Raw genomic sequence first — 72089 nt, 5'->3', positions numbered from 1 at the left:
CTGGAAGAGGAAATTATTGTCCAAAACTTGTCCAAACTTTTAAGTGGCACTGACCCAACAATGACAAAGAGTGCGCAATAGGCCGATGCTCTCCGCCTATTGTTCGCTCAATTAAGTTGAGCATTTTGATGACTAAAATACAGATGAGAGTCTTTTCATAGTCTTCTCTTTACAGCAATAGCCAAACTATATTTTCCCGCAATGTCATTTTTAAATATTGCGATGTGCCTGGCTCTCTACTTTTCACTGACAGTCGCAACTCAACAATCATCTATTTGGTGTTTGTTGCGCACGCTGCCTTTCCTTTCGACTGTAGGCAATGCGATTTAAAACAATCCACAATTTATTGATATTTTATAGCTTGGGGAAGGTAACGATCCTCTGTGGCCAAATCATGGTTTAGTAGCTTATTTTGAATTAATGTATTTATTTCTGTATAGACAGGAGTTGGCTAATTAGGCTATATAATTTTGGAAATGTAATTCAATTTACTCAGGGAAAGTTTAACTTCCCCTAGCCTTATGGACGTGCCGCCAGTGAGCCTATGTCAATCTACTATCCCCCATAGTAGAAAAGTTTGCCTATTCTATTGGTCAGCTTGTCGAGAAAGAAATAGCCTAAACAGACTCTGGGACAGTTGTGGAGCGATAGATCCCAAATTCATACAACCAGTAGGCCTAGGCTACATTCAAAAACATTAAAAAGCAATGAATCTGATTCAACATATCAGAACGTTTAGCTTAAAATGTTGATAAACTATTATTTCTTAGCATTATTAGCACAGCAATGCGCACAAGGCATTAGGCTACGCGCGAATGTGCATTTGGCTACCAGACAATGAAAGAAAGTTGAAAACCAATAGAACATAGAAATAAGCAACTAGTTTCAATGGCACATGGAAGTCTGTATAAAATAATTGCCTCCACGAATATAGTAGGATTTTGCCTACGCTACTTTGAAGCAAGGTAAAACATGCCTCATAATGTAGTAAAACGTTCAGGTTTCAAACAATGTTTTAAAAATGCATACTGCATTTTTATTGCAAAGAGGTGTGGCACACTGATGAATCCTGCCTTCCATTGCCTATGCATTTGAATGACAAATGGGAAGCACGCTTCAATTACCAGTTGAGAAATACAAATATTAGCTATTTTTATCGTGGCCCAAAAACAATTGATTGCATTTATAATTGTTGCGCAATGATTGGTCTTATAAAAGCGCTGTCTGACATATTTTAAACTAAAAGGCTCTGTATATGTATGCTGTGCATGCGATAAATAACATACATAATGAATATACAGTACACACGCATACATTTAATTGAAGTTATGCAAATTAACCCATAAAATTATGCGAAATAACACAAATTAACCCATAAACTAAACCAACTGGTATTTCCATTATGGAATAGGCTAAAAAGCATTATTTCGAAATCTTTTTCTTTTATTTTTTTCTCCAGGACAATTGGCCGGTGCTATTTTTATTTATCACCTCTTCAACTTTTTTTTAAGGCCAAAAGCCTGCTATTACCAGCTAACGGAAACCTTGGGCCAATTGTGACTTTAAAACAATTTTGAGTTTGCATCCCAATGTTACACTTTATATACATCAGAGAAGACTGAAATATAGCAAAACCGTTTGACATAGAAACACAAGATTTTAGGCTGTAAAATAAATGAATAGATTAATTATGAAATTATGAAAAATATTAATAACATTCCACCCATGAGGCCACTAGAGGGTGATTTGGTCATTTGACTGCAGGAAAGGGCTACTGGCTGTGATAGGAGAAAACTGAGGATGGATCCACAATACTAACCTAATTGACAGAGTGAAAAGAAGGAAGCCTGTGCAGAATAAAAACATCCTGTTTGCAACAAGGCACTAAAGTAATACTACAAAAAATGTTGCAAAGCAATTCACTTTTTGTCCTGACCACAAAGTGTTATGTTTGGGGCAAATCTAATACAACATATTACTGAGTACCACTCTCCATATTTTCAAGCACAGTGGTGGCTGAATCATGTTATGGGCATGCTTGTAATCGTTAAGGACTGAGGAGTTTTTCATTATTAAAAAAACGGAATGGAGCTAAACAAAGGCAAAATCCTTGAGGAAAACCTGGTTGAGTCTGCTTTCCACCAGACACTAGCATATGATTCACCTTTCAGCAAGACAATAACCTAAAACACAAGGCTACACTGGATTTGTGTTCCAAGAAGAGAGTGAATTTTCATGAATGGCAGAGTTACAGTTTTGACTTAAATCTACTTCTAAAACTATGTCAAGACCTGAAAATGGTGTCTAGCAATGATCAACAACCAATTTGACAGAGCTTAAAGAATTTTTTTAAGAATAATGGGCAAATGTTGCACCATCCGGGTGTGGAAAGCTCTTAGAGACTTGCCCAGAAAGACTCACAGCTGTAATCGCTGCCAAAGGCGCTTCTACAAAGTATTGACTCATGGGTGTGAATACTTATGTAAATTAGATATTTCTGTATTTCATTTTCAATACATTTGCAAAAAATTCTAAAAACATGTTTTAACTTTGTCATTATGGGATATTGTGTGTAGATGGGTGAGCAAAAAAATCTATTTAATCCATTTTTAATTCAGGCTGTACCACAACAAAATGTGGAATAAGTCAAGGGGTATTAATACTTTCTGAAGATACTGTATTTGTAGGATACAGCCTATGTAAATAGCCTACAAATACATATAGCTTATTATCATTGCACTGTTTGCGAGGAGAGCTTTATTGCGAGTACGCATTTCTTTGGATTGTGTAGCATAAATAACGTTTGATTTGATTAGCTTGAACACATGGCTACAATATACCCTACCACAGACTAAAAGAAAAGAGATAGGTGAACTATCAATTCATATAATTTATTTGCATAGATTAAACATCAAGATTTTGGTGTGGTGTATTCATGCATATCAATAAACTCTAACCTAAATGCCAACTTGACCCAATTCACATTTCCAATTGCCCACTCTGACATACAGTACCAAGATAGAACGGGCCCTGCGTCTCAACCAATAGCCAATGTAGGCTATTGGTAGGCTAAATATCCCAAGCAGGGCTACAGCAATTTCCAGAGAGGGTCAGGCTCCTTGGACTTTGCGGTGGCCACTCTGGTTTGGGTGTCCTCGGCGGAACGGTGTCACCGTAACCAAGTGGTCACATATTGTTCTGGATTCCACTGCGCAAGATGGAGTCCATGGAGTTTTATGAACTTCAAGGCAGACACATGATGAATTTGGTTTAAATGGTCAAGCCTCCGACGGGCCTCCGCAGTACACACGTTCCCTATATTCTTCATCATTCTCGCCACCGCCAGAGAGAAGACAGGGAAGAAATCACCATTTACCTATCTCTAGGCTGCTATACATATTTATTTGGTTTGTCATTCTAATGTTTTTCATGGATTTTTTATGGTGATTTTAAATACTTTATTTAGAATTTATCAGAATTAATTTTTCCAGAAATAGTTTTACCAGCTCTGTGTTTTCTAAAATTGAAAAAGGTGAGGGAGCGCAACTCCTTCATCCTCCCTATTTGGGTAGACAGTATAGTAGGCTACTTACCTCCAACATGTTCCTCTCCATTCTTGGTCAAATTCTGTGTGACACACATGGGACACATTTTGATTAAATTAACTTAATTGTTGTTTTCCAGATTCCAATACCCCCATCTCTAATTTTCTAAAGAATTTGAGGATTTTGATTACAATGACACACAATAAATGAGAGTAGACTACAGTGAATGATATGTACTGCCTTGGGACTGTTGTCAATGCAGAGCCGATTTAATCACTATAAGTATATTTTAGAGATATGTCATATGTCTCTTACCCTTTGATGGTGGTGGTGGTGATGATGGCGTTTGGCCCATGTTTGCTTTTCAGAGGGGGAATATAAAAATAGTTTTTGGGGTGAATAGTATGTCATGTCTGCACTGCAGTTATCCACGTCTGCTAAAGGCCACATACAAACAGATATGTGATTTATCTCTACCTGAAAATACATGATCTAAGTGATTGACAGTTGATCTTCAGCAGTCATGAAAGTATTTACTTTGATGAACTACTAAAATAGTGATATTGTCAGAGAGGCAGCAGCTCTTTAGAGATGATGACTTGGAATGAAATAATAAAGTCATCAAATAAAACAAATGTAATAGACACAACAACTGAAATGTTTGATTAAAGTCAAGTAATGTGAATAAATGATGGTTACCAAAAAGCACTAATTTCTCAGCACTAGGCAGGCCTTTACAATGCCGACGTACAGTGCATTCCACTGAATACATTCATTTTCTGTACTACACTGAACAAAAATATAAACATAACATGTAAAGTGCTGGTCCCATGAGCTGAAAAAAAATATCCCCGAAATTTTCCATACGCACAACAAGCTTATTTCTCTCAAGTTTTGTGCACAAATTTACTTACATCCCTGTTAGTGAGCATTTTCATACATTTCTGTCTGTAATAAAGCCTTTTTGTGGAGAAAAACTCATTCTGATTGGCTGGGTCTGGGTCCCCAGTGGGTCGGCCTGGCTTTCAAGTGGGTGGGCCTATGCCATCCCAGGCCCACCCATGGCTGCGCCCCTGCCCAGTCATGTGAAATCCATAGATTAGGGCCTAATTTATTTAGTTAAATTGACTGATATCCTTATATGAACTGTAACTCAGCAAAATCGTTGAAATTGTTGCATGTTGGATTTATATTTTTGTTCAGTATATATTTACTGCCCTATTAACACATTTGTTTTAAAACAGTGATAACATTACACTATTTTATTTTCTATTTTAGGACCCTGAGCGTATCTGAAACAAATCTGTACAAATTATTTGATGAAACTTTTGTATCTGGCCATATAAATAACACAAAGATATTAACATATCAGGTAATGCCAAATTGAAGTCTGAATTAAGTATGCTTTCAAGTGAATGAAGTGCGTCATACAGATATTGGAAAATTCAGGAAAGCAGAAGAAAGATCAGGCAATCATTGTGTATTTCATCTTTCTTAGAACAGAAGATACTGTATGTTCCTGAGAGTCTTAGCTTTTATTTTTTTTATTTTTTATTTCACCTTTATTTAACCAGGTAAGCCAGTTGAGAACAGGTTCTCATTTACAACTGCGACCTGGAATGGGGTCATAATTACTAATAGCCCAAACCGTTCCAAGGCTGGAGCCAAATTCATGGGAAGGAAACAAATTTAACATGCCACACTAGCTTTGGAAACCGCTGGGTGCAGAGTCCGAAGTCGTCCACATTGTCCTAAAGTGTGCAATTTCACAATTATTCGACCATCAAAAGCTGTCATTTACATAACAATGGCTAACTGTGAACTTTAACACCTTCTCACAAAGCATCTGTTTTGATTATGCAGAGATTGTTGATTCTGCTCTTCACAAGTCCTCACTGTCAGCCCTAGCTTTCAGGTGTTTGTGAAAGCAAAGACAGGTGGATGTCACGCCCTGGCTCTGGGGACTATGTTATGTTGAGCCAGGGTGTGTAAGTCTATGTTTTGTATATCTATGTTGGCCTGAGTGACTCCCAATCAGAGGCAACGAGTGTCAGCTGGTTGTCTCTGATTGGGAGCCATATTTAACTATCGGTCTTTTCACTTTGTGTTGTGGTTTCTTGTTCATTTCGATTCGTGTTAAACCGTAGACGTCACGTTATCGTTTATTGTTTTTGATCGTGTGATCAGTAAAATAAAAGGATATGTTCACTTTCAACGCTGCGCCTTGGTCCACTCTGTTAGACGATCGTGACAGTGGAATGCAATTTTAATGGGTTACAATTCAATTTCTGTTATAGTAAAATGTGTTATTTTGTATTTATTGTATATGCTTAATCTGTGTCCGGGAAACCGCCCCATAATGTAGAGGCTGTATAGGAACAATAAAAGACAATGTAACACATTTCCCTTGTGCACAAATTACAGGGAGCTTCTACAAACATTGCAGTGTAGCAATGAGATTTTCCTTTTACATTGCAAATGGGAAGAATATACTGTACTGTATGTATATCAAGCAGGTCCTCTACCAATATTTATCAGCAGAATAAATGGTAATGACAGACTTACCTTGTTAGTACTAGTCCCTCCTGAGACTGAGATGCTGATATAGTTGTGAAAAACGGATTGCAGCTGCTTTTATATTGCTGCAATCGAAAGTGAATTTGACTGGTGCAGTGACTTTCACTTTCCATTATTAGATATAGAATAACTAGATAATTCTACAAATCTATCAACTGGAGAGGGCAGTCTAGCTCTCCTATTTTTATACCCATTTCCTCTAAATTGGACCATTACAGGAATAGAGGGGCCATAGTTTCACTTTCAATATGACCCTGTTTTATGACTGTCCCATCTCACTGAGGATCTCAAGTTGAAGGCCGACCGGGATACTGCAGGCTGTTGTATCCAGAAAGCAGAATCCCCCATTCTAGTCATTGGGAAAATGGCAATCTGTGTGGTCAATATTCATGTAAATAAAAACATTTCAGAATACAATTAAAGTACCAAACTTGCTTCGACAGTGCCTTCAGAAATAATTCATTCATACTCCTTGACTTATTCCACATGTTGTTGTGTTAGAGCTTGAATTCAATATTGATGAACTATATTTATTTCTCACCCATCTACACACAATACCCCATAATGACAAAGTGAAAACATGTTTTTATAAATGTTTGCCAATTTATTGAAAATGAAATACAGAAATATCTCATTTACATAACTATTCACACACCTGAGTCAATACATGTTAGAATAACCTTTTACAGCTGTGAGTCTTTCTGGGTAAGTCTAAGAGCTTTGCACACCTGGATTGTACAATATTTGCACATTATCCTTTTTTAAAATTCTTCACGCTCTGTCAAGTTGGTTGTTGACCATAGATTGTCAAGAAGATTTAAGTCAAAACTGTAAATAGGCCAATCAGGAAGAGTCAATGTCATCTTGGTAAGCAACTCCAGTGTACATTTGGCCTTGTGTTTTGGGTTATTGTCCTGCTGAAAGGTGAATTTATCTCCCAGTGTCTGTTGGAAAACAGACTGAACCAGGTTTTCCTCTAGGATTTTGCCAAATTTTTTGCAGTTTTACTTTAGTACCTTATTGCAAAAAGAATGCATGTTTTGGAATATTTTTTATTCTGTACAAGCTTCCTTCTTTTCACTCTGTCATTTAGGTTAGTATTGTGGAGTAACTACAATGTTGTTGATCCATCTACAGCCATTAAACTCCGTAACTGTTTTAAAGTCACCATTGGCCTCATGGTGTAATCCCTGAGCAGTTTTCTTCCTCTCCGGAAACTGAGTTAAAGTGTAATTAATAACTTCACCATGCTCAAAGGGATATTCAATGTCTGCTTTCTTTATTTTTAGCCATCTACCGATAGGTGCCCTTCTTTGGCGTTGGGCATTGGGAAACCTCCCTGGTCTTTGTGGGTGAATCTATGTTTGAAATTCACTGCTCAACTGAGGGACCTTACAGACAATTGTATGTGGGGTACAGAGATGAGGTAGTCATTAATAAATAATGTTAAACACTATTATTGCATACAGAGTGGGTCCCTGCAACTTATTATGTGACTTTTTAAGCACATTTTTACTCCTGAACTTATTTAGGCTTGCCATAACAAAGGGGTTGAATATTTATTGACTCAAGACATTTCAGCTTTTCATTTTTTATTAATTTGTCAAAATTCCAAAAAACATTATGGGATTTTGTGTGTAGGCCAGTGACAAGATATCTCAACTTAATCCATTTTAAATTCAGACGGTAACACAACAAAATGTGGAAAAAGTCAAGGGGTGTGATTGTGTGAATACTTTCTGAAGGCACTGTATTACACCAGATATATGTCCTTGAACCGATTATAAAAAATAAAATAAAAATCACACAGAAGAAATTATAAGGATAATTGAGTTGCTACCAGCAGCCTGTAGTACCCTGGTCGGCCTTCAACTTGAGATCCTCAATGAGAGGTCGTCACTAATTACCACAGCCACAAAGTCATAAACCCTGTCTATTTCTACTATTTCTCTTTTTAAAAACTGATTTTAAACCTAACCCTAACCCTAACTACTCTGCTAACCTTATTCCTAACCCTAACCTTAAATGAAGACCAAAAAGCTCATTTTTCTTTTCATAAATTTTACGAGAATATTGTATATATTATATTGTGGCTGTGCTATCTAGTAGTTTTATTTTATTTAAAAAGACAAGTAGTTTAATATTGGAATGTATTTGGAAATAGACTTGGAAAGTATTAGAAAATACTCAAATACACTCCTATGCATTTAGCCCAGGTATTTGAAAATACTATTTGAAATAAGTATTTGAAAATACTTTCAAAAAGTAGGCTGTTTATAGGAAATTATTTGAAAATACTTCCAATAGAAGAAGTTGATTCGTGCCACATTATTTGAAAAATTATTTGGTTCATTAGGTAGGCTGGTCAGAGTTTGGCAGGTTCTAGCAACATCCCATAGCAACGGACACTAACAGCTAATCGAATCCCATTGTGACCCGGGGATGAACACTATTTGGCATGACAGGCCCTGTTATAAACAATATGAATATCATTTTTAAAATATCCCTCATACTTAGCTATTCAAAAAAAGGGCGGGACCTTGGTTTTATCTGTTCTCTAACCTGAACTGTTGAACTTGCAGAGGCTGGCCAGTGAGGCAGAACACGTTCAGCGAGGCCATCCCTGGCACGACAGCATCAAGGTAACACTACTGTAACACACCCAACCAGCACACTGTCTGTATTTGAAATGTATTAAAGATGCAGCAGAGGTTTATGATGCTAAGTAAGCACATCCCTTGTTGATGAAGAGTAGTGATGATATCAACAGTAAATGTTCACGCCACCATCATCGTCTCCTTGCTCCTCATTCACTATGGAACTCAAAGGTTTACCACCACTTCTGTTTCCAGAGTCAAATATAACTATTTCCAAATAATAATCTACTCAGAGTTGCAAAGCTTAGAATGCGCTCATCCCATCCCACACTGCATCATCCATCATCCATCCTTGTGCACAATCAAATCAAATCAAATTTGATTTGCCACATGCAAATACAACAGGTGTAGACATTACAGTGAAACGCTTACTTACAAGCCCTTAACCAACAATGCAGTTTTTTAAGAAAATTTAAAAAAGTGTTAAGTAAAAAATAGATAAGTAAAGAATAATTAAAGAGCAGCAGTAAAATAAAATAACAGTAGGGATGCTATATACAGGGGGTCGAGGTAATTGAGGTAATATGTACATGTGGGTAGAGTTAAAGTGACTATGCATAAATAATAAACAGAGTAGCAGCAGCGTAAAAGAGGGGGATGGGGTGGTGTGGGGTGGTTTTGGGGGGCAAATCAAATAGTCCGGCTAGCCATGATTAGCTGTTCAGGAGTCTTATGGCTTGGGGGTTGAAGCTGTTAAGAAGCTTTTTTGACCTAGACATGCCGCTCCGGTACCGCTTGCCGTGCGGTAGCAGAGAGAACAGTCTGTAACTAGGGTGGCTGGAGTCTTTGACAATTTTTTGGCCTTCCTCTGACACCGCCTGGTATAGAGGTCCTGGATGGCAGGAAGCTTGGCCCCAGTGATGTACTGGGCCGTACGCACTACCCTCTGTAGTGCCTTGCGGTCGGAGGCCGAGCAGTTGCCATACCAGGCGGTGATGCAACCAGTCAGGATGCTCTCGATGGTGCAGCTGTAGAACTTTTTGAGGATCTGAGGACCCATGCCAAATCTTTTCAGTCTCCTGAGGGGGAATAGGCTTCAGTCATTATAGGCAATCAGTCATTATTGCGGCCAGGGTGGTCTGGTTTGAGATCACCAGTTAGGGACAGAGGACGGAGCTCAGGGATGAACTGGTTCCACAGCGCTGGGGCATATTTAAATATTTTCAAATAATTTGGCCAAATCAGCTACTTCTATTTGAAGTATTTTTTAAAAATCCTATAAATAGCCAAAATTATTATTAAATAATTATTTCCAAATACATTATTTCAAATACCCCTAGAACCAAACAGACCTGGGTTCAAATTCATGGAGTATTTACACTTTGAAAGTAATTGAAATAGCCTTAATAGTATTTCTACTCAGGTCTGTTATGAAATACAGAGGTGTAATTTGTGGCGTTCCTTTGTCACATGACAGGGTCTGTGTGCTTCAGATAAGCATTTCCTATTTTTTTTATACTTGTTGAGGGAGTATAGTCGGTAACTCTGGTCAAAGTCACAATCTGGGCCTGTCTCATAAGACTGGTCAACTCGTCATCCTCTGTTATATATCTGTATCTGTATTATATATATATATATTTTTTTTTTAAACCAGGAGTGGAACATGACGTATTATGACACCAAAGCAGAGTTGGACTATGTGAGTAGAGAGTGAAACGCTAATTTCTACACATCCTCTAGCTCAGTGGTCACCAATCTTTTCTGAGTCAAGATCACTTTCGCAGTCAAAAAGCAAGCCGAGATTTACAGCTCTTTTTTCTTTTTACATTAACATAATAAAGAACAGTTGTTCTTCTCAGACCATATTATATTTCAAAACTCGAGCTTTGATAACAAAATAGATCAGTTGGTGATGCACTTGCGAGGCACAGCTGAGCATGAATTAAAATAATTGGCTTTTTATTTTACTGGACTGATTGTACCTGCATCTGATGATCATGGTGCTTTCAAGACAACTGGGAACTCGGAGATAAAAAGGAGGTAAAATCATGATGTCAGTGATCTTCAGGACGAAAAGTCGGTGCTCTAGAAAGATGCCCGAGTTTCCGACTTGGAATTCCGAGTCAGATGACCGTTCAAAAATATTTTTCCCAGTCCGATCTCGTTTTTTTCAGAGTTCCCAGTTGTCTTGAACGCACTGAAGTTGGAAGTCGGAGTTGTCCGAGTTCCGAGTTCCCAGTTGTTTTGAACACAGCATTAGTCTCAGAGGAGCGAGGGAGAGAGCAGCGGTCTCTGCTCTCTCCTTCCTTTCCTCCGGTGAGACTGACCAGATAGAGGGGACACCGGCTTCCACCTGATGACGAAACTCGAGTCGCACCGCATCCGCATCTGCCTCGTGCACAAATTCATGTTGCTCCTATGACCAGAGAAAGTGAAATATTCCTTGATATTAAAATAGACACGACAAGCTGCTAATAATAATAATAAAAACGCAGGGCTATCGATACACTTGACTACTATTTAATTACAGCTGCAGCACGAGTGGTAGTATGGAGAAGCGTGTTTTATGTTTTGTAATAGTGTTGAATAAAAACAGTGTTGACAGTTCTGGTTAAAAACTTAAACATGAACTTGTTGTGTAATCAAACTTGTCTGTACGTGAGTAAAATAACTACTAATGGTGTATCTTTATGAAGGCACATTTATTGCCAACTTGACGTTGCTTCACATTACAAGCCACATGATGGTCCTCTGTAGCTCAGCTGGTAGAGCACGGTGCTTGTAACGCCAAGGTAGTGGGTTCGATCCCCGGGACCACCCGTACACAAAAAAATGTATGCACGCATGACTGTAAGTCGCTTTGGATAAAAGCGTCTGCTAAATGGCATATTTTACATGAGAGAGAGATGCGTTCCTCATGAACCCCTACATTCCCACAGGCCCTCATTATCATATGGCCAATCAGGATGCAATGCGCAAATAACACCACATCTCCCCTTTTCAGAGAACAAAGGGTAGACTGCCTTTGTCTCAAAAGACCTCAAGGGATTATTCTGCCCTTATGTCGGTAGGTCTGTTCCTGCCTAGTTCTTCTGGAACATTTCAACATAGTCATAAACATAAAATATTTTCTGTAAACTTTAAACCAAAATGCATCTCTTTCTTTTAACTCAAATCTACCCACAGGTAAGTTAGAACTGTAACAACTTGACAGCTGTTGTTTTGTCTTTTTTTTTTAAATCTTTTTTTTAGCTTAGTCTTTTGTTCTTGTTGCTCTGACTTATAAGTCCAGTGTTTGAGGTTTAACTATTGCTAATGCGGTGTGTTGGAGTGGTGAAGACACTTGAATCTTCTCCTGTGTAGCGTTGTTGTTCTCAGGTCCATCCATAGGGATGAGGTGATGTCTGTTCCTGCGGACAGACCCATGGGAACTTCCACCATGTAGGATTGTGGTGCTGCATGTTCCCTCAGCACTGTTCCTGTGACTTTTGAGTCAGTCACCCACACCTGTTTTCCAGGTGGGAGTCTGCTCAGATCGCTGACTCTGTGACGCTTGTTGAAGCGTTGCTGATCTGCACTCCTTCTCTCCTTTTCCTTGGAGCTGACCGCAGCTGTGTTTGGGAGTGATGGGTCTAGCAGCGATGGGAGTGTTGGCACTGTGGTACGAAGCTGTCGTCCCATCAGCAATTGCGCTGGGCCGAAGCCATTCTGGAGTGGAGTTGACCAATAGGCCAGCAAAGCAAGGTAAGGGTCAGCTGCTGTCTTGAGGAGGTTATTCCGCGCTCCGCCTCTCCGTTGCTTTGCAGGAACTTTGGACTGTTGGTGACATGGCAAAATCCATACTCTACAGAGAAGTCGGAAAGGGGTCTTCCGGAGAACTGAGGCTCATTGTTCGTAACCAGGACCTCAGGTATCCCATGGCAGGCGAAGATGGAATTCAGATGAACTACGACGTCTGCAGACTTTGTTAGTGACTGGTTTGCGATTTCCACATACCTTGAGAAGTAGTCCACCACTAGCTGGTAGGTGGTGCTTTCAGAGTGAACAAGTCCGCTCCCAGTCTTTTCCAGGGTCTCTCAGGAAGTTGTGATGGTATGAGTGGTTCTGTGGGGTTTGTGCACTCTTTGATGCATGTATAATATCTGACAGCACAGGGCCGAGTTTGACGAAACTTGGGTGAATGCCATAGAGATCCTGCATTTACAAAATTACACTGATTGGCCCAAGACGGGAGCTATAGTAATTAACTACATAATTCGTGGGGGACGACATGTTTACTGTTGCCTTGTTACAAAATGACTTGAAGCTGAAGCTACTTCTCTGTGTAAATCCTTTCTATATTTCCCCCCTTTCAGGGTTATAATTCTGCTTGTTTTTTTATCCAATGTTTACTCACGTTGTGTCCCTTGGGGGAATGGAGATGCATGAGATAGCTACTGGAGAGAAGGGACATTGCCAGTTCCCCAGTATACGGTCACCATCTGAAGTGGCAAAGGTGTCAGTTCAATATTGGTTGCTTATGATGTTTTTATTGTTCAAATCAGTGAAATAAAATTGTATTTGTCACATGCTTTGTAAACAACAGGTGTAGACTAACAGTGAAATGTTTAAGGGTCATTTTCCAACAATGCAGATTTAAAGACAGGGCTCAACATTATTGTTTTTTAGCCATTCCTTTGGACAAGTAGGCCAGATTTTTTTACATGTCCGAAAGCTGAAGTCACTGTCCCCCCCCAACGAAAACCAGGGGCCTCCTGAGTGGTGCAGCAGTCTAAGGGCCGGGCGCCTGCAAGCTGTCTTCGGTCGCCAGCTGGATAACACATTGGTGCGGCTTGCTTCCGGGTTAAGCGAACAGTGCGGCTTGGCAGGGTCGTGTTTCGGAGAATGCATGGAGTACATAGGAGGGATTTTGAAATAATTTACTGCGCTTGCCCATACATAGACGATTTTATTGCCCCCTAGCGGCCATCCAAAATAATGCACAAATAAAATGTTTTAAAACATTTATAAAAAAGGTCTGCTTCGCATTTGGCTGGCATGCTACGGGAGAGACCAGAGGAATCATGACATTTAAAAAATATATTTAGTGGAGCCAAATCTTTTCGAATAGCTCATTCCACTCTGGTGGAGCTGTGGCATGAAAGAGATGTGTAGGAGCCTAGGCCTATCTGGCTATCTGTGTGTGCCGAAGAGCACAGATGGAGCGAGTGACACAGTCAAAGAGCCTCGCTGGATGTGCAACTTGTGATGGGTTGCAGAGCAACTCTGCTGTCCTCAGAACTGGATAAATATAAACTTATTCACATTTTTTCCTCATCCTCCTCTCTTATTAGGCCTAGGCTACTATATGCATTGTAGGTATGTTGCACACTGCTAGAATAATATGGAAATAGGCCTAGGCCAACAACGGAGTTCTTTCATAAGCTTTCCTCAGCTGTAGCCTAAGTTTTCTTTTGACTCCTCATTAGATTTTTCCATCTTGGTATTGTTTGCTCAATTTCACTTCTTCTGGCCTAAAATATTTGTCATTCAAAATAAATGTGTGAATGAGAATAGCATAGACTCCAACTTTCATAATTATTCCCATTTAAAAGCTGAAACTGTAGGACATTAAACACTTTATTAGAATAGTTTGGAAAATAGTCTTCATAACTTTAATTTGTGTTAATGCTTTTGTGATATTCCATTTAGTAGGATTAGGCTTTTGGTCGTTTGGTTCGCAATGGCAAGGAACATTTTTTTCCTGGCCTCACATGCATGCATCATTTCTGTCTCATAATTCTTTGCTCAACTGTAAGGTTTGTTAAAATTTCTCATTTGATTTTTATATCTTGCTATTGTTTCTTCTATCTCTCTCGTTATTACTTTAGCATTGGAGATTTTAGCATGTAAATGTTGGTGGGGCAAACATTATATATATTTTTTTATGCATGCCAGCAAAGCCACTACACTACACAACACAACACTAAACAATACATTAATTGCACTATAACGTTGACAAACCGTGCCCACAAACTGTCAGGGCCTACATAAAGCTGTCCCAACAGCAGATATTTATTTTCAGCACCATGGAGTGAATCCTGCTACACCTGGCTATCAGCGGAGCCTTGTCTGGCAGCGAAACAGTTCATTCAGCCTCATTTACTGCCTTTAAAAAAAACGTAGCTGATATGGCTGACTTGCTTAAACGAATGTGGTTTCTACTGACAATTAAGATGTACAAACTATGGCATAAGGGGACGACGAGCGGAGAAGAGGCAATCAGTAATTTCGATGAAGACATTAATGAGCAAGCTAGGATGGACTTAGTCAATATAACTATTTGTTCAGCACTTTTGAAATGTACAGCGACAGAATTCAGAACAATGGCCGTTCTTACAGTATTATTCCTGTACACCAAGTCAGAACCGTAGGATGAATAAAGGGGCTATATAAGCAGACAATGAAAGCTCTTACAATATTCCATGATTACATTTCTCTAAAACAGGCTATAGGCTACATGTGCACCACAAAGACAGAATAGTAGGCTAAGTAATGAGGGGGGAAGGGACCAAATTATTAGGATGAGGCACATGGGCTACTAACAGCTTAGTACACAACATACACTTAGTATTACTTTCTTATCTACAGTATGCACATCTCCCTGGCATATTACATCATTTATGCAGCAGCATACAATACATTTTAGTGCTCACCTTGTTGTGCTGTGCTCACTTGAACAGGAAGATGGCACGGTGGTACTTCTGGGCAAATTTTGTCATCAAACTTTGTCATCAAAGTCTGGCATTCTCTGGATTTATGGTGCTTTCAAGACAACTGGGAACTCGTAAAAAAACAAGGTTAAATCATGTCGTCAGTGATCTTCAGTTCGGAGCTCTAGAAAGAGGCCCGAGTTCCCGACTTGGAATTCCGAGTTGGATGACCGTTCAAAACGTATTTTCGAGTTCCCAGTTGTCTTGAACTCACTGAAGTCTGACATTTCCCAGTTCCGAGCTTCCAGTTGTTTTGAACGCGGTAGAAGTCATGCTGGATTGACAGCATGGCCAATGTATTCAACCTTTTCTGGCCCATGGCGTGTGAATGTTTATCCTTTTAAGCTAAGAAAAGAGACCCTTAAACCCAGACTTGGACCACACACCCACTCCACTGAATAGTGATTGCTTTGCAATGCTTGCAGTTAGCTACTGAATCCTTCCAAACCACTCATTGTTGAATTTGTGATTTCCAACTTGTTGTGTAACGTTTATGTCCAATGGCCGATGAGCACCGATACATTTAATCTATATTTTCTCTTCATATGACAAGGATTGAAAAGGGTTTGCCAGTAGATTATCGAAGTGATTCACAATGATGACTGCTTGTCTAGCTTGCTAGCTAATATTTTAAAAGTATGATGTTGACATGATCAGTCCAATCAAAGCTACGGTAGATAAAATGTGATTTGAAATCATTTTATCTGTGGCCAATGACCTTGAGCCTTCTTGGATGGGCACTTCTAATGTAACTACAGTGAGGGAAAAAAGTATTTGATCCCCTGCTGATTTTGTACGTTTGCCCACTGACAAAGAAATGATCAGTCTATAATTTTAATGGTAGGTTTATTTGAACAGTGAGAGACAGAATAACAACAACAAAAAATCCAGAAAAACGCATGTCAAAAATGTTATAAATTGATTTGCATTTTAATGAGGGAAATAAGTATTTGACCCCTCTGCAAAACATGACTTAGTACTTGGTGGCAAAACCCTTGTTGGCAATCACAGAGGTCAGACGTTTCTTGTAGTTGGCCACCAGGTTTGCACACATCTCAGGAGGGATTTTGTCCCACTCCTCTTTGCAGATCTTCTCCAAGTCATTAAGGTTTCGAGGCTGATGTTTGGCAACTCGAACCTTCAGCTCCCTCCACAGATTTTCTATGGGATTAAGGTCTGGAGACTGGCTAGGCCACTCCAGGACCTTAATGTGCTTCTTCTTGAGCCACTCCTTTGTTGCCTTGGCCGTGTGTTTTGGGTCATTGTCATGCTGGAATACCCATCCACGACCCATTTTCAATGCCCTGGCTGAGGGAAGGAGGTTCTCACCCAAGATTTGACGGTACATGGCCCCGTCCATCGTCCCTTTGATGCAGTGAAGTTGTCCTGTCCCCTTAGCAGAAAAACACCCCCAAAGCATAATGTTTCCACCTCCATGTTTGACGGTGGGGATGGTGTTCTTGGGGTCATAGGCAGCATTCCTCCTCCTCCAAACACGGCGAGTTGAGTTGATGCCTAAGAGCTCCATTTTGGTCTCATCTGACCACAACACTTTCACCCAGTTCTCCTCTGTAGCATTCAGATGTTCATTGGCAAACTTCAGACAGGCCTGTATATGTAATTTCTTGAGCAGGGGGACCTTGCGGGCGCTGCAGGATTTCAGTCCTTCACGGCGTAGTGTGTACCAATTGTTTTCTTGGTGACTATGGTCCCAGCTGCCTTGAGATCATTGACAAGATCCTCCCGTGTAGTTCTGGGCTGATTCCTCACCATTCTCATGATCATTGCAACTCCACGAGGTGAGATCTTGCATGGAGCCCCAGGCCGAGGGAGATTGACAGTTCTTTTGTGTTTCTTCCATTTGCGAATAATCGCACCAACTGTTGTCACCTTCTCACCAAGCTGCTTGCTGATGGTCTTGTAGCCCATTCCAGCCTTGTGTAGGTCTACAATCTTGTCCCTGACATCCTTGGAGAGCTCTTTGGTCTTGGCCATGGTGGAGAGTTTGGAATCTGATTGATTGATTGCTTCTGTGGACAGGTGTCTTTTATACAGGTAACAAGCTGAGATTATTTTTTTTAATTTTTTAATTTCACCTTTATTTAACCAGGTAAGCCAGTTGAGAACAGGTTCTCATTTACAACTGCGACCTGGCCAAGATAAAGCAAAGTAGTGCAATAAAAACAACACAGAGTTACATATGGGGTAAAAAAAAAACATAAAGTCAGAAATACAACAGAAAATATATATACAGTGTGTGCAAATGTAGCAAGTTATGGAGGTAAGGCAATAAATAGGCTATAGTGCAGAATAATTACAATAGTATTAACACTGGAATGCTAGATGTGCAAGAGATTATGTGCAAATAGAGATACTGGGGTGCAAAAGAGCAAAATAAATAACAATATAGGGATGAGGTAGTTGGGTGGGCTAATTTCAGATGGGCTGTGTACAGGTGCAGTGATCGGTAAGGTGCTCTGACAACTGATGCTTAAAGTTATTGAGGGAGATAAGAGTCTCCAGCTTCAGAGATTTTTGCAATTCGTTTCCAGTCATTGGCAGCAGAGAACTGGAAGGAATGGCGGCCAAAGGAGGTGTTGGCTTTGGGAATGACCAGAGAGATATACCTGCTGGAGCGCAGACTACGGGTGGGTGCTGCTATGGTGACCAATGAGCTAAGATAAGGCGGGATTTGCCTAGCAGTGATTTATAGATGGCCTGGAGCCAGTGGGTTTGACGACGAACATGTAGTGAGGACCAGCCAACAAGAGCGTACAGGTCACAGTGGTGGGTAGTGTATGGGGCTTTGGAGACAAAACGGATGGCACTGTGATAGACTACATCCAATTTGCTGAGTAGAGTGTTGGAGGCTATTTTGTAAATGACATCGCCGAAGTCAAGGATCGGTAGGATAGTCAGTTTTACGAGGGCATGTTTGGCAGCATGAGTGAAGGAGGCTTTGTTGCGAAATAGGAAGCCGATTCTAGATTTAACTTTGGATTGGAGATTCTTTATGTGAGTCTGGAAGTTGAGTTTACAGTCTAACCAGACACCTAGATATTTGTAGTTGTCCACATACTCTAGGTCAGACCCGTCGAGAGTGGTGATTCTAGTCGGGTGGGCGGGTGCTAGCAGCGTTCGATTGAAAAGCATGCATTTAGTTTTACTAGTGTTTAAGAGCAGTTGAAGGCTACTGAAGGATTGTTGTATGGCATTGAAGCTTGTTTGGAGGTTTGTTAACACAGTGTCCAATGAAGGGCCAGATGTATACAAAATGGTGTCGTCTGCGTAGAGGTGGATCTGAAAGTCACCAGCATCAAGAGCGACATCATTGATATACACGGAGAAAAGTGTCGGCCCAAGAATTGAACCCTGTGGCACCCCCATAGAGACTGCCATAGGTCCAGACAACACTCCCTTCAAGAGTGTGCTCCTAATCTCAGCTCGTTACCTGTATAAAAGTCACCTGGGAGCCAGAAATCTTTCTGATTGAGAGGGGGTCAAATACTTATTTCCCTCATTAAAATGCAAATCAATTGATAACATTTTTGACATGCGTTTTTCTGGATTTTTGTTGTTGTTATTCTGTCTCTCACTGTTCAAATAAACCTACCATTAAGATTATAGATTGATCATTTCTTTGTCAGTGGGCAAATGTACAAAATCAGCAGGGGATCAAATACTTTTTTCCCTCACTGTATATGGCAGCACCCAAGGGGCTTGAATTTTCAAGCTCTCCCTGTAGATTTTGTGGTGACGTAGTGTCCCCATGAGTGACAGAACGCTGAGCCAATCATGGTGCAACTAGAGAACATTACCAACCCTTACACTCTGTATTTTCCGCTGGCTGTCCCACCACCACAGAAAGCACTGAGCTAGGCTGAAACCCCTGCATTTTGGAGCTGCCTTAGTCAATAAAGCAAAAAGGAGACCATGTTTGTATGCGGCTTTATTAACTCAATTATTTATTGATTTTACATTGTTTGCAAACTGATATGTGACACGTATAACATGCAAAACAGGCAAAATAAATAAATAAAATAAATATTATTATTATATATATATTTTAAAGCTATACAGGTGGGGCTAAAAACATGTGGGGCTAAGCCTGCCCTGATTGACGGGTCACCGTTATTCAAAAACAACTTAAAACGTTCTGAGAACTCCGTTAGATTAATTCATTGTTTTATCATGAAAAAGCGTGGCAGGAGAAATCTAGCATGCATTAAACTGAGAGTGGCTTAATAGGCCAAGTCATATTCATATCAAATGGAGAGAAAACAGAACATTTGGGCTTCTACAACAATAACACACAGGAGTTTCCGCATTAAAAATAGACTTCGCTATTGGCCCAGATCATCCGACATTCAATAGAGAGAGAAAAACAACAACATATATTCTGACTGGATGTTTTGCGATGCTTTGGTGAGACTCATGGCTCTGTCTACATTGTTCTCTTGCTTTGTGTAAATATAACATATATATTGAAATAAGCTATAGCAAATAAGAATATAGGCAAATTACTCAGAATGTCAACCATGCACTGCTGTGCCTGATCCAATTCTGATCTGAGTAATTGTTTGATATTGTGATTTTTTATTTGTCCATTCGGACAACTGAAATCTATATTCTGGTTGTCCAACTTTTTTTTTTACTTGCCCCGGACAAGCGGACAATCCTTAATGTTGAGTGTCACTCTATATATATAATAATATAATAATATGCCATTTAGCAGACGCTTTTATCCAAAGCGACTTACAGTCATGTTTTTACGTATGGGTGGTCCCGGGGATCAAACCCACTACCCTGGCGTTACAAGCGCCATGCTCTACCAATTGAGCTACAGAGGGCCATATATAGTGACACGAAGAATAATAGTGAATAACGAATAACAATATGAGTAAAAATAACATGGCTATATACAGGGAGTACCAGTACCAAGTCGATTTTCAGGGGTTTCAGGTAATTGAGGTATCTATATATATATATATATATATATATATATATATATGGAGTGTGAAAGTGTTTGAGTGTGTGTGTGGCATCAGTATACAGTATACATACTTATGTGTGTGTGGGTGTATGTAGTGTGTGTGTGTGTATGTGTGTGTATGTGTGTGTTGGGGTGTCAGTGTGTGTGCATAGAGTTAGTGCAAGAGAGTTCACGTGTCCACTATCCACCTTCATAGGTAATTGTCTAAGAGGTTTGGAGGGTAGGTGCTCCATATGTTAAGCAGGCAAGTTAACTATAGTGTATAGCCAAGTTTTGAGGATAAATAATGTAGAATGTAACATAAATATCTATACAAATGAAAACAATTATAGAAATCCTATAGGAGAAAAAAAAAACATTGAAATCCTATAGGATTCCAATACAAGGATCTAATTAAAATACAATCCAAAAATCCTGTCAGATTTTGGAACCAGTCATATTGGACTCCTATGGGACTGTTCTCTCTGCTAACGCACAGCAAGCGGTACCGATGCACCAAGTCTGGAACCAACAGGACCCTGAACAGCTTCTACCCCCAAGCCATAACACTGCTTAATAGTTAGTTAAATAGTTAACCAAAAATTACCCTGACTATCTGCATTAACGCTTTTTGCACTAAATCTTTTAGGATTTTCTATTGGATTCTAAATATAATTCTTATTGAAATCCCACAGGATTTTTTTACTAGGGAAAAGCATATGAAACACAACTATAATGTCACATCAAATATTTAAAAGGACAATGATTGATATAAAATCAATGTGAGTTATCTATATATCATGTTTTTGCATTATAGCAAGGATATTGGCTTATCTAATGCAAGTGTACACTGTTGGGTGTTACATGTATAGTTTAAAGTAGGATAACGCATATCCAGTTTTTGTTACACAGGTGGATATTGTGCCTTTAAACAGTATATTTAGGCTTTTACATTAAGTGAAATTATACAACCACAATATGAAAACATTAAAAGGAGAACTTTCCCTCCAATCTTACTTTATCCTGCCTCGAAAACAAATGTCCTATTTCCTATGGGGGAAAAAGACTCCATTGACCTTGAAAGACAACATTGACCTTGAACTACTCTGAAATAAAATCTAGGTTATCTACACTTAGGAGTATACCGCAGGGCTCACTAATGTCCTAGCGCTTGATTTAGGTGTTGTGACACTCATGCATGTGTGTGAAACTCATGCATGTTGTTGGAGGTCGCAGAGGTAATCATTGGCAAAGTTCATAATCTGAGTTATGGCGTTCAGTATCAGGATGTCCATATCATCATCCAGCACCCCCTCCTCGTGGTAGTTCTTCACTGGCAAGATGCAGTTCATGGGAACGCCCAGCTCATTACTGCAGATCTGCATCTGAGAAACGATGAAGACAAAAGGGCTGGATCAGGTCAGCGTGAGGGATGATCAGGTCAGTGTGAGGAATGATCAGGTCAGCCAGAGGGAGGATCAGGTCAGCGTGAGTGATGATCAGGTCAGCCAGAGGGAGGATCTTTGGATCAGTTTAGCGGTAGGGAGGATCTTTGGATCAGTTTAGCGGTAGGGAGATTTTGGATCAGGTCAGCATGAGGGAGGATCTTTGGATCAGTTTAGCGTGAGGGAGATTTTGGATCAGGTCAGCATGAGGGATGATCTTTGGATCAGGTTAGCGGTAGGGAGGATCCTTGGATCAGGTCAGCACAACCAAGGATTAACGGTCACGTTCCAGGCTGACTACATTGCAGATGTTGCATTGCATCAACCAATTGTTGCGTGCCATGTCTTCAACTGTACCTTTGGGCATCAAATTGCTTCATCAAATGATGTGGTCAGCTGATATGTAAAAGCTTATCCAGGCGTTGTGAGATTTGGCAATGTAGTCAGCCTGGAACGTGGCCATTGTGAAATTTGATCAGATCTGAGGTGATTTACCTTCTCTTTGATTGCCTTGCTGTAGTAGATTCTCTTCACATTCCTGTTCACCAGCTCACAAGCCTTGTCTGGCATGGTCATGACAACAATTTGAGGGATTTCTGCCATAGAAATATATAAGTAATGAATATAAGGACTAACTTAAGTAACACTGTCATGTAATATTTAAAAGTCAAGAGCTACTACAGCTGAATACCCAACCATAGTTACAGTTACCATTAAGATAAGATTAGAAATGCTAAGAAACATAAAGGGTTTGAAGAGCTTACTTACCCAGTTTACTGGCTTCTGCCCTGATGTGCTTCATCTTGTCTATGACATCCTTATGCATGAGAGAGATTTTGTCCGCTGTCACAATACTCACCAGACAGTGAGTTTTGTCACTTAAACTGGGATTCTGAATGTATTCTTCTTTTTGGTCCGATAATGGGTGGAATGGATTGAACTGGCCAAAAAAAGATATGATTTGTCAGATGTTACTACTTTGTTTGCATCTGATTTTCATCTTTGGCTAGCTTGTGTGTGTGTGTATATGTGTGTGTGTGTGTGTGTGTGTGTGTTTATGACTTCTGAATTACCTCATAGCCCTCAGGTAGATGGCCCTTCAGAGCATTGATGATGTCATCAGGGTGCAACCCATTTTTCTGTGTCTCCAGACCCATGACATCATTGAATGCAAAGGGCAGACGTTTTTCTCCTTTATGGCCTTGAATGTAATGTGTCTTATACTAAAAAGAAACATTTTATATTAATAACAATTCTTTATTTTTTATTTACAATGGAAATTATAGATACCCGCAAACTCAGAAACATAAAAAACATCCTCAACTGAGCCTCATAAATAATGTATTTAGGACACAATGCCCCGAAATGTGCAAAGTACAAAAAGGTGCACAAAGTTAAGGTGCAAAACTAGCGTTTCGGTTCAGCTGAAAGTATGTAGGTTAACAGTAGAATTAAGTAATAAGGCCTGAGGGGGTGTGGTATATGGCCAATATACCACGGTTAAGGACTGTTCTTAGGCATGATGCAACACGTGGTATATTGGCCATATATCACAAAGCCCAGAGGTGCCTTATTACTATTATAAACTGGTTACCAATGTAATTACAGCAGTAAAAATACATGTTTTCTCCTACCTGTGGTATATGTCTGATATACCACAGCTGTCAGCCAATCAGCATCACCCCCCTCCAATTCCACCCCCCCCCCCTCTTTTTCCCTCAGAAAAGTCTAAATTCGTTGGGCCATGGACTCTACAAGGTGTCGAAAGCATTCCATAGGGATGCTTCCCACAGTTGTGTCAAGTTGGCTGGATGTCCTTTGGGTGGTGGACCATTCTTGATACACATGGGAAACTTAACAGAAACCGGTGCGTCTGGCACCTACTACCATACCCCATTCAAAGGCACTTTCAATTCTCTGTACCCAACGCACTAGAAGACCAGTTCTTAAAGCCTTTAGCCGTATCCTTATTCTAGTCCTCCTCTGTTCCTCTGGTGATGTAGATGCTAATCCAGGCCCTGCAGCCCCCAGTATCACTCCTACTCCCCAGGAGCTATCATTTGTTGACTTCTGTAACCGTAAAAGCCTTGGTTTTCTGCACGTTAACATCAGAAGCCTCCTTCCTAAGTTTGAGTTATTCACTGCGTTAGCACACTCCGCCAACCCTGATGTTCTAGCAGTGTCTGAATCCTGGCTTAGGAAGGCCACCAAAAATTCTGAAATGTCCATCCCCAACTACAACATTTTCCGTCTAGATAGAACTGCCAAAGGGAGTGGAGTTGCAATCTACTGTAGAGATAGCCTACAGAGCTCTATCATACTATCCAGGTCTGTGCCCAAACAGTTTGAGCTTCTACTTCTAAAAATCCACCTTTCCAGAAATAAGTATCTCACTGTTGCTGCTTGCTACAGACCCCCCTCAGCCCCCAGCTGTGCCCTGGACACCATATGTGAATTGATTGCCCCCCATTTATCCTCAGAGTTCGTACTGCTTGGTGACCTAAATTGGGATATGCTTAACACCCCGGCCATCCTACAATCCAAACTAGATGCCCTCAATCTCACACAAATTATCAACGAACCTACCAGGTACAACCCTAAATCCGTAAACATGGGTACCCTCATAGATATCATCCTGACTAACTTACCCTCTAAATACACCTCCGCTGTCTTCAACCAGGATCTCAGCGATCACTGCCTTATTGCCTGCGTCTGTAACGGGTCCGCGGTCAAACGACCACCCCTCATCACTGTCAAACGCTCCCTAAAACACTTTAGCGAGCAGGCCTTCCTAATTGACCTGGCCCAGGTATCCTGGATGGATATCGATCTCATTCCGTCAGTAGAGGATGCCTGGTTGTTCTTTAAAAGTAATTTCCTCTCAATCTTAAATAAACACGCCCCATTCAAAAAATACAGAACTAAGAACAGATATAGCCCCTGGTTCTCCTCAAACTTGACTGCCCTTGACACGCACAAAATCATCCTGTGGCGTACTGCATTAGCATCAAATAGCCCCCGCGATATGCAACTTTTCAGGGAAGTTAGGAACCAATATACACAAGCAGTTAGGGAAGCAAAGGCTAGCTTTTTCAAACAGAAATGTGCATCCTGTAGCACTAACTCCAAAAAGTTTTGGGACACGGTAAAGTCCATGGAGAATAAGAGCACCTCCTCCCAGCTGCCCACTGCAGTGAGGTTAGGAAACACTATCACCACCAATAAATCTACAATAATCGAGAATTTCAACAAGCATTTTGCTACAGCTGGCCATGCTTTCCACCTGGCTACCACTACCCCGGCCACCAGCTCTGCACCCTCCGCTGCAACTTGCCCATGCCCCCCCGCTTCTCCTTCACACAAATTCAGACAGCTGATGTTCTGAAAGAGCTTCAAAATCTGGACCCCTACAAATCATCTGGGCTAGACAATCTGGACCCTTCCTTTCTAAAACTAGCCGCCGAAATTGTCGCAACCCCTATTACTAGCCTGTTCAACCTCTCTTTCGTAACGTCTGAGATCCCCAGAGATTAGACAGCTGCCGCGGTCATCCCCCTCTTCAAAGTGGGTGACACTCTAGATCCAAACTGTTACAGACCTATATCCATCCTGCCCTGCCTTTCGAAAGTTTTTGAAAGCCAAGTTAACAAACAGATCACCGACCATTTCGAATCCCACCGTACCTTCTCCGCTATGCAATCCGATTTCCGAGCTGGTCATGGGTGCACCTCAGCCACGCTCAAGGTCCTAAACGATATTATAACCGTGATCGATAATAGACAGTACTGTGCAGCCGTCTTCATCGACCTGGCCAAGGCTTTCGACTCTGTCAACCACCGCATTCTTATTGGCAGACTAAATAGCCTTGGTTTCTCAAATGACTGCCTCGCCTGGTTCACCAACTACTTCTCAGACAGAGTTCAATGTGTCAAATCGGAGCGCCTGTTGTCTGGACCTATGGCAGTCTCTATGGGGGTGCCACAGGGTTCAATTCTTGGGCCGACTCTTTTCTCTGTGTATATCAATGATGTCGCTCTTGCTGCTGGTGACTCTCAGATCCACCTCTATGCAGACGACACCATTTTGTATACATCTGGCCCTTCATTGGACACCTCCAAACAAGCTTCAATGCCATACAACACTCCTTCAGTAGCCTCCAACGGCTCTTAAACACTAGTAAAACTAAATGCATGCTCTTCAATCGAACGCTGGTGGCACCCGCCCACCCGACTAGAATCACTACTCTCGACGGGTCTGACCTAGAGTATGTGGACAACTACAAATACCTAGGTGTCTGGTTAGACTGTAAACTCTCCTTCCAGACTCACATTAAGAATCTCCAATCCAAAGTTAAATCTAGAATCGGCTTCCTATTTTGCAACAAAGCCTCCTTCACTCATGCTGCCAAACATGCCCTCGTAAAACGGACTATCCTACTGATCCTTGACTTCAGCGATGTCATTTACAAAATAGCCTCCAACACTCTACTCAGCAAATTGGATGTAGTCTATCACAGTGCCATCCGTTTTGTCACCAAAGCCCCATATACTACCCACCACTGTGACCTGTACGCTCTTGTTGGCTGGTCCTCACTACATATTCGTCGCCAAACCCACTGGCTCCAGGCCATCTATAAATCACTGCTAGGCAAATCCCTGCCATATCTTAGCTCATTTGTCACCATAGCAACAACCACCCGTAGTATGCGCTCCAGCAGGTATATCTCACTGGTCATCCCCAAAGCGAACACCTCCTTTGGCCGCCATTCCTTCCAGTTATCAGCTGCCAATGACCAGCTGCTGCCAAAAATCTCTGAAGCTGGAGACTCTTTTCTCCCTCACTAACTTTAAGCATCAGTTGTCAGAGCACCTTACCGATCACTGCACATGTACACAGCCCATCTGAAATTAGCCCACCCAACTACCTCATCCCCATATTGTTATTTATTTTGCTCATTTGCACCCCAATATCTCTATTTGCACATCATCTCTTTCACATCTATCATTCCAGTGTTAATACTAATTGTAATTATTTTGCACTATAGCCTATTTATTGCCTTTCCTCCATAACTTGCTACATTTGCACACACTGTATATATATTTTCTGTGGTATTTTTGACTTTATGTTTTGTTTTACCCCATATGTAACTTTGTGTTGTTGTTTTTATCGCACTGCTTTGCTCTATCTTGGCCAGGTCGCAGTTGTAAATGAGAACTTGTTCTCAACTGGCTTACCTGGTTAAATAAAGGTGGAAAAAAATATATTTAAAAAATAACATACACAATCCATGTCTCAAATGTCTCAAGGCTTCAGAAATCATTCTTTAACCTGTCTCCTCCCCTTCATCTACACCAGGGTTCATCAACTAGATTTGGCCTAGGGCCAATTTTTTTTGTGAGCTAATAGTCGGTGGGCCAGAACATAATAATTATATAATATTAGCACAATGAATTGGCCTACACTACAAATTGATTTTTTTTTTAACACATCTGATTAGTACATAATAAATTCAGTGACAATAACATAATATTTTCGATCTGATTAGGCTCATAAAATCACCATGTCTCTATTCAATTATTATTTGTGTCTATTTCTCTGTGCGTTGATTGGTGGGGGAAAACAGATCTACGTAGCCTACTGTAGGCTACACTACTCTTTTTTAAGTCAACATTCGTTCAGAACAATAAGCTTGATAGCAAGAGAAAATGTCGCTCTTCAAAAGTATCAAATGAAAGGTGGATAATGAAAATCGATTTCAGGGAATAATGTACTGAGAGATATGCGTTCATCTTACCATATTTTCCCAATGCCAAGCCAGTGTGACTTATTTGCAATGAAAATGTCGCTGTTAGCAAACATTTCAATCTCAGACATCATTATGAATCTAAGCATGGAACTTTTAATGTGGCCTTCCCGCCCCAGACAGAGGCCTGACGCAGAAACATTAACTGCATTAATTGCAAGCTACACACACTGATTTTTTCACTGACATATTATGTCACTTAAACGGGTTAAAATGGAAAACAGTCGGGGACATGGTGGAAAAAACTTGAGGCCTTTACTTGGAAGCTTGAGTTGTTCGATTTGGACTTGTAATGTGGAAGGCTACTGCAGTTCAGCACACTGAAGAAACGACAGGCAGAGGGACCAGGCCGCAGCATTGTCACAGATGTGATGAAAGATTTTATCAAGCAGCTGAGGGACAACTTCTCCACCAGATTTGAAGACTTCAGTATGCCCAAGGATATCATTGCGTTTTTACTCTCACAGTCCGCCCAGGTGCAGAATTATCCTCCCTTGCTAAGAAAACGATACCCTCGCTGGATGAGGCCGCAATCCAAACTGAGCTGATTGAATTCCAGACATCGAGCCACATCAGGGATGTGCTCAGGAGTGCCGAGTCCTTGTGTGCGTTTTGGGTGGCATGCTCAGAGGAATACAGCACAATAAAGAAACTTACATTTTATGTACTGACAATGTTTGGATCGACTTACACCTGCGAGTCCTCATTTTCCTCAATGAACGCAGTATAGATGCACTACAGGAACTGGATTTCACATAAGTTAATCGAGGACTGCCTGCGTGTCAAAATCACATCCATCTCACGCTACATCCACAAGATCGTTTCCGAGGGGAAATGCAACTTTTCCCATTGAGTAAGTAATTTAGTGGCCTATTTGACTGTATTTAGTAAATACTAACATTATTGTGAGTGCTTATCCAGGGATATTAAGGTCTTAAGCTGACAGTATTTTCTGTTTGTTCTGTCATTACAGGAACATGCTATCCCGATACAGACATTCAGCTACAGACATTCAGATACAGACATCGCCTTTTTTTCTTTAAATTATTGTTTTATGTAGGATGCTACATTTTTATCCAGTTGCAATTGTAGGTAGGCCTAATAAAAAAAATCACACTTCTATTCGGCCATATATTTTTTTATTGTGAAAGATGCTGTTAAGCCTCATAGCCTACCTCATCCAGTTACATTTATTTTATATAGGCCTAGGCTTGGAAGGAATACACTCCAATTAAGCCCTCTTGTTGTTTGTAAAGTCAAATTAAAATGAAGATTATTGTTGAAATGAATGACTCGACTGGTGTAGGTTTTCTCCATCTGTTGCTGTGCTACACTTGCACAGCAAGTTAGCTATATTTTCAGTTCCAGGCGTCATTCACCTCCAATTGTTTGCGCCGCGGTTGCAGCTTTACGTTTCAGCACCACAAATTGGTCCGCTGCCTGCTTTATTAATTGACTGTATCCAGCATTCTCTCTCCTCATGAATGAAGTGAAGATGTAACTTTTGCATTATTTAGGTGGGGTAACTTCCTTCTTGGGACATTGCATTTGTGAGTTTTGGCATCTCGGGTCAGAGATTTTTTTAATGATTATGATTATTTAAAATGTCAAACATATTCATAATTAATTTGTGGGGCTTTCAGGGGCCAAATAATATTGCTGGCGGGCCAGATTCGGCCCGCGGACCGCCAGTTGGGGAACCCTGATCTACACTGATTGAAGTGGATTTAACAAGGAACATCAATAAGGGATCATAGCTTTCACCTGGATTCACCTGGTCAGTCTGTCATGGAAAGAGCAGGTGTTCATAATGTTTTGTGCACTCAGTGTATATAAATAGACAAACCCATCAATAACGTCACACAATTCATACCTATGTGAAATCGCAATGGCGATTTCACATAGGGAGTCGTTTTAGCGTGTTGACATCTTGCTAAAATGGCGCCTCATGGGGGGGATGTTTTGTAAACTAAGTGTAAATGTGTGCTTATGAACCTAGGTTTTGGATTTTTTTCCATGTTTCCAACAATGTGCAGGTATCTATCCTTTCCATGATCCTACTTTTTTAAACCTAGGCATCTGTTGACTGACTACATGTTATATTAAAGACCCAATGCAGCCGTTTTTTGCTCAATACCAAATCATTTTTGGGTAACAATTAAGTACCTTACTGTAATAGTTTTCCATTATGAAACCAAAATAGGTTTTTAGCAAAAAACTATTTCACGAGACAGAATTTTGCTAGGACTGTCTGGGAGCTGGTGTGAGTGAGGGGCCTGATTGGATGGCCTAATGGGAGAGATATGTAACCTGAAAACTAGCTGTTATTGGCAGAAAGGTTTGGAACTCTCTTTGTTATTGGTCTATTAACTTATATCGCCTGATGATGTCACCAGGCAAGCCAAAACTCTGCCATGTAAAACCTGCTGATTAGAAGGTCCTGTGTAAATTGTATTTTCAATTAGCAACTATCAGGAAATAACACTGATCACATTTTTTCACACTTTTACAGTGTTCTTATTATCAGCTGTTGTACAATATGATACAAAACACAGGAACAACGGAATTTAGGCTGCATTGGGCCTCTTTAAAAGACTGCAGAAGACCACTCTTTGTTTCTATAAGTCTCTCTTCATGTCTCTGTTCTGCCTGTATGTGGCTCATGAAATGTCTTAGTGTACCAAGGTATATTAGGAAGCCGTTTCCCATCCCTGAATGGTGTAGTTACATTTATTAGGCAAACTTACTTTCATGGTGAAGCTGGTGCCAGTGGCAGCAGATACCAGGGCATTATGTGTTGATCGTCCTTGGAAAACGTTGTTGACTGAGTTGATGAAGCTGGACTTCCCTGCTCCGACTGGTCCATGTAGCAGGCATCTCAGCTGACCCACGTCAGGATCATTCAGTTCAAAGTTCCTCAGTGCATTCACCATGGCATCTCTCTCTTCTTTACTATCAGAGACAATGAAGAGTGTTACTTCTGTTACTACTGTTACACATCTCATGGAAGACATACAGTAAGGGTTATAACATATACCATACACTACAACAGGGATGGGCAACTCCAGTCCTCGGGGACCTGATTGGTGACACACTTTTGGTGACACTTTTGGTCCAGCCCTAGCTGGCACACACCTGACTCCAATAATCAAGGTCTCCAGTTTAGAACACTCCAACAATAATCCATACAAGAAGCTCCAACAAGACGCTACTTATGTTTTCAGTACTAGATTAATTATCTGACCCAAGCAACTACAATACAGCATTTGATCACGTGCAATTATGTCAATGATTTTAATTGGCTGATGCTTGATGCGCATTTTGAGACTGAGGTCAAGGTTAAACTTAAACTTTTTCTAATGTAAAGTATGGCCCCAATAAGTTGAATCAGGTGTGCTAGCTAGGGTTAGAGGGAAAGTGTGACACCAATCAGACCCCGAGGACTGGAGTTGCCCATCCGTAAGCTACAATAACCAGTGGATGACTGGTGTATTGAATTCATTTTTGTTAGTATTATAATTAAACAATAAGGCCCGAGAGGGTGTGGTATATGGCCAATATACCATGGCTAAGGGCTGTTCTTATGCACGACGCAACACAGAGTGCCTGGACACAGCCCTTAGCCGTGGTATATTGGCCATATATCACAAACCCCCGAGGTGCCTTATTGCTATTATAAACTGGTTACCAACGTAAATGTTTTGTCATACTCGTGGTCTATGGTCTTATATACAACGGCTGTCAGCCAATCAGCATTCAGGGCTCGAACCACCCAGTTTATAATTAGGGATAGTTCACCCAAATTACAAAATGACATATTGGTTGTCTTAGCCTGTAAGCAGTCTATGGACAAGGTAGGACATAAATCCATGCTTTGGTTTTGTTTACCTGGCCACTTTGGTTTCCAAATGCTAACTTTTTAGCATTTGTGGCACAAATCCAATGCAAGTCAGTGGTACTGATTTTAGCATATTTTGTGCTTCATGTCCAAATCCTCCTGAAGTATGTAAAATGTATTATGTAGCTCAATTAAGTTACTTATAGATTATTTGGATATGACTAAAAATAACATGACTGCTTACAGGGTAAGGAAACCAATATGTAATTTTGTAATTTGGGTGAATTATCCCTTTAAGTATCATAATTACATACAAAATGGGAATTGTATCAATATAACAGGATTTAAAGGTCCAATGCAGCCATTTTTATCTCAATATCAAATCATTTCTGGCTAACAATTAAGTACCTTACTGTGTTTGTTTTCAATTCAAGTGGTCAAAAAGAAACAAAAATAGCTTCTTAGTAAAGAGCAATTTCTCATGCAAGAATTTTGCTAGGACTGTCTGGGAGTGGTCTGAGTGGGGAGGGGAAAACTGATCATTATTGGCAGAGAGGTTTGGAACTATCTTTCTTACTGGTCTATTGACACCCCCTAAGGTCTAAGGGCCCGGTGATAGTTTTCTACTAAGCTAACATATGGAATTGTTTTAAGATGGTCATAACAAGGATCATTTAGCTATTAGATGTATTATTTTAGGATCCCAAAAATATATAAAACAAGTATTTGATGAAACATTGAATTTGGCCTTACTGCTATTAGACCATAGAAACGCATTGAATAACATATTCACACATGGTAAAACAGATAGTCAAAAAATAAATGATAAGGAAGTTTGTTTTGAATTGTCTGTCCTGTGATAAATGAACAATTTTGCTTAACGTTTAAACTCCCTTTTTTTATTGGTTTTCTGATAAAACGATAAGAAAATATCATAAAATTCCATGTCAACTCACATGCAGAATAATGGTCCTGTTGCGTATGTATGACAACTAGGGCGTGGCAATGAAGTTACATCTACTGTGACCCTTTACAGACATAGAACTGAGCTACAGTAACATGTCGATAGCGACAATTGATAGTTTTTCTGACAATTAAACAAAGCCCGCATCAGAAGCGTCTGTACCTTTTCAGATAGTAGAATTCTGCGCCAGCATAGACTGTTCGTTAACACTTTACTTGACACCCAGCGTCATAACACATTATGACACGGTCATAAACATGTCATAATATGACATAACAGCTGACTTAACGTGGCATAACCTGTTATAATATGGGCATAACTCTATCATGGCCCATATATTTAGACCTGTTGTGACATATATTGCGTTGTTTTATGGCTGATTATGACACCTACACAAGAATGTAAAAACCCACAAAACCTACCACACAAGGCAAAACATTCCATTACACCATAGCCTACATGTCAACAGTATGTTTATGTTTTTAATCTTTTTTATTTATTTATTGATCATGTTAAATTATCATTGTAATTGCTCACACATTGATATCAGACATGCACCTACCCCAATGCTCTGTTGCTGATGACTGGGATGAATGCAGGAGCAGATTTCAGGAGCAGGACAAGACACCCTCTTTTTGACTGATGACTGACATAAGGGCATGTACATGATAGGCCTATCTGGCTTATATGATTATGATGGTCATAAGGCTTCTTGACAGTGTCAAAGTGTATTTTCATAGTTCAAGTAAAGTGACACAGGATGGTCATAATGCTTCATGACAGTGTCATAAAGTGTATTTTCTTAGTCCAAGTAAAGTGACACAGGATGGTCATAATGCTTCATGACAGTGTCATAAAGTGTATTTCCTACAAGTTACTTAAAATATGATGAAAAAAACATGGCTGTAAAGAATTCATACAACAACAACAAAAGATTTAAGAAAAACTTTCAAACCCAAGTTAAGTTCTTATGCTCCTCTGGCGCTAGGCATTCTGGGTGATGTAGTCAATGCTGTTTTAAGCCTGATTAGCCACATTTTTGATGGTGTTGTAGGCTTATTTGATTTTCATTATTTACATTATTATTATTTTATATTATTTGAATAATATTTACATTATATATTTGAATAATATATTGTCATTATTTGTTTGTTGTAATTCAGGTTTATGACCTGTGGTCATATGATTTAAAATAAAATTAAGGACAAAACACGAGTCATGACATTGTGTGCTTCCTGGTGAGCCTTTTCGGAGGGCTAAACACGAAAGATCCGAACACTTATTTAGGTGTCATAACCAGCCATTAAATAACACAATATCTGTCACAACAGGTGTAAACATATGGGTCATGACAGTGTTATGACCATATTATGACAGGTTTTGACAAGTTATATAACGGGTAGGTCTAATACTGAATGCTGATTGGTTAAAACTGCATTCCAGCGGGTGTCTATTCCACAAGTTACCACCGGCTAAATCGATGACGTTAAAATGCCTACTCTGTTCCATCTGACTGCACAATCCACTGTCTCAGTGGCAGCTTTTCTCAGCCAGTCGAAATCATGAATCAGCATCATTTTGTTGATATACACAAAGAACTATCAATAGAAAACAGGTCAAGCAAAATGAAGTGCAGCTAGTTTGCAGTCTTTCCAGCTTCAGTTTGAAGTGATTGTGTTAGCTGTGTTGTTGGCTAGCTCCTCTGAACAACAGTGTCCTGACGAGTGAGCACATTTTCTATGCAAGGCGAAATCGCGCATCATTAGCTCATTGTTATGGATGTATCCAAATAAATGTCACTAGGAAACAGCTTAAACAAAGGCTGCACTTTTTGACGTGACTGTAAGTTTGCCGTAGTTGGCTAGTTAGCAAGCAAGGGATAAGAACATTGCCAGCCAGTATGGCAATGGAACATTTAGAACGAACGACTGGGTCGCGTCCGTAGATACAGAACAAAACGACTGAACGACTGGGTCGCGTCACTAGCAACCGAACCGATAGAACAAACGACCAGCCAGCTTGGGTAGCAACCCTAGATTTGTGTCGGGACTATATCTTGTGGAAGGATGAAATAGTATGAATACATTTATCAAAATACTGTTTTTAATGAAAATATGTAAATCATTATTTGAATATGTTGGTAACCCGTGCCCTCGGAGTCGGTGTTCGGAGGATATATTGGCACTTCGTCTCCGGCCTAACAACACCCGTGCCAATATATCCTACAAACACCAGTTTTTTATGGTTTGGAGCTATATGTGCTTTCTTTCTACTAAATGTCTTGGCAAGTCATTTAACAAACTTTAAAGTACTTTTTTTTTCAGGAGAGAGTGGTCTGTGCCAGGCAGCTCGAGATGATTTGATTGATAGTCAGTGGGGAGGGAGTTTTTTTGTTTTTTTTAATGATGTCATAATTTCCTCAATCAAAGTTTGTACCGACCCTTATGGTACCGACAGATGTAGCCAATTGAACAGCTTATAGAATATGCATGAATGCGGAAGACACATTTCAGTTGAATGCATTCAGTTGTACAACTGACTAGGTATCCCCTTTTCCCTTTCCCTTAAAATGCATTCTCCCATTGCAACGTCTGCCTATGCCCACACATATTGTCTTAAGAAAATGTTACATGTTTAATACCCTGAAACACCAAGTTAGGAATAGGCTACCTCATTTCTAAAAGGCCATCATCACTGTCAATCGTGAATGATAATTCTTCACTTTTGAAATGTCCAACTGCATCTCCATGCTAATCATTTGATTGATCTCAATCAGTTTCATGTGACTATGCATTTAGATCTTCTAGAATTACTGTTTTGTGAGCGAATTAGAGCAGACTATTCAGCTTCAGTTTACCATCCTAAAATGTCATTAGAAATGAGGAGGTGTTTTTGGTGGAACAGTAACGTTATAGGCCTGCTATGCTATGGTATTATATTAGGTTCTGTTATGTAAAATGCAAATTAATAATTATGTGACCTTACGAGACATTGATTCAACGTTGATCTAACTTTACTAAACGAGCACCATTGTGAGAAGTGATAATCTTCTATTTGTAATAATAATAATAATAATAAGGGATGAGTATGACTATTAGGCGTAGGCAACGGATCTTGATGAGATGTCATTTTAAGCCATAGGAATGCCCTTCGTGGTGCTGAAAGGACAGCGCCAGGATCACTCAATGATGTTAAAGAAGTTGAACCAACTTGTGGTGCTAAAGGATAGCTGAAGGACAGTTCTGCCATTCGGTCAGTTCAGGAACAAACAACAATCATTTTGCAGTAGGCCTATAGCCTAAAAGGCCTACGACTACGTGGTATAGCTACAGTGCCTTCAGAAAGTATTCACACCCCTTGACTTTTTCCACATTTAGTTGTGTTACAGCCTGAATTTAAAATGGATTAAATTGAGATGTTTTGTCACTGGCCTACACACAATACCCCATAATGTCAAAGTGGAAGTATTAATTGTAAAATGTCTTGAGTCAATAAGTATTCAACCCCTTTGTTATGGCAAGCCGAAATACACTGCTCAAAAAAATAAAGGGAACACTTAAACAACACAATGTAACTCCAAGTCAATCACACTTCTGTGAAATCAAACTGTCCACTTACGAAGCAACACTGATTGACAATAAATGTAACATGCTGTTGTGCAAATGGCATAGACAACAGGTGGAAATTATAGGCAATTAGCAAGACACCCCCAATAAAGGACTGGTTTTGCAGGTGGTGACCACAGACCACTTCTCAGTTCCAATGCTTCCTTGCTGATGTTTTGGTCACTTTTGAATGCTGGTGGTGCTTTCACTCTAGTGGTAGCATGAGACGGAGTCTACAACCCACACAAGTGGCTCAGGTAGTGCAGCTCATCCAGGATGGCACATCAATGCGAGCTGTGGCAAGAAGGTTTGCTGTGTCTGTCAGCGTAGTGTCCAGAGCATGGAGGCGCTACCAGGAGACAGGCCAGTACATCAGGAGACGTGGAGGAGGCCGTAGGAGGGCAACAACCCAGCAGCAGGACTGCTACCTCCGCCTTTGTGCAAGGAGGAGCAGGAGGAGCACTGCCAGAGCCCTGCAAAATGACCTCCAGCAGGCCACAAATGTGCATGTGTCTGCTCAAACGGTCAGAAACAGACTCCATGAGGGTGGTATGAGGGCCCGACGTCCACAGGTGGGGGTTGTGCTTACAGCCCAACACCGTGCAGGACGTTTGGCATTTGCCAGAGAACACCAAGATTGGCAAATTCGCCACTGGCGCCCTGTGCTCTTCACAGATGAAAGCAGGTTCACACTGAGCACATGTGACAGACGTGACAGAGTCTGGAGACGCCGTGGAGAACGTTCTGCTGCCTGCAACATCCTCCAGCATGACCGGTTTGGCGGTGGGTCAGTCATGGTGTGGGGTGGCATTTCTTTGGGGGCCGCACAGCCCTCCATGTGCTCGCCAGAGGTAGCCTGACTGCCATTAGGTACCGAGATGAGATCCTCAGACCCCTTGTGAGACCATATGCTGGTGCGGTTGGCCCTGGGTTCCTCCTAATGCAAGACAATGCCAGACCTCATGTGGCTGGAGTGTGTCAGCAGTTTCTGCAAGAGGAAGGCATTGATGCTATGGACTGGCCCGCCCGTTCCCCAGACCTGAATCCAATTGAGCACATCTGGGACATCATGTCTCGCTCCATCCACCAACGCCACGTTGCACCACAGACTGTCCAGGAGTTGTCCAGGTCTGGGAGGAGATCCCTCAGGAGACCATCCGCCACCTCATCAGGAGCATGCCCAGGCATTGTAGGGAGGTCATACAGGCACGTGGAGGCCACACACACTACTGAGCCTCATTTTGACTTGTTTTAAGGACATTATATCAACGTTGGATCAGCCTGTAGTGTGGTTTTCCACTTTAATTTTGAGGGTGACTCCAAATCCAGACCTCCATGGGTTGATAAATTTGATTTCCATTGATAATTTTTGTGTGATTTTGTTGTCAGCACATTCAACTATGTAAAGAAAAAAGTATTTAATAAGATTATTTCATTCATTCAGATCTAGGATGTGTTATTTTAGTGTTCCCTTTATTTTTTTGAGCAGTGTAAATTCAGGAGCAAACATTTGCTTAACATGTCACATAATAAGGTGCATGGACTCAATCTGTATTCAATAATAGTGTTTAACATGATTTTTGAATGACTAGATAATCTCTGTATCCTGCACATACAATTATCTGTAAGGTCCCTCAGTCGAGCAGTGAATTTCAAAAACAAATTCAACCACAAAGACCAGGGAGGTTTTCCATTGCCTCGCAAAAAAAGGGCACCTATTGGTATTTGTATTTATTAAAATAAAAAGAAGACACTGAATATCCCTTTGAGCATGGTGAAGTTATTAATTACACTCTCGATAGTGTATCAACACACCAAGTCACTACAAAGATACATGCGTCCTTCCTAACTCAGTTGCCTGAGAAGAAGGAAACTGCTCAGGGATTTCACCATGAGGCCAATGCAGGGTTTCCTTTATGAAATTGTGGCACGGACATTTGACCGGCAGCATTTACATTTACCGGTAAATTTCTCCCAAACCCATATGCATTGGGTGCTTAACCTGATTAGGGCGTCCACCTGCGAGGCTCAGAATGACAGAAATCGCATTTAGATCATGTTAATTAATCTTAACAGATCATGCAAGTCGAGGATGCAATGACTTGTTTCCTTACCGCGCACTTTGAGGATGTTAGAATAACTGTCCACATTTACTTTTCCTCAGCCAACAAGACGAGTAAGGAACAGCAAAATCACTAGCCTATGAATAGGCGAAATGTGAGTTTCAAGTTTGGGGAAGCACATTTTCACCATAAAAATGCACCTTTATAATAAAACATTCCTTGCATAATCACATTTGTAGACTTGTGTAAGATAGCCTAGCCATTCATAATGTGATGAGTAGATTGGAGTCATAATTTAGGCTAATAATATAACTCAATCACTGTTCTCAAAAAAGACTGTTCAAGGCGTGGTTGAGCGCGTATAGTGTAGAGGCCTGGGCTATAGGCTATATCAGATACGTTTCTTCTTTCTTTACACGGGAAAAACACATTTCATGCAATTTTACTACACTTTATATGACTGGAGACATTAGCCAAATCTTTTTTAATAGGCCTATGACAAATTACCGGGTAGCCTACTCTGCTGACACTGACAATCAATAATAACGACGTTGTCCATATAATAGGCCTATGAGAAGAGGAGACACAAATAGAATATGACGTCCATCTAAACTGGAGGAGGAAATTATTGTCCAAAACTTGTGTAGTGTCTGAAGGTCTATGATTTTGCTGACGTTTGCAAATGGTGTAATAGATTAACTTTACTCTGCTTTGCTGAAGCATCTGGAAAGCATTGCTACATAGGCTTCTTGGAATAGAGGACATTTGGAGATGTGGGGAGGCCAGGGATTGGTCTATCAAAAACCACCCATCTTATGTTACATAGGATATAAATACCATGTTTTAAACAAAGGACAGGGAGGTACAACATATTAGAGATTGGGTCAGTTGTTCTCCGGACTTCTGCAGGAGTCTGTAAATTGATACTGTAATCTTTTATGTAATACACCATTATAATCAAGGACAGTGTCAGCGGATTTCTTGTCATCACAGCATAATCAGCATCATTGTCTTGGACACTACAGAATGGCGACGAGGATTTGGGACGTGTTGCGTCTTTTCTCAGCGTTCCATTCATGGGCTACGAAGTGACTCCCGCTCAAGGGGCATGCAGATACGGTGAGCTTTCTCACAACTTTGGGCGCTGGTCGGTTCGTGTGCTTGTGTGTGTGTGTGCGTTGAGGAGATGTACCGTCAAAGGACTTGTGTGTGCGCTTTGCTGTTATTTGCTGTGTGATGAGAATCCGTTCTAAATTTCTAAATTTGTTTGCGTTGGGAACAACGCAAACAGGGGGGAGTGTCTATAGGAATTGTTAACACTGGGCACACAGATATTTGGCTTGAATAAAATTAAAAGGAGTGTCCACGAATAGCATGAAGGAATAAGGCCAGGAAATAAGGAAAAAGTATACTATTAGGACGTCGCTGATTTAAGGAAGCCCTCAAACGAAGCGATCATTAGGATGGGCCGAAAATCCTGAACTCACTAGGTTGATTTTCCTGATTCCTGAGTTAAGCTGTTTGCTTATTTCTTAGCGCGAATGTGAACATAGGTATGCATAAAAGACTGAATTGTTGTCTGTTTCTTTTGTTCTTCTGTGATGTGAGAGTCGAGAAGGAGGAGACAGAGAGAGAGAGAGAGAGAGAGAGAGGAGGTGCTGACAAGTGCGTCACGCGACAGTGTGTGCTGCCCCGGATCCAGTCCAATTAAGGCCAGTACTGTTCTATCCACAAAACCTACTTTCCCTTACAGGATATAATAGATACATTGTGTATGCATATAATATTTCATGTTGTGACCATTTCACAGGAACTTGGCAACAGACTGATGAATTGATGTAATTGAGAATTACACATTAGGGTTTTTGTGAATGAGTTGTTTTGATTAGAGTTGTGTTGGAAATCCAGCACTGACATTATTCTGTAAAATTAAGGTAATTGGGTGATTATTAAGCAATTGGTTTGTGAGTGCTGTAATGTTGCTGGATTACAGGTCTTTCTTTTTTGGATTGCTCTGAAGTTGACTAGTTTCCTTTACTTTTCCTGATCGGATGTGGTAAGATTGCCACTAATCAATAATTTGGTAAAATAAAATAAAAATAATAAGTAAATAAATTGATGAATGAATGAATTTATTAGTTAATTAATTGGTTGATTAGTTGATTGATTGATTAATTATTTAATTAATTATAAAAATAAATTTAAAAAAGGAGGGAAACATAAGCTACATAGTCTAAAGTATTTTTTGGTTTACAAATTAATTGGTTTAAAATAATAATAATAATAATAAAATAATTCATAATAAAGGAATATAAAAGACTTGTTACAATGGGGAAAAAGGAACACAACCAGAAAGAACAGGACCAAGATGCTCTCAGAAAACTCAATCAAATACAACTGGTGGAGAATAAGAAGGAGAAGAAACAAGCTTTGGTTATGCAGAATCAGTGTTCACCAAATCAACAATCACTGCCACAACTTCAACCGAACCAGGTCAAATGCAATTGTACCAGCAACAACTAGTGGTACCAGTTGTTTCATATTCATAGCCAGTTTCTGGACAGACACAGAATTGTAGAGGAAGAGGACGAGAAGGCTTAGGAAGAGGAAGAGGAGGAAGATTTAAGCCATACTTCCAGCAATCTTCAGAAGTGTGTTATAATTGTGGACAGGTTGGTCACTTTGCCCGTGAGTGTAATGGGCCAGGAGGAAACACCAGAGGGAATTTCAGAGGAAGATACAGGGGCCAGTCAAGATCATCTGGAGGACCGGTGAACCCTTATAGGGGCCCAGAGCAAGGATTCTAGAGGTGCCCAGAAGATCCGAAAGGAGGGTGTCAGCTGGTAGCATCAGGACCGGAAAAATATCCAACAATTGAGGTGAAAGTAAACAACCGACCATTGGAAGTGATGGCGGATAGCGGAGCTGCTTTTATCTGTGTTCGGCCTGAAGATGCTACACATCTCCCTATGTCCAATCAACTAATTAGGACAATCGGATTTGAGGGAGTGAAACAGCTGATTCCTCTTACGGAACCAATTGAGCTCTGCTAGGAAAATCAGAAAATTACAATACCCATACTGGTATTAGAACATACACCTATTGCATTGTTGGGAAGAGATGCATTGTGTAAATTGAACTGTACAATAAAAGGTACACCAGACGGCTGTCTGGTAGAAGTGCCAAAGGAAAAGGTTTACCAATTGTTGATGACGACAGAGATGGATTCTTCTTCAGTATTTTGGATTGGAAATCTCAGTGAAGATTTTTTGAAGCAGGCTAAGATATGGGAGAAATTCATTGTGGCAAACATGCCAGATGCGAGGCTTCCGGAATATCCATTTCATTGTACGCTCAAGTATTTCAAGAATGCTGCCCAATCGAACTCAGAGGAATGGTTGAGTCATCAACCAAAGAAAGTTCAACTCAGCTCATGTTGCATAATTTTAGGACCACAAGGAGCAGCTATGAAGATAAACACAGACAATTATCTGGATAAAGAATTTGAGATTGAGAAGAGTGTGCCACATGTGACTTTGTTGGTTTCTGAAGGCTATGAGCAGAAGCATATAGGAGAAATGATGACAGAAGCAGAGAAAGCTGTTTTCGTACCGATGAAAGAGAATTTGGGGATTTGGAGGAGTGAAGATCTTCAAAATCATGATTTCGGCTCAAGGACAAGGAGAGCCACAAGCTGTACGGATGACACATGAATCTATTTGCAGTGCGAAGATGGATTCAGACCCTATGAAAGAGGAGATGTTGCAACAAGTTCCAGAATGTTTGTGGTCTCAACACAGTACTGATATTGGACTTGTGAAATCAGCCCAATTGAGGTGAAAGTTGAACTTCGACCAGGAGCCAGACCTCCTTGGAAGAATCAGTATCCATTGAAATATGAAGCAATCCAAGGGATTGAACCACAAATTGAAGGACTTTCGAAAGCAGGTGTTTTAAGGACAAAAAAAAATCCTCAGAGTAACAATCCTTTGTTGTCTTTGGAGAAACCATGAGGGGTTGATAGTAGCGCCTCTGGACCTATTAGGTCTGATGATTTAGGAAGCTATGGGTTAGCTAATGTTGCAAGGGGGGAGGTTAGGAGAAAGATCAGAAAGGAGTATGGTTTTTGGGCACCATATTTGCTTTAACAGGTTGACTATGTCATAGGCAGGTGCAAAATCTGTCTGAAAAAGAATGTTTGCAGGGGTGTGACTGTTATTCCTGGTTACATTCCTACACCAAGAGGTGCATAAGATGTCCAACTAAGCTAAAAGATGCTCAGTCGGTTGCTAAGTTTTTGTGTAAAGAAGTCATAAGCAGGTGGGGATTTCCCGATTTAATATCCTCAGAAAATGGGAAAGGGTTTTGTGGATAAATCAGTGAAATGGTTTTTGAAAAAATTGGGGAAAAAAGTCAGACTAAAATGTTATGAAAACTAGGGTTGAAGTAACTCTAGGAAATTTTCAATATCTGATTGTGTGATAATTTTCGCATGTCTTTACATATTATTGTGATATTTAGTATTTTCTTATGAATCAAAGGGGGAAATGGAATGTGATTCATATATATATCATTTTATATATCATTTTTATATTATTGTTGATATTGATGTTTTAATTTGCATGTGTTGTTTTGCAAAAGATACTGGTTGATGTTTTATTTTCTTCCAGAAGTATATGGGGATGTGTAGAGTGGGATTCAAATACTCAAACATGGACAATATGAATGGACTGGAGGAAGTGGAACAAGGAAGGTGTGGAAATGTTCAGATTCCATCATCGACGTTGCATTGAAAGTCGACACTGTGGAGGAGCTGCAGTGTAGTGGACTACATTCCAGTGTTATATTCTTTCTGTATTAATTTTTGAAGAATGATGTTTTCTGTTGTTGGGTACAAGTGGGGACCTCAGATGTTTTTGTTTATTTCGTTGAAGCTTAGGGATATTGGGTCTAGGCAGGGACAGAGAGAATCCACAGGAGGGTCCGATGGGTCGACCAGCCTGAATGTGGACATTTTTGATTGTATTTTGTTTTCATGTGTATTCAATTGCATCATAGCTTAAAATGCATTGATAAAGATTCATAAATTGATCTGGAGATCAGAATTTTCCTGTCTTGATTGATTGATGGATATTTGGAATGAAAGCTGCCAGACAGGTTTTTCACTCTTACACTCCATAACAATTTATTTACACTCCATAACAATTTATTTACACTCCATAACAATGTATTTACACTCCATACAAAAATTTGTCTATATAAAAATGTGTTTACTCTCCATAAATTTTGGTTTATTGCTAAAGTTACTCAAGAACAAAAATTGTTATTTGTCATAATCCTATTCTTTTTGTTTTCGAGACTTAATTAGTCTCGAAGGGGGGAAATATGTAGTGTCTGAAGGTCTATGATTTTGCTGACGTTTGCAAATGGTGTAATAGATTAACTTTACTCTGCTTTGCTGAAGCATCTGGAAAGCATTGCTACATAGGCTTCTTGGAATAGAGGACATTTGGAGATGTGGGGAGGCCAGGGATTGGTCTATCAGAAACCACCCATCTTATGTTACATAGGATATAAATACCATGTTTTAAACAAAGGACAGGGAGGTACAACATATTAGAGATTGGGTCAGTTGTTCTCCGGACTTCTGCAGGAGTCTGTAAATTGATACTGTAATCTTTTATGTAATACACCATTATAATCAAGGACAGTGTCAGCGGATTTCTTGTCATCACAGCATAATCAGTATCGTTGTCTCGGACACTACACTTGTCCAAACTTTTAAGTGGCACTGACCCAACAATGATGAAGAGTGAATATGCACACTGCGCACTCACCGGGGATAAGGCGCTGCTCTCCGCCTATTGTTCGCTCAATTAAGTTGAGCATTTTGATGACTAAAAGACAGATGAGAGTATTTTCATAGTCTTGTCTTTACAGCAATAGCCAAACTATATTTTCCCGCTATTTAATTTTTTAATATTGTGATATGTCTGGCTCTCTACTTTTCACTGACAGTCGCAACTCAACAATCATCTATTTGGTATTTGTTGCGCACGCTGCCTTTCCTTAGGCAATGCGATTTAAAACAATCCACAATTTATTGATATTTTATAGCTAGGGGAAGGTAATGATCCTCTGTGCCCAAATCATGGTTTAGTAGTTTATTCTGAATGAATGTATTTATTTCTGTATAGACAGGAGGTGGCTAATTAGGCTATATAATTTTGGCAATTTCATTCAATTTACTTAGGGAAAGCTTAACTTCCCCTAGCCTTATGGACGTGCCGCCTGTGACCCTATGTCAATCTACTATCCCCCATAGTAGTAAAGTTGACCTATTCCATTGGTCAGCTTGTCGAGAAAGAAATAGCCTAAACAGACTCTGGGACAGTTGTGGAGCGATAGATCCCAAATTCATACAACCAGTAGGCCTAGGCTACATTCAAAAACATTAAAAAGCAATGAATCTGATGCAACATATCAGAACGTTTAGCTTAAAATGTTGATAAACTATTATTTCTTAGCATTATTAGCACAGCAATGCGCACAAGGCATTAGGCTACGCGTGAATGTGCATTTGGCTACCAGACAATGAAAGAAAGTTGAAAACCAATAGAACATAGAAATAAGCAACTAGTTTCAATGGCACATGGAAGTCTGTATAAAATAATTGCCTCCACGAATATAGTAGGATTTTGCCTACGCTACTTTGAAGCGAGGTAAAACATGCCTCATAACATAGTAATGTCATTCAAATGAGAAGCCAAAGGCGCTTCTACAAAGTATTGACTCATGGGTGTGAATACGTATGTAAATTAGATATTTCTGTATTTCATTTTCAAAAAAAATTCAAAAAATTTGAAAAACATGTTTTTACTTTGTCATTATGGGATATTGTGTGTAGATGGGTGACCCAAAAAATCTATTTAATCAATTTTTAACAAATATTAGCAATTTTTATCGTGGCCGAAAAACAATAGATTGCATTTATAATTGTTGCGCAATGATTGGTCTTATAAAAGCGCTGTCTGACAGATTTTTAACTAAAAGGCTCTGTACAGTGAGTGAAAAAAGTATTTGATCCCCTGCTGATTTTGTACGTTTGCCCACTGAAAAAGAAATGATCAGTCTATAATTTTAATGGTAGGTTTATTTGAACAGTGAGAGACAGAATAACAACAAAAAATTCCAGAAAAACGCATGTCAAAAATGTTATAAATTGATTTGCATTTTAATGAGGGAAATAAGTATTTGACCCCCTCTCAATCAGAAAGATTTCTGGCTCCCAGGTGTCTTTTATACAGGTAACGAGCTGAGATTAGGAGCACACTCTTAAAGGGAGTGCTGCTATTCTCAGCTTGTTACCTGTATAAAAGACACCTGTCCACAGAAGCAATCAATCAATCAGATTCCAAACTCTCCACCATGGCCAAGACCAAAGAGCTCTACAAGGATGTCAGGGACAAGATTGTAGATCTACACAAGGCTGGAATGGGCTACAAGACCATCAGCAAGCAGCTTGGTGAGAAGGTGACAACAGTTGGTGCGATTATTCGCAAATGGAAGAAACACAAAATAACTGTCAATCTCCCTCGGCCTGGGGCTCCATGCAAGATCTCACCTCGTGGAGTTGCAATGATCATGAGAATGGTGAGGAATCAGCCCAGAACTACACGGGAGGATCTTGTCAATGATCTCAAGGCAGCTGGGACCATAGTCACCAAGAAAACAATTGGTAACACACTACGCCGTGAAGGACTGAAATCCTGCAGCGCCCTGCTCAAGAAAGCACATATACAGGCCCGTCTGAAGTTTGCCAATGAACATCTGAATGATTCAGAGGAGAACTGGGTGAAAGTGTTGTTGTCAGATGATACCAATATCGAGCTCTTTGGCATCAACTCAACTCGCCGTGTTTGGAGGAGGAGGAATGCTGCCTATGACCCCAAGAAGACCATCCCCACCATCAAACATGGAGGTGGAAACATTATGCTTTGGGGGTGTTTTTCTGCTAAGGGGACAGGACAACTTCACTGCCGGGACCATGTACCGTCAAATCTTGGGTGAGAACCTCCTTCCCTCAGCCAGGGCATTGAAAATGGGTCGTGGATGGGTATTCCAGCATGACAATGACCCAAATCACACGGCCAAGGCAACAAAGGAGTGGCTCAAGAAGAAGCACATTAAGGTCCTGGAGTGGCCTAGCCAGTCTCCAGACCTTAATACCATAGAAAATCTGTGGAGGGAGTTGAAGGTTCAAGTTGCCAAACGTCAGCCTCGAAACCTTAATGACTTGGAGAAGATCTGCAAAGAGGAGTGGGACAAAATCCCTCCTGAGATGTGTGCAAACCTGGTGGCCAACTACAAGAAACGTCTGACCTCTGTGATTGCCAACAAGGGTTTTGCCACCAAGTACTAAGTCATGTTTTGCAGAGGGGTCAAATACTTATTTCCCTCATTAAAATGCAAATCAATTTATAACATTTTTGACATGCGTTTTTCTGGATTTCTTTGTTGTTATTCTGTCTCTCACTGTTCAAATAAACCTACCATTAAAATTATAGACTGATCATGTCTTTGTCAGTGGACAAACGTACAAAATCAGCAGGGGATCAAATACTTTTTTCCCTCACTGTATATGTATGCTGTGCATGTAATAAATAACATACATAACGAATATACAGTACACACGCGTACATTTAATTCCATGAAGTTATGCAAATTAACCCATAGAATTATGCAAAAGAACCCAAATTAACCCATATACTAAACCAACTGGTATTTCCATCATTGAATAGGCTAAAAAGCATTATTTCGAAATATTTTTCTTTTCTTTTTTTTTCTCCAGGACAATTGGCCGTTGGCTATTTTATTTATCACCTCTTCAAAAAAATTTAAGGCCAAAAGCCTGCTATTACCAGCTAACGGAAACCTTGGGCCAATTGTGACTTTAAAACAATTTTGAGTTTGCATCCCAATATTACACTTTATATACATCAGAGAAGACTGAAATATAACAAAACCGTTTGACATAGAAACACAACATTTTAAGGTGTAAAAAAAAAATAGATGAATTTTGAAATTATGAAAAATCTTAATAACATTCCACCCATGAGGCCACTAGAGGGCGATTTGGTCATTTGACTGCAGGAAAGGGCTACTGGCTGTGATAGGAGAAAACTGAGGATGGATCCACAATACTAACCTAATTGACAGAGTGAAAAGAAGGAAGCCAGTGCAGAATAAAAACATCCTGTTTGCAACAAGGCACTAAAGTAATAATACATAAAATGTGGCAAAGCAATTCACTTTTTGTCCTGACCACAAAGTGTTATGTTTGGGACAAATCCAATACAACACATTACTGACTACCGCTCTCCATATTTTCAAGCACAGTGGTGGCTGCATCATGTTATGGGTATGCTTGTAATCGTTAAGGACTGGGGAATTTTTCATTATAAAAAAGAAACAGAATGGAGCTAAACACAGGCAAAACCCTTGAGGAAAACCTGGTTGAATCTGCTTTCCACCAGACACTAGGATATGAATTCACCTTTCAGCAAGACAATAACCTAAAACACAAGGCCAAATCTACACTGGATTTGTGTTCCAAGAAGACAGTGAATTTTCATGAATGGCAGAGTTACAGTTTTGACTTAAATCTACTTCTAAAACTATGGCAAGACCTGAAAATGGAGTCAAAGTATTGACTCATGGGTGTGATTACTTATGTAAATTAGATATTTCTGTATTTCATTTTCAATACATTTGCAAAAAAACGCTAAAAACATGTTTTAACTTTGTCATTATGGGATATTGTGTGTAGATGGGTGAGCAAAAACATACATTTAATCAATTTTTACTTCAGGCTGTACCACAACAAAATGTGGAATAAGTCAAGGGGTATTAATACTTTCTGAAGATACTGTATTTGTAGGATACAGCCTAATGTAAATAGCCTACAAATACATATAGCTTATTATCATTGCACTGTTTGCGAGGAGAGCTTTATTGCGAGTACGCATTTCTTTGGATTGTGTAGCTTACTTTGTATTGCTGTATCATAAATAACGTTTGATTTGATTAGCTTGAACACATGGCTACAATATACCCTACCACAGACTAAAAGAAAAGAGATAGGTGAACTATCAATTCATAGAATTTATTTGCATAGATTAAACATGCTATCAAGTCAATTGACCAAATAGTGAACATAAATCATTACTATGTAGAATTGCAGGAAAATTGTTTTAAAACAGCCATAAAATGAAAATTTTGGTGTGGTGTATTCATGCATATCAATAAACTCTGACCTAAATGCCAACTTGACCCAATTCACATTTCCAATTGCCCACTCTGACATACAGTACCAAGATAGAACGGGCCCTGCGTCTCAACCAATAGCCAATGTAGGCTATTGGTAGGCTAAATATCCCAAGCAGGGCTACAGCAATTTCCAGAGAGGGTCAGGCTCCTTGGGCTTTGCAGTGGCCACTCTGGTTTGGGTGTCCTCGGCGGAACGGTGTCACCTTAACCAAGTGGTCACATATTGTTCTGGATTCCACTGCGCAAGATGGGGTCCATGGAGTTTTATGAACTTCAAGGCAGACACATGATAAATTTGGTTTAAATGGTCAAGCCTCCGACGGGCCTCCGCAGTACACACGTTCCCTATATTCTTCATCATTCTCGCCACCACCAGAAAGAAGACAGGGAAGAAATCACCACTTACCTCCCTCTAGGCTGCTATACATATTTATTTGGTTTTTCATTATAACGTTTTTCATTGATTTTTAATGGTGATTTTAAATACTTTATTTAGAATTTATCCGAATTAATTTTTCCAGAAATAGTTTTACCAGCTCTGTGTTTTCTCAAAATGAAAAAGGTGAGGGAGCGCAACTCCTTCATCCTCCCTATTTGGGTAGACAGTATAGTAGGCTACTTACCTCCAACATGTTCTCCTCCATTCTTGGTCAAATTCTGTGTGACACACATGGGACACATTTGGATTAAATTAACTTAATTGTTGTTTTCCAGATTCCAATACCCCCATCTCTAATTTTCTAAAGAATTTGAGGATTTTGATTACAATGACACACAATAAATGAGAGTAGACTACAGTGAATGATATGTACTGCCTTGGGACTGTTGTCAATGAAGAGCCGATTTAATCACTATAAGTGTATTTTAGAGATATGTCATATGTCTCTTACCCTTTGATGGTGGTGGTGGTGGTGGTGGTGATTGCGTTTGGCCCATGTTTGCTTTTCAGAGGGGGAAAATAAAAATAGTTTTTGGGGTGAATAGTATATCATGTCTGTACTGCAGCTATCCACGTCTGCTAAAGGCCACATACAAACAGATATGTTCGTGATTTATCTCTACCTGAAAATACATGATCTAAGTGATTGACAGTTGGTCTTCAGCAGTCATAAAAGTATTTACTTTGATGAACTACTAAAATAGTGATTTTGTCAGACAGCATAGGCAGCAGCTCTTTAGAGATGATGACTTGGAATGAAACGTACAGTGCATTCCACTGAATACATGCATTTTCTGTACTACACTGAACAAAAATATAAACGTAACATGTAAAGTGCTGGTCCCATGTTTCAAGAGCTGAAAGAAAAGATGCCAGAAATTTTCCATACGCACAACAAGCTTATTTCTCTCAAATGTTGTGCACAAATTTGCTTACATCCCTGTTAGTGAGCATTTTCGTATATTTCTGTCTGTAATAAAGCCTTTTTGTGGAGAAAAACTCATTCTGATTGGCTGGGTCTGGCTCCCCAGTGGGTGGGCCCCTGCCCAGTCATGTGAAATCCATAGATTAGGGCCTAATTTATTTATTTTAATTGACTGATTTCCTTATATGAACTGTAACTCAGTAAAATCGTTGAAATTGTTGCATGTTGCGTTTATATTTTTGTTCAGTATATATTTACTGCCCTATTAACACATTTGTTTTAAAACAGTGATAACATTACACTATTTTATTTTCTATTTTAGGACACTGAGCGTATCTGAAACAAATCTGTACAAATTATTTGATGAAACTTTTGAATCTGGCCATATAAATAACACAAAGATATGTTAAATCAGGTAATTCCAAATTGAAGTCTGAATTAACTATGCTTTCAAGTGAATGAAATGCGTCATACTGATATTGGAAAATTCAGGAAAGCAGAAGAAAGATCATCAGGCAATCATTGTGTATTTCATCTTTCTTAGAACAGAAGATACTGTATGTTCCTGAGAGTCTTAGCTTTCAGGAATGGGGTCATAATTACTAATAGCCCAAACCGTTCCAAGGCTGGAGCCAAATTCATGGGAAGGAAACAAATTTAACATGCCACACTAGCTTTGGAAACCGCTGGGTGCAGAGTCCGAAGTCGTCCGCATTGTCCTAAAGTGTGCAATTTCACAATTATTCGACCATCAAAAACGGTCATTTACATAACAATGGCTAACTGTGAACTTAAACACCTTCTCACAAAGCATCTGTTTTGATTATGCAGAGATGGTTGATTCTGCTCTTCACAAGTCCTCACTGTCAGCCCTAGCTGTCAGCTGTTTGTGAAAGCAAAGGCAGGTGGAATGCAATTTTAATGGTTTACAATTCAATTTCTGTTATAGTAAAATGTGTTATTTTGTATTTATCGTATATGCTTAATCTGTGTCCGGGAAACCGCCCCATAATGTAGAGGCTGTATAGGAACAATAAAAGACAATGTAACACATTTCCCTAGTGCACAAATTACAGGGAGCTTCCACAAACATTGCAGTATAGTAATTCGATTTTTCCTTTTACATTGAAAATGGGAAGAATATACTGTACTGTATGTATATCAAGCAGGTCCTAATGACAGACTTACCTTGTTAGTACTAGTCCCTCCTGAGACTGAGATGCTGATATAGTTGTGAAAAACGGATTGCAGCTGCATTTATATTGCTACAATCGAAAGTGAAATTGACTGGTGCAGTGACTTTCACTTTCCAGTGTTAGATATAGAATAACTAGATCATTCTACAAATCTATCAACTGGAGAGGGCAGTCTAGCTCTCCTATTTCTATACCCATTTCCTCTAAATTGGACCATTACAGGAATAGAGGGGCCATAGTTTCACTTTCAATATGACTCTGTTTTATGACTGCCCCATCTCACTGAGGATCTCAAGTTGAAGGCCGACCTGGACACTGCAGGCTGTTGTATCCAGAAAGCAGGATCCCCAATTATAGTCATTGGGAAAATGGCAATCTTTGTGGTCAATATTCATGTAAATAAAAACATTTCAGAAGACAATTAAAGTACCATAACTTGCTTCAACAGTGCCTTCAGAAATAATGAATTCATACTCCTTGACTTATTCCACATTGTGTTGTGTTACAGCTTGAATTCAAAATTGATAAAATATATTTCTTTCTCACCCATCTACACACAATACCCCAAAATGACAAAGTGAAAACATGTTTTTATAAATTTTTGCTAATTTATTGAAAATGAAATACAGAAATATCTCATTTACATAACTATTCACACACCTGAGTCAATACATGTTAGAATCACCTTTTACAGCTGCCAGTCTTTCTGGGTAAGTCTAAGAGCTTTGCACACCTGGATTGTACAATATCTGCACATTATCCTATTTTAAAAATTCCTCAAGCTCTGTCAAGTTGGTTGTTGACCATAGATTGTCAAGGCGATTTAAGTCAAAACTGTAAATAGGCCAATCAGGAAGAGTCAATGTCATCTTGGTAAGCAACTCCAGTGTACATTTGGCCTTGTGTTTTGGGTTATTGTCCTGCTGAAAGGTGAATTTGTCTCCCAGTGTCTGTTGGAAAACAGACTGAACCAGGTTTTCCTCTAGGATTTTGCCTGTGCTTAGCTTTATTCAATTTCTTTTTATTTAAAAAAAAAACCTCCCAAGTCCTTGCTGATGGCAAGCATACCCATAACATGATGCAGCCACCCCCATGCTTGAAAATATGGCCGAAACATAACGCCTTGTATTTAGGACATAACGTTTATTTCTTTGCCACATTTTTTGCAGTTTTACTTTAGTACCTTATTGCAAAAAGAATGCATGTTATGGAATATTTTTTATATTGTTCAAGCTTCCTTCTTTTCACTCTGTCATTTAGGTTAGTATTGTGGAGTAACTACAATGTTGTTGATCCGTCTACAGCCATTAAACTCTGTAACTGTTTTAAGGTCACCATAGGCCTCATGGTGTAATCCCTGAGCAGTTTTCTTCCTCTCCCACAACTGAGTTAAAGTGTAATTAATAACTTCACCATGCTCAAAGGGATATTCAATGTCTGCTTTTTTTATTTTTAGCCATCTACCGATAGGTGCTCTTCTTTACGAGGCATTGGGAAACCTCCCTGGTCTTTGTGGGTGAATCTATGTTTGAAATTCACTGCTCAACTGAGGGACCTTACAGACAATTGTATGTGGGGTACAGAGATGAGGTAGTCATTAATAAATCATGTTAAACACTAATATTGCAGACAGAGTGGGTCCCTGCAACTTATTATACATTTACATTTTCGTCATTTAGCAGACGCTCTTATCCAGAGCGACTTACAAATTGGTGCATTCACCTTATAGCCAGTGGGATAACCACTTTACAATATGTATTATTATTATTATTATTTTTTTTTTTTATGTGACTTGTGACATTTTAAGCACATTTTTACTCCTGAACTTATTTAGGCTTGCCATAACAAAGGGGTTGAATACTTATTGACTCAAGATATTTCAGCTTTTCATTTTTTATTAATTTGTCAAAATTCCGAAAAACATTATGGGATTTTGTGTGTAGGCCAGTGACAAGATATCTCAATTTAATCCATTTTAAATTCATACGGTAACACAACAAAATGTGGAAAAAGTCAATGGGTGTGATTGTGTGAATACTTTCTGAAGGCACTGTATTACACCAGATGTATGTCCTTGAACCGATTATAAAAAATAAAAATTAAAAAATCACACAGAAGAAATTATAAGGATCATTTAGTTGCTACCGGCAGCCTGTAGTACCCTGGTCGGCCTTCAACTTGAGATCCTCAATGAGAGGTCGTCACTAGTTACCACAGCCTAGTAGAGATTTTAAACCTAACCGTAACCTTAACTACTCTGCTAACCTTATTCCTAACCCTAACCTTAAATGAAGACCAAAAATCTCATTTTTCTTTTTATAAATTTTACGAGAATATTGTATATATTATAGCCAATTTTGACTTTGTGGCTGTGCTATCTAGTAGTTTTTTTATTTAAAAAAGACAAGTAGTTTAATATTGGAATGTATTTGGAAATAGACTTGGAAAGTATTATAAAATACTCAAATACACTCCTATGCATTTAACCCAGGTAATTGAAAATACTATTTGAAATAAGTATTTGAAAATACTTTCAAATAGTAGGCTATTAATAGGAAATTATTTGAAAATACTTCCAATAGAAGAAGTTGATTTGTGCCACATTATTTGAAAATGTATTTGGTTCATTAGGTAGGCTGGTCAGAGTTTGGCAGGTTCTAGCAACATCCCATAGCAACGGACACTAACAGCTAATCGAATCCCATTGTGACCCGGGGATGAACACTATTTGGCATGACAGGCCCTATTATAAACAATATGAATATCATTTTTTAAAATATCCCTCCTACTTAGCTATTCAAAAAAAGGGCGGGACCTTGGTTTTATCTGTTCTCTAACCTGAATGTTGAACTTGCAGAGGCTGGCCAGTGAGGCAGAACACGTTCAGCGAGGCCATCCCTGGCACGACAGCATCAAGGTAACACTACTGTAACACACCCAACCAGCACACTGTCTGTATTTGAAATGTATTAAAGATGCAGCAGAGGTTTATGATGCTAAGTAAGCACATCACTTGTTGATGAAGAGTAGTGATGATATCAACAGTAAATGTTCACCCCACCATCATTGTCTCCTTGCTCCTCATTCACTATGGAACTCAAAGGTTTACCACCACTTCTGTTTCTAGAGTCAAATATAACAATTTCCAAATAATAATCTACTCAGAGTTACAAAGCTTAGAATGCGCTCATCCCATCCCACACTGCATCATCCATCATCCATCCTCGTGCACAATCAAATCAAATCAAATTTTATTTGCCACATGCGCCGAATACAACAGGTGTAGACATTACAGTGAAATGCTTACTTACAAGCCCTTAACCAACAATGCAGTTTTTCAAGAAAATTAAAAAGGTGTTAAGTAAAAAATAGATAAGTAAAGAATAATTAAAGAGCAGCAGTAAAAGAAAATAACCGTAGAGAGGCTATATACAGGGGGTACCGGTACAGAGTCAATGTGCAAGGGGAACCGGTTAGTCAAGGTAATTGATGTCATATGTACATGTGGGTAGAGTTAAAGTGACTATGCATAAATAATAAACAGAGTAGCAGCAGCATAAAAGAGGGGGATGGGGTGGTGTGGGGTGGGGTGGCAATGCAAATAGTCCGGGTAGCCATGATTAGCTGTTCAGGAGTCTTATGGCTTGGGGGTTGAAGCTGTTAAGAAGATTTTGGACCTAGACTTGGCGCTCCGGTACCGCTTGCCGTGCGGTAGCAGAGAGAACAGTCTATAACTAGGGTGACTGGAGTCTTTGACCATTTTTTGGCCTTCCTTTGACACCGCCTGGTATAGAGGTCCTGGATGGCAGGAAGCTTGGCCCCGGTGATGTACTGGGCCGTACGCACTACCCTCTGTAGTGCCTTGCGGTCGGAGGCCGAGCAGTTGCCATACCAGGCGGTGATGCAACCAGTCAGGATGCTCTCGATGGTGCAGCTGTATAACTTTTTGAGGATCTGAGGACCCGTGCCAAATCTTTTCAGTCTCCTGAGGGGGAATAGGCTTCAGTTATTATAGGCAATCAGTCATTATTGCGGCCAGGGTGGTCTGGTCTGAGATCACCAGTTAGGGACAGAGGACGGAGCTCAGGGATGAACTGGTTCCACAGTGCTGGGGCATATTTAATTATTTTCAAATAATTTGGCCAAATCAGCTACTTCTATTTGAAGTAAAAAAAAAAAATCCTATAAATAGCCAAAACTATTATTAAATAATTATTTCCAAATACATTATTTAAAATATCCCTAGGACCAAACAGACCTGGGTTCAAATTGATGGAGTATTTAAATATTTGTATTTGAAAATACACTTGTCTTTGAAAGTAATTGAAAAAGCCTTAATAGTATTTTTACTCAGGTCTGGAATGAAATACAGAGGTTTAATTTGTGGAGTTTCTTTGTCACAGGACAGGGTCTGTGTGCTTCAGATGAGCATTTCCTATTTATTTTATACTTGTTGAGGGAGTATGGTCGGTAACTCTGGTCAAAGTCACAATCTGGGCCTACCAGGAGTGGAACATGCCGTATTATGACACCAAGGCAGAGTTAGACTATGTGTGTAGAGAGTGAAATGCTAATTTCTACACATCCTCTAGCTCAGTGGTCACCAATCTTTTCTGAGTCAAGATCACTTTCGCAGTCAAAAAGCAAGCCAAGATTTACCGCTAAATTTTCTTTTTCACATTAACATAATAAAGAACAGTTGTTCTTCTCAGACCATATTATATTTCAAAACTCGAGCTTAGATAACAAAATAGATCAGTTGGTGTTGCACTTGCGAGGCACAGCTGAGCATGAATTAAAATAATTGGCAAATAATTGGCTTTTTATTTTACTGCTGATTGTACCTGCATCTGATGGTCATGGTGCTTTCAAGACAACTGGGAACTCAGGGATAAAAAGGAGGTAAAATCATGATGTCAGTGATCTTCAGGACGAAAAGTCGGTGCTCTAGAAAGATGCCCGAGTTTCCAACTTGGAATTCCGAGTTGGATGACCGTTCAAAAATATTTTTCCCAGTCCGATCTCGTTTTTTTCTGAGTTCCCAGTTGTCTTAAACGCACTGAAGTCGGAAGTCGGAGTTGTCCGAGTTCCAAGTTCCCAGTTGTTTTGAACATGGCATTAGTCTCAGAGGAGCGAGGGAGAGAGCAGCGGTCTCTGCTCTCTCCTTCCTTTCCTCCGGTGAGACTGACCAGATAGAGGGGACACCGGCTTCCACCTGATGACGAAACTCGAGTCGCACCGCATACGCATCTGCCTCGTGCACAAATTCATGTTGCTCCTATGACCAGAGAAAGTGAAATATTCCTTGATATTAAAATAGACACGACAAGCTGCTAATAATAATAAAAACACAGTACGGAGAAGCGTGTTTTATGTTTTGTAAGAGTGTTGAATAAAAACAGTGTTGACAGTTCTGATTAAAAACTTAAACATGAACTTGTTGTGTAATCAAACTTGTCTGTACGTGAGTAAAATAACTACTAACAGTGTATCTTTATGAAGGCACATTTATTGCCAACTTGACGTTGCTTCACATTACATGCCACATGATAGAGAGATGCTTTCCTCATGAACCCCTACATTCCCACAGGCCCTCATTATCATATGGCCAATCAGGATGCAATGCGCAAATAACACCACATCTCCCCTTTTCAGAGAACAAAGGGTAGACTGCCTTTGTCTCAACAGACCTCAAGGGATTATTCTGCCCTTATGTCGGTAGGTCTGTTCCTGCCTAGTTCTTCTGGAACATTTCAACAAAGTCATGAACATTAAATATTTTCTGTAAACTTTAACCCAAAATGCATCTCTTTCTTTTAACTCAAATCTACCTCACAGGTAAGTTAGAACTGTAACAACCTGACAGCTGTTATTTGTTTATTTTAGTTTTTTAAATCTTTTTTTTAGCTCAGTCTTTTGTTCTTGTTGCTCTGATTTATAAGTCCAGTGTTTGAGGTTTAACTATTGCTCGCCCAGACCTTGTTCTGGGTGTAGCAGGTACAACCATGATTACCTTGGGTGTTGGTGCTTCTGGCAATGTGGTGTGTTGGAGTGGTGAAGACACTTGAATCTTCTCCTGCGTAGCGTTGTTGTTCTCAGGTCCATCCATAGCGATGAGGTGATGTCTGTTCCTGCGGACAGACCCATGGGAACTTCCACCATGTAGGATTGTGGTGCTGCATATTCCCTTAGCACTGTTCCTGTGATATTTGAGTCAGTCACCCAAACCTGTTTTCCAGGTGGGAGTCTGCTCAGATCACTGACTCTGTGACGCTTGTTGAAGGTTTGCTGATCCGCACTCCTTCTCTCCTTTTCCTTTGAGCTGACCGCAGCTGTGTTTGAGAGTGATGGGTCTAGCAGCGATGGGAGTGTTGGCACTGTGGTACGAAGCTGTCGTTCCATCAGCAATTGCGCTGGGCTGAAGCCATTATGGAGTGGAGTTGACCAATAGGCCAGCAAAGCAAGGTAAGGGTCAGCTGCTGTCTTGAGGAGGTTATTCACCGTCTGAACGGTGCGTTCCGCCTCTCCGTTGCTTTGCGGGAAATTTTGACTGTTGGTGACATGGTAAAATCCATACTCTGCAGAGAAGTCTGAAAGGGGTCTTCCGGAGAACTGAGGCTCATTGTTCTTAACCAGGACCTCAGGTATCCCATGGCAGGCGAAGATGGAATTCAGATGAACTACGACGTCTGCAGACTTTGTTTGTGACTGGTTTGCGATTTCCACATACCTTGAGAAGTAGTCCACCACTAGCAGATAGGTGGTGCTTTTCAGAGTGAACAAGTCCGCTCCCAGTCTTTGCCAGGGTCTCTCAGGAAGTTGTGATGGTATGAGTGGTTCTGTGGGGTTTGTGCACTCTTTGATGCATGTCCTGCAGTTAAGCAGAAGTTTGTTCAGTTGCTGGCTGAGTCCAGGCCACCACACAGCCTGTTGTGCATGTTCACTGCACTTGACCACACCTTGATGACCCTCATGCAGCTTAGTGAGGACATCATTTCGTAAGGCTGATGGAATGACAAGTCTTTTTCCTTTCAACAGAATACTGTCATGCACTGTGAGAAAAGTACAGTACAGTTTCAGCAGTCATCCTTCCTTACACATTGTCATGACTTTTGAGCACACACTGTTGGCTTTGAGTTGTTCTCTCATATTGTCCATGTAGGAAACACTCACTGGAAGCTGTTCCATGATGGCATCCACATAGATATTTGTGCTCTCCATGAGCTCCTTTTCTGCAGAAGTAGCTTTGGCTTTGACTGGCCCACGTGACAGCGTGTCTGCAGTCCACAGTCTCTTTCCATGGACATGAGCAATCATGTATGAGTATCTCATAAGTCTCATCCTGAAGCGTTGGATTCGTGGGTGAAGGGTGTCCAAGGGTTGTCAGCTCCTCCTTGATCTCTTTGTTTGGGTCGTACAGGGCTAGCACAGGTGTGGGTGTCAGCTCCTCCTTCAGCTCTTTGAAGGCTCTGACTTGATCGGCCCCCCAGTACCAGTGGTTTTTCTTTGAGATTAGGTCTCTGAGAGGTTTTTCCTTTTCTGCTATCTGAGGGATGAACTTTCCCAGCTGGTTCACCATTCCTAGGAAACTCTGCAGCTCGCTGTCTTTGGATGGCTCCGCCATTTCCTTGACAGCCTCTGTCTTTGTCTGGTCAGGCTGTACTCCTTTGTCCGATATAATGTGGCCCAGGAACTTCACTTCCTGCTTTGACAGGTCACATTTGTCCATGTTCAGAGTTAAGCCGGCTTTTTCCATCTTCTGCAATGCAGCATGAAGTCTTGCATCATGCTCCTCCTGTGTTTGGCCCCAAACCAACACATCATCCATGTGGCAGACCACACCTTCCAGTCCTTCAGTGACCTCTGTCTCATTCTGTTCCGGAAGTATTCAGGTGCTGAAGCGATGCCGTAGTAACGTCTGGCAGGTGTGATGAAGGTTGTTAACTTAACTTACTCCTTGGCTAGCTGGATCTGCCAGAAGCCCATGTTCGCGTCGAGCTTGCTGAAGATCTTCACCCTGGCTAGTGACCCAAGGGTCTATTCGACAGTGGGAAGTATGTATTTTTCTCTACACACTGACTCATTGAGACTGGTGAAATCTACAAATATCCGCACGTCCCGTTCTTCTTTGGGACAACCACCATGCTGGCGCACCAGTCCGTAGGCTCCTCCACTCCGGTGACAACTTTGAACCCTTGCTTGCGCTCTAGCTCTTTCTTGATTTTTGGCAGCAATGTCAGAGGAATCCGTCGTGGAGTGTGTTGAGTAGGGCTTTAGCTTGATGGTATATGGTTGTTGTGCTGTGCCAAAACCGCTGCACAGCTTTGGATAGCTTTCTTTCAGTGTCTGTAAATCATTGCTGTCAAGTCGAGCAACTAGCTCAAGCTTTGTTATAGCTGGTCTGCCTAGTAAAGCTGTGTGTAGATCTCTGATGACATACACGTCCTCCAGTTTCTCCTTTTCTCCCTTTCGTAGAACCACACTTGCGACACCGATCACGTCCAGCAGTGCTCTTCCTGGTCTGATCTGGCTTGCTGGTTCCTGCAAAAATGTGATTGAACACATTGTCTGGGATAATAGTCACATCGGCACCAGTGTCTATTTTGAATTTCATATCCATCACTTTAATGACAATCATCCATAAGTCACCTCTTGCTATTATTGTTCCTTAGAAAATGCTGTCATCCTCTTCTTGAACCTCGTTTACGGCTCTTGATGACATACAAACACGTTGGTAATTTCCCTTTTTCCCACAGGAGTAACACACTACTTCATTAGCTGCACACTGTGCTCTTGGATGTGCAGGGATTTTGCCAAAGTTTCAACACTGACTGCTTTTTGTCATTAGCATTTCCATGGCTTTCTCATGCTGGAATTTCTGTTTCCGCTGGCTGCTTTTCTGCATAACTCTATCCACTGAGCATGCCTCTTTTGTTGTTATTGTGTCACCTCGCAGGCAACTTTGCTGCTTTTTCACTTCTTCAATTTGTCTTGCCATCTCAATGGCTCTCTCTAGCATGAGGTCTCTATCTAGCTGCATACGTTCTGACAGATGCATGTCTGCTAACCCAACGACTAGCCTGTCTCTAATTAGTTCATCATGCAAAAGTCCATAGTTGCAATACTCTGCTAGGACATATAAGGCTGTGACAAAAGAATCCACTGTTTCATTTTCCCTCTGTCTCCACATGTTAAAGCGGGCTCTCTCATAGATCACGTTCTTTTTCACAATAAAGAATGCATGAAATCCGTCTCTTACTTGTCCATACTGTTTTTGCTCTAGTTGGTTTAGGTTTAGACCCCTCAAAACGTCATCTGCTTCGTCACCCATATAGTACATGAGGGTGTTTACCTGGTTCTCCTCAGTAGATGTGTGAAGATTACTCGCCTGACAAAAACGCTCAAACCTCCTAATCCATTTGGTCCATTCTTACGGTTTAGAACTATCAAACAGCTCTGTTTGCTAAATGGAGCACTTGGGCCTGTATGTGTGAGTATCTGTGCCCCTCCCGCTGCACCTTGCAGAGGCAGCTGGCCTCTTCCTCTACCCACTGCTGCTGGTGGCTGCTGTGCTTCTCCCGCGACGTCTTCCATGCTGATTAGCCTCCTCTATTTTCTTCCCAAAACTTTTCAACCCGGTAAGCTCAACTCTGTTAGTAAATACACTCGTTCAATCCCGCTTCCGACACCATGCCGTGTAATCAAACTTGTCTGTACATGAGTAAAATAACTACTAACGGTGTATCTTTATGAAGGCACATTTATTGCTAACTTAACGTTGCTTCACATTACAAGCCACATGAGAGAGAGATGCTTTCCTCATGAACCCCTACATTCCCACAGGCCCTCATTATCAAATAGCCAATCAGGATGTAATATGCAAATAACACCACAGAACTCACTCATGAAAACAGCAGCTCTTTGCTGTATTCTTTGACAGTCTCTCTCTGGTCATGTATTTTTAAAAGTTTTGAAATCTCATGTAGGCTAGTATCAAACTTCGCTGGAAGCTGTAGGCACGGTGCTATCCGATCTGTAGCTATCTGATTGACCAGCACAGTGGGCACACTCGATTTAGCCACAGATCTCCCAGTCCACCGGGTAAGCAGAGTTTGTCTCTTCAGACAAAAAAGGTTCAAAATGGGAACACTTTGTCTACTCGGTGCGCAGGGCTTCTGAATCAAGTGCACCTATAGCCAACTGTGCAACACAAATAATATTTAAAAAATGAGTGAAAGCCTTTATCGTTGGCTTTTCTACAGAAATGTTTGGTGATCGACTAGGAATGCCTTGAAGATCGACCAGTTGGTGACCACTGTTCTAGCTCATATGTTGATAAAGCTTTTGAAGTCTGCTGAAGAATTTAGTGGTAGTAATATTGTGTGTGTGTGTACCTACCTTTGTACGTGTGTTAGCAGTACTCCCTGCAGGACGGTGATGGGGAAACAGCGAGCCCTCCACTACAGGTGGAGTTTGTGTATGACCCCAACTTCAAAAATAAGGTCAACTACTCCTTCACAGCTGTTCAGATCCTCACGGACATCTACAAAGGAGGTGAGTGTCACATTTGTTAGCAATGGTCAATGAATGTCTTATGATTATGTGATTTAGCAGGGATTTTGCGATTCAGTTGAGACAATGACCCCGTACACACTCAGGTAGTAGCCTATACAACTGATGTAAAACGCCTTTGACACAATGTGTCCATACATACTTCGGAACATTAGAAAAAGTTTAAGTTTAAACTTTTTCTCTGTCTCAAAATGCACATCAGACAATTTAAATCATGGATGTAGTTGCACGTGATTAAACGCTACACGTCAGTGTAGCTGTAGGTGGGTGTGGTGGTGGAATCAGGCGCAGGACGTACAAAGTAATTCAAAAGACTTTAGTGGTTTAGCAATAAGCACAGCACGAAAATAAATGCCCTGAGGCAAGAAACTCCGCACGCAGGCGAAATCAAACGGGCGCACTAAACACGTGCGACAGAATACTCCAAAATACAAATGGAGAGCAGCTCAACCGAGCAAACTGTATAGACACAAGCTATACGCACGACAGTGAGAACAATAACACACAACACTAGACAAACACAACGAGAACTTATAGGACACTAATTACACTAAACGATAACAGGTGTAACAACAATCAGACAAAAGCAAACGAACATAGAAACATGCAACGGTGGCAGCTAGTATTCCGGAGACGACGAACGCCGAAGCCTGCCCGAGCAAGGAAGAGAGGCAGCCTCGCCCGAAACCGTGACAGTACCCCCCCCCTTGACGCGCGGCTCCAGACGTGCGCCGACTCCGGCCTTGGGGACGACCAGGAGGACGCGGAGCAGGGTGCGTCGGGTGCCCACGATGGAATTCCGTCAGGAGAGACGGGTCCAAAATGTCTCTCCTCGGCACCCAGCACCGTTCCTCCGGGCCGTACCCTCCCACTCCACTAGATACTGGAGACCCCCATCCGACGTCTCGAATCCAAGATGGACCGCACGGAGTACGCCGGTGCCCCTCGATGTCCAATGGGGCGGAGGAGTCTCCCTGATCTCACTTTCTTGGAGTGGGCCAGCTACCACCGGCCTGAGAAGAGACACATGGAACGAGGGGTTAATACTTTTATACTCAACAGGTAGTTGTAATTTGTAACACACCTCGTTCAACCTTCTCAGGCCTTTAAATGGCCCTACAAACCGCCGACCCAGTTTCCGACAGGGCAGGCGGAGGGGCAGGTTTCTGGTAGAGAGCCAGACTCGATCACCAGGTGCGTACACGGTCCCTCACTGCGGTGGAGATCGGCGCTCGCCTTATGACGACGGAGGGCCCGCTGCAGGTGGACGTGTGCAGCGTTCCATGTCTCCTCCGAGCGCCGCACCCACTCATCCACCGCAGGAGCCTCGATCTGGCTCTGCTGCCAAGGTGCCAGAACCGGCTGGTAACCTAACACACATTGGAAAGGGGTTAGGTTAGTGGAGGAATGGCGTAGGAAATTCTGGGCCATTTCGGCCCAGGGAACGTACCTTGCCCACTCCTCCGTCCGGTCCTGGCAGTATGTTCTAAGAAACCTACCCACATCCTGGTTCACACGTTCCACCTGCCCATTACTCTCCGGGTGGTAACCCGAGGTGAGGCTCACCGAGACCCCCAACCGCTCCATAAAAGCTCTCCAGACTCTGGAGGTAAATTGGGGACCTCGATCAGACACAATATCCTCGGGTACCCGTAGTGCCGGAACACATGGGTGAATAGTGCTTCGGCGGTTTGCAGGGCAGTAGGAAGGCCCGGCATAGGGAGCAAACGACAGGCCTTAGAAAACCGGTCCACAACAACCAGTATTGTGGTATTCCCCTGTGAAGGAGGAAGGTCAGTGAGGAAATCCACCGAGAGGTGAGACCATGGTCGTTGTGGAACGGGCAGGGGTAGTAACTTACCCCTAGGCAGATGTCTAGGCGCCTTACACTGGGCGCACACCGAGCAGGAGGAAACATAAACCCTCACATCCCTCGCCAACGTGGGCCACCAGTACTTGGCACTAAGACAGTGCACTGTCCGGCCGATACCAGGGTGTCCAGAGGAGGGTGACGTGTGAGCCCAATAGATCAATCGATCCCGAACCTCGAGCGGAACGTACTTCTGACCCTCCGGGCATTGAGGTGGACTAGGGTCGGTGCGTAACGCCCGCTCGAGTTCAGCATCGACCTCCCACACTACCGGTGCCACCAGACAAGACTCCGGCAGTATGGGAGTGGGCTCCACGGACATCTCCTCCGTGTCATACCGCCGAGACAGTGCGTCTGCCTTACCGTTCTGTGACCCAGGGATGTACGTGATCTTAAAGGTAAACCGGGTCAAAAACATATTCCACCTCGCCTGGCGAGGGTTCAGCCTCCTCGCTGCCCGGATGTACTCCAGGTTACGGTGGTCCGTCAAAATGAGGAAAGGGTGTTGAGCCCCCTCAAGCCAGTGCCTCCACACCTTTAGGGCCTGTACCACGGCTAACAGCTCCCTGTCCCCTACGTCATAGTTTCGCTCCGCCGGACTGAGCTTCTTGGAATAAAAAAGCACAGGGGCGGAGTTTAGGTGGCGCGCCGGACCGTTGCGAAGCACGGCTCCTACACCCGGCCTCTGACGCGTCTACCTCTACCTGAAATGGCAAAGAGGGATCCGGATGCGCCAGCACCGGGGCCGAGGTAAACAGGTCCTTCAGCCTCCCAAACGCCCTGTCCGCCTCGGCTGACCACTGCAGACGCACCGGACCCCCCTTCAAAAGAGACGTTATGGGAGCTGCCACCTGTCCAAAACCCCGGATAAACCTCCGGTAGTAATTCGCAAACCCCAAAAACTGCTGCACCTCCTTCACAGTGGTTGGTGTTTGCCAATTACGCACGGCTGACACCCGGTCTACCTCCATCTTCACCCCTGACGCAGACAACTGATAACCCAAAAAGGAGACCGACTCCTAGAAGAACAGACACTTCTCTGCCTTGACATACAGGTCGTGCTCCAACAGCCTCCGCAACACTCGGCGCACCAGGGCCACATGCTCGACTCGGGTAGGCGAGTACACGAGAATGTCATCTATGTACACGACCACCCCCTGCCCCTGCATGTCCCTGAAGATCTCATCCACGAATGATTGGAAAACTGAAGGAGCGTTCATCAACCCGTATGGCATGACAAGATACTCGTAATGGCCCGAGGTGGTACTAAAGGCTGTCTTCCATTCATCGCCCCCCCTAATGCGCACCAAGTTGTACGCGCTCCTGAGATCTAATTTAGTGAAGAAACGCGCCCCGTGCAATGACTCCGTCATGGTCGCAATCAGCGGGAGTGGATAACTGTACTTCACCGTGATCTGATTGAGACCACGGTAGTCAATGCACGGGCGTAACCCCCCATCCTTTTTCTTCACAAAAAAGAAACTCGAGGACGCAGGGGAAGTGGAGGGCCGTATGTATCCTTGTCTCAGAGATTCGTCTATGTAAGTCTCCATAGCTCTCTTCTCTTCCTGAGACAGAGGATACACATGGCTCCGTGGGAGCGCAACTCCTGCCTGGAGGTCTATCGCACAATCTCCCTGCCTATGGGGAGGCAACTGCGTCGCCCTCGACTTACTGAACACAATAGCCAAATCCCCATACTCAGGGGGAACGTGCAATGCGGGCACCTGGTTTGGACTCTCCACCGAGGTAGCCCCTACGGAAACGCCTAAACATCGACCCACACACTGGGCAGACCACTCCATCAGAGCCCTCTCCTGCCACGAAATAGATGGGTTATGGGTACTCAACCAGGGCATGCCCAGCACCACCGGATACGCAGGCGAGTCGATCAGAAATAGCTGGATCATCTCCTGATGACCCCCCTGCGCACACATCCTAAGTGGCGCCGTGACCTCCCTGATCCGCACCCAACGGGCGGCTATCTAGGGCATGAACGGGGAAGGGAACGTCAACAGGGAGAAGGGGAATCCCTAAGGCTAAACAAAATGTCTTATCAACAAAATTCCCAGCCGTGCCTGAATCTACCAGCGCCTTATGCTGGGAATGAGGTGCTACCTGTGGAAAACGCACAGGTATACAGAAGTGTGCAACAGAGAGCTCTGGGTGAGTGGGGCGCCTACTCACCTGGAAGGACTCCCCAGTGCGGGACCTGTCGTCTTCTCCCCTAGGAGGCCATCCCCAGCACCTAGCCGCGGTGTGTCCTTCCCGACCACAGTTGGTGCAGGAGATGGACCCCCTCGTCATCCGACCCCTCCTCTCTCTAGCGCCAGCGCCCCCGAGCTCCATGGGGCACGGCTCGGAGGCGCTGGAGGGTGAAATGGACGGACCCCCTCGGGGACGTCCCGCGGGTAGCTAGCAGGGTATCCAGCCTGATGGACATGTCGACCAACTGGTCGAACGAGAGGCTGGTGTCCCTACAGGCCAGCTCCCTACGGACGTCCTCACGTAGACTACATCGGTAGTGATCGATGAGGGCCCGCTCATTCCACCCTGCATCCGCCGCTAGAGTACGGAATTCTAAGGCGAACTCCTGGGCACTCCTCTTCCCCTGCCGGAGGCAGAACAGACGCTCCCCCGCCGCTTTCCCCTCCGGGGGATGGTCGAACACCGCCCTGAAGCAGCGGGAGAACTCATCGTAGGTGATGGTGGTAGCGTCTATTCTCCTCCACTCTGCGTTGGCCCATTCCAACGCCTTACCGGAAAGGCAGGAGATCAGGGCGGACACGCTCTCATGTCCCGAGAGCGCCGGGTGCACGGTGGCCAGGTAAAGCTCCACCTGGAGAAGGAATCCCTGACACCCGGCAGCGGTCCCATCGTAGGCCCTCGGGAGCGAGAGTCGAACTCCTCTGGGTTCCGGAGCGGGAATGGGCTGACTTGCCGATGGTGCGGGCAGGGAGGATGGTGGTGGAGGTGTCCCTCGGGTCTCCCAGCCTCGGATGGTGGTGATCACCTCCTGCAGTGCGGACCCCATCCGCAGGATCTGGTCATTCTGCTCGCGGACCCTGTCCTCCAGCGTCGCCTGTGCTGCTGCGGCTCCTGCTGATTCCATTCTTGTGGTGTGTTATTCTGTCAGTGTAGCTGTAGGTGGGTGTGGTGGTGGAATCAGGCGCAGGACGCACAAAGTAAGTCAAAAGACTTTAGTGGTTTAGCAATAAGCACAGCATGAAAATAAATGCCCTGAGGCGAGAAACTCCGCACGCAGGCGAAATCAAACGGGCGCACTAAACACGTGCGACAGAATACTCCAAAATACAAATGGAGAGCAGCTCAACCGAGCAAACTGTATAGACACAAGCTATACGCACGACAGTGAGAACAATAACACACAACACTAGACAAACACAACGAGAACTTATAGGACACTAATTACACTAAACGATAACAGGTGTAACAACAATCAGACAAAAGCAAACGAACATAGAAACATGCAACGGTGGCAGCTAGTATTCCGGAGACGACGAACGCCGAAGCCTGCCCGAGCAAGGAAGAGAGGCAGCCTCGGCCGAAACCGTGACAGTTAGCTGTTTCCCATTAGATAACCTGGCACATTTAGCCCTATGTAAATCTAACCCGCTGGCAGTGATTATTTCCTGTAATAGATTCCATATCAGCCTATCAAAGATCTTAGACTTTATATCCACCAACCAATGGCATTTCTTAAAATAGGTCAATTTTGCCACCAGTGGGATATTTTAAACCTCCAAATTCAAAGTTTACTTTTGTTCCACTTGGTCGGTCACAAGTATAGTGTGCCAATATTGCATGATGCATCCTTGACTAGGCTACTAGCTACTAACGTTAGACAATATTCAAAAGGCACGTTTAAGCATATGACAAAATCCCACATTTTTGCTTATCTGTTTCGAAGTGAAAACATGTTTTAGACATTTTTGCAAATGTATTGAAAATGAAATACAGAAATATCTAATTTACATAAGTATTCACACCCCTGAGTCAATACTTTGTAGAAGCACCTTTGGCGGCGATTACAGCTTTGAGTCGTCTTAGGTATGTCTGTTTCAGCTTTGCACATCTGGATTTGGGGATTTTCTCCCATTCTTCCTTACAGATTTTCTCAAGCTCTGTTAAGGTAGATGGGGAGCGGCGGTGAACAGCAATCTTCAAGTCTTTCCACAGATTTTCAAAGTCTGTGCTTTGGCTGGGCCACTCAAGGACTTTCACATTCTTGTTCTGAAGCCATTCCAGTGTTGCATTGGCTGTATGCTAGAAGTCATTGTTGGAACGTAAATCTTCTCCCCAGTCTAAGTTCATTTGCACTCTGAAGCAGATTCTCATCATGGATTTGCCTGTATTTGGCTCCATTCATTGTTCCCTCTATCCTTACCAGTCTGCAGCTGGAAAGCATCCCCATAGCATGATGCTGCCACCACCATGCTTCACGGAAGGGTGGGTGTTAGACTAGTGATGAGCTTTGTATTCATTTCAAGGGGTTACATTTTTGTCTCATCAGCCCACAGAATCTTTTGCCTTATGTGCGTTTTCACGTGCCTTTTTGCAAACTCCAGGTGTGCTGTCATGTGCGTTTTTCTCAGGAGTGGCTTCTGTCTGGCCACTCTCCCATAATAACCAGATTGGTGAAGTGCTGTAGAGACTGTTGTCCTTCTTGCAGGTTCTCCCATTTCAGCCAAGGAACTCTGTTGTTCTGTCAGAGTGGTCATCGGGTTCTTTGTCACCTCCCTGACCAATGTCCTTCTTTCCCCGGTTGCTAAGTTTGGTCGAAAGGCCAGCTCTAGGCAGAGTCTGGGTAGATCCATATTTTTTCAATTTCCCAATGGAGGAGACCACTGTGCTCTTGGAAACTTTCAACACTCTAGAAATTGTTTTATACTCTTCCCCAGATATACTGTATGCCTCGTCACAATTCAATCTCGGAGGTTCCTTGGACTTCATGGTATAGCTTCTGCTCTGATATGCACTGTCAACTATGGGATCTTATATAGACAGGTGTGTTTCTTTATAAATCATGTCCAAACAATTGAATTGGCCACAAGTGGACTCCAATCAAGTTGTACTGACATCTCAAGGAAGACCCAAGGAAATGGGATGCACCTGAGCTCATTTTGGAGTGTCATAACAAAGGGGTGTGGATACTTATGTAAATTAGATATTTCATTTTCAATAAATGTGCTTACATTTCTAAAAACATGTTTTCACTTTGTCATTATGTCCTATTTTGTGTAGATGGGTGAGAAGAAAATCAATTTAATCCATTTTGAATTCAGGCTGTAACACAACAAAATGTGGAATAACTGAGGCGTGGGAGCCTGACGAGCTGGATGAGGCGTGGAGACCTTGACGAGCAGGCTGAGGAGTGGGAGCCTGAGGAGCTGGCTGAGGCGTGGGGTGAGAATCTGCCAAGCCAACCGAGGCTTGTGAGCCTGACAAGCCAGCTGAGGCATGGGAGCCTGACAAGCCAGCTGAGGCATGGGAGCCTGACGAGCCAGCTGAGGCATCCCCGGTTGCTTCGGCAGCGGCACCAAGACCTGACATCACCATAAAAATCAAAAATAACACACTGATGCTTCCAATTGTGGTGTCTGCATTCTGTAACGACAGAGGCTGGGAGACGGGAAGCAAGTACAGGGTGAGGATTTAATAATAAATAGACATGAAACAAAGCAAGAACAGCGTCTGGACGAGAGAAACAAAACAACATCAATCCACACACAGGAATGAAACTGAGGAAGTGACAGATATAGGGGATGCAATCAATGACGTGATGGAGTCCAGGTGAGTCCAATGAAGCGCTGATGCGTGTAACGATGGTGACAGGTGTGCGTAATGATGGGCGCCAGGGAGTGGGAGTGGGAGTAGGCGTGACAGGCACACTTAACCAGCATGGCTACCACAGCATTCTGCAGCGATATGCCATCCCATCTGATGTATGCTTAGTGGGACTATAATTTGTTTTTCAACAGGACAATGACCCAGAACACACCTCCAGGCTGTGTAAGGGCTATTTGACCAAGGAGAATGATGGAGTGCTGCATCAAATGACCTGGCCTCCACAATTTCCCGACCACAACCCAATTGAGATGGTTTGGGATGAGTTGGACCGCAGAGTGAAGGAAAAGCAGCCAACAAGTACTCAGCATATGTGGGAACTCCTTCAAGACTGTTGGAAAAGCATTCGTCATGAAGCTGGTTGAGAGAATGCCAAGAGTGTGCAAATCTGTCGTCAAGTCAAAGGGTGGCTACTTCGAATAATCTCAATATAAAATATATTTTGATTTGTTTAACACTTTTTTGGTTACTACATGATTCCATAGCAGGAGTCGTCGGGTGCGGTTGTGTCTCTCTCTAGCGGGAGGTAAGCTTGGCTTGTATGGTGTCGAGTAAAGCTTAAACCATGTATTTAGATTGTAGGTAGTTTATCTAGGTAGTTATCGTAGGTTATCGTAGGTTATTGTAGGTAATTATTGTAGGTAAGTATTGTATTCGGCTGAGCTCGCTGAAGGACGAGGCTAGCTAACCCACTACCTGGACTAGCTAGCGGGTAGCTACTGGTAACTATTAGCAACTGTGGATAGTTGTTTTCAATGTTATTTCACGCTTAAGAGTACCTGTAATTATGCCAGCTAGCTGCCTACCATTCAGCTGTTTTTCTAAACCTCATTATCTGAAGCGTTAACGTTAGGTAGTTAGTAGCTACTGTACTCGAAATGTAGCTAGCTTGTTGCTACCTGGATAGCTAACTAGACAATAGCTGGAACGACCTAGCGAACAGACGCGAACTGGCTGAATCGATTCAGTGGCTAGCTTTGCACTTAACTGGCTAACAGTAGCTACTAAGGGTAAGTTATAACCTACATTTGTGTTTTGTTTTTACATACAGGTAACCAGAGTCGTTCAAGGGAATTCGGGACATGGGTGACTAGTTAACGTTAGCTTGGCTCTCTGTGTGTTCGTGCCGTGGGAGGATGGGTTTTTTCGTTGGCAGAGAGCAATGGCTAGCTAGTATGCTAACTATTCTAGCTAACTAACTGGCTGAATAAGTTGACGACGGACTCACTCAAACTGTCAAAACTAACCCAAAACTTTACACAACGTTAGACACGGACACGAATGATCTGCTTGGCGTGTTAACACACTGATGGTTTGTTGTAACCGAGTATTGGTGCTAAACCGTGTTATTGGAGGCTGGCATGCTAGTTGGCTATGGCGTCATAGGATTCGGTGCCCTGGACGATTTTCACGGAAGTATACTGTACCAAGTTAGCTAGCTGAATAAACTCAGTTAGTCTATTCCTAGAAAACATTGAACCGCTGTAGTTTACAACAATTATAATTTCTTTAGTGGAAGTTGGGAGAGTTATAGTTGAGTGTTTCAGTGAAACGTAAGTGAGGGAGGCCCCGCTCTCTCGCTTTCCCAGATGTTTAGTTCATTTCATTCCGATCTCCTTTGCATTATTGTAGCCATTTTCTGTACCCTGTCAACTATGTGTCTGTCTATCCCTGTTCTCTCCTCTCCACACAGGCTATACAAACGCCTCACACCGCGTGGCTGCTGCCACTCTAACCTGGTGGTCCCTGCACACATGACCCACGTGGAGTTCCAGGTCTCCGGCAGCCTCTGGAACTGCCGTTCTGCGGCCAACAAAGCAGAGTTCATCTCAGCCTATGCTACCCTCCAGTCCCTCGAGTTCTTGGCGCTGACGGAAACATGGATTACCACAGAAAACACTGCTACTCCTACTGCTCTCTCCTTGTCTGACCATATGTTCTCGCATACCCCGAGAGCATCTGGTCAGCGGGGTGGTGGCACAGGAATCCTCATCTCTCCCAAGTGGACATTCTCTCTTTCTCCCCATCTGTCTATCTCCTCATTTGAATTCCATGCTGTCACAGTCACTAGCCCATTCAAGCTTAACATCCTTATCATTTATCGCCCTCCAGGTTCCCTTGGAGAGTTCATCAATGAGCTTGACGCCTTGATAAGTTCCTTTCCTGAGGATGGCTCACCCCTCACAGTTCTGGGTGACTTTAACCTCCCTACGTCTACCTTTGACTCATTTCTCTCTGCCTCCTTCTTTCCACTCCTCTCCTCTTTTGACCTCACCCTCTCACCGTCCCCCCCTACTCACAAGGCAGGCAATACGACTTGACCTCATCTTTACTAGATGCTGTTCTTCTACTAATCTCACTGCAACTCCCCTCCAAGTCTCCGACCACTACTTTGTATCCTTTTCTCTCTCGCTCTCCTCCAACACTACTCACTCTGCCCCTACTCAGATGGTAATGCGCCGTCGCAACCTTCGCTCTCTCTCTCCCGCTATTCTCTCCTCTTCCATCCTATCATCTCTTCCCTCTGCTCAATCCTTCTCCCTCCAATCTCCTGATTCTGCCTCCTCAACCCTCCTTTCCTCCCTTTCTGCATCCTTTGACTCTTGTTGGGATTTGTTTTCTCATAATTTGATCTGTATGTGATGAATAGCTTAGAAGGAATGCATTAATGATAAGCATAGGTTTGTACTATACTGATATAAATTGTTTCACATAACAGGCTGTGATTC

The 72089-nt window shown here is 41.8% G+C and overlaps 2 protein-coding genes across 2 annotated transcripts in view; both read right to left on the bottom strand.

The window, feature by feature from the left end:
* LOC123492116 (interferon-induced protein 44-like) overlaps positions 1-6194 on the bottom strand; it is a 13490-nt gene extending 7296 nt beyond the window's left edge. Inside the window, exons 1-3 of the mRNA XM_045224113.1 lie at positions 6111-6194; positions 3861-3905; positions 3594-3627 (exon numbers count right to left, since the gene is read on the bottom strand). Coding sequence (XP_045080048.1) covers positions 3594-3627; positions 3861-3900 — 74 coding nt within the window. The 5' untranslated portion in view covers positions 3901-3905; positions 6111-6194. The remainder of the gene's footprint in view (positions 1-3593; positions 3628-3860; positions 3906-6110) is intronic.
* Positions 6195-20554: 14360 nt separating this feature from the next.
* On the bottom strand, positions 20555-51133 carry LOC121578058 (interferon-induced protein 44-like). Its single transcript, XM_045223838.1, has 8 exons — positions 51043-51133; positions 49381-49431; positions 49114-49147; positions 30439-30643; positions 22962-23111; positions 22657-22828; positions 22384-22484; positions 20555-21828 (listed from the first exon to the last, which is right to left on the bottom strand). The coding sequence occupies exons 2-8, from the start codon at positions 49424-49426 to the stop codon at positions 21655-21657; spliced, it is 882 nt and encodes a 293-aa protein (XP_045079773.1). The 5' UTR covers positions 49427-49431; positions 51043-51133; the 3' UTR covers positions 20555-21654.
* Between the last annotated feature and the right edge of the window lie 20956 nt (positions 51134-72089).

This window comes from Coregonus clupeaformis, chromosome 12 (assembly GCF_020615455.1).
Source record: "Coregonus clupeaformis isolate EN_2021a chromosome 12, ASM2061545v1, whole genome shotgun sequence".
Taxonomy (NCBI): Eukaryota; Metazoa; Chordata; class Actinopteri; order Salmoniformes; family Salmonidae; genus Coregonus; species Coregonus clupeaformis.
This window is presented reverse-complemented; position numbering and strand designations above follow the sequence as displayed.

Excerpts from the sequence above, each read along its gene's own strand:
- LOC121578058 (XM_045223838.1), bottom strand. The coding sequence starts at position 49,426 with ATGGGCCAAACGCAATCACCACCACCACCACCACCACCATCAAAGG. Across the intron at positions 49,148-49,380 it reads ACCACCACCACCATCAAAGG|AATTTGACCAAGAATGGAGG; the intron begins GTAAGAGACATA and ends TGTGTCACACAG. Across the intron at positions 23,112-30,438 it reads GCACCAGCTTCACCATGAAA|TATAAGACACATTACATTCA; the intron begins GTAAGTTTGCCT and ends GTTTCTTTTTAG.